Source organism: Salvia hispanica, chromosome 5, assembly GCF_029641045.1.
Source record: "Salvia hispanica isolate PSC_SH4W2 chromosome 5, Shi_PSC_v1, whole genome shotgun sequence".
NCBI lineage: Eukaryota > Viridiplantae > Streptophyta > Magnoliopsida > Lamiales > Lamiaceae > Salvia > Salvia hispanica.
In genome coordinates this window covers 37,470,568-37,542,656 of record NC_142696.1, presented here as the reverse complement: position 1 = coordinate 37,542,656, position 72,089 = coordinate 37,470,568, and the positions used below count along the sequence as shown (strand labels likewise).

The following is a 72,089-nucleotide window of genomic DNA, read 5'->3' as shown; positions in this document are numbered from 1 at the left end:
GGGAAAACTTGCTCGATTTCGCAGTGAGTAAAATTAGGGCTCATGTTCAACAATCACATCTCGCAAAATATTCATCTCAAGAGTTAATTTCCTCATCTTAATTGTTGATTTCATGAACTGCTATATCAATTTTCTCGCAAGAGCTGATTTATCCATCGTCAATTGTTAATTTCACGATCTGTTATATCAATTTTCATCGCAGAGCTAATTTCTCCAACGCTAATAGTCGATTTCATGATATGCTAATTCAGCATTCCATCGCAAGAGTTGATTTTTCTATCTCATGAATTTGTTTTTCAATATAAGCATGGATGACAGACACTTCACTCTAACCATAGAATACTTCACTCTAAGCAAGTTTTACTTCACTGAAATGGAAAAACAAAGTATTTTAAGCATGAATGAACACTTCACTCTAACCATGGAACACTTTACTCTAACCATGATATACTTCACTCTAAGCAAGTTTTACTTCACTGAAATGAAAAAACAAAGCACTTTAAGCATGAATGACAAACACTTCACTCTAACACTGGAATACTTCACTCTAACCATGTTTTACTTCACTGAAATGGAAAAAACAAAGCACTACAAGCATAGATCACAGACACTTCACTCTAACACTGGAATACTTCACTCTAACCATGTTTTACTTCACTGAAATAGAAAAACAAAGCACTACAAGCACAGATCACAAACACTTCACTCTAACACTGGAATACTTCACTCTAACCATGTTTTACTTCACTGAAATGGAAAAACAAAGCACTGCAAGCATAGATCACAGACACTTCACTCTAACACTGGAATACTTCACTCTAACCATGTTTTACTTCACTGAAATGGAAAAACAAAGCACTGCAAGCATAGATCACAGACACTTCACTCTAACACTGGAATACTTCACTCTAACCATGTTTTACTTCACTGAAATGGAAAAACAAAGCACTGCAAGCATAGATCACAGACACTTCACTCTAACACTGGAATACTTCACTCTAACCATGTTTTACTTCACTGAAATGGAAAAACAAAGCACTACAAGCATAGATCACATACACTTCACTCTAACACTGGAATACTTCACTCTAACCATGTTTTACTTCACTGAAATGGAAAAACAAAGCACTACAAGCATAGATCACAGACACTTCACTCTAACACTGTTTTACTACAAGCATAGATCACAGAGCACAATAAGCATAGATCACAAACACTTCACTCTAATAATGTAATAATTCACTAAATGAAAAACAGAGCATGTAGTTGTTACTCACGATCAGAGTCTATGGTTGTTGTTTTTCTTTTTTTCTGTCGATCAAAACCTACACAAAACATAGAAGTAGTTAACTGTAGTAATTAACTGTAAGCTAACATCTGTTCTGTTCAATTTGGATTCCATAATAAACTATTGCATATCTCATTTATTAAACACTCGGCGTTAGAATTTGCAGAATTCTCAAAACTAAATCTAAATAAGAATGAGAAATCTAAATCAGTAACTAGTAGAACAACTTACATTTTGAAAAATCTTTCTCATTTGGATTCATTGTTCGACTATGGATGAAGGCGACGGCGATTGCAGCGACGATGGATGGAAGCGATGGCGACGGTGGATGGAAGCGACGGCGACGATGGATGGAGGCGACGGGAAGAGCAGTGATGGTGGGAGATGAATTCTGCAATTTAGTGAAATGTCTATTATACCCCCACCTTGTATAGTGAAGTAAATCTGTGATAGAGTGAATTGATTTCTCCTTCAAATTCGAAAATCTCATGTGTTAAAACTAGCCCTTAATTTTCTTGATCTTGTGGCTGTGATTTGTTCTCTAGTTATATACTTAAGGGGCACTTTTCCCATATCACTACTCAATATATATATATATATATATATATATATATAGGGGTGCGTTAGGCTCCTTTGCAGCCTAAGTGTCCTATTTCCTTCTTAATCTCAGCCCTTGGATCCTTGAATTGGATGGTTGTGATCAATGCATTATTAGTCTATAATGTTGCATTACTAGCCGTTGTGCATTATTAGAATGCAAATGTGCATTATTAGTCTATAATGTTGCATTATTAGCCGCTGTGCATTATTAGAATGAAAATGTGCATTATTAAATGCCACGTGGCATTAATCTAACCGTTAGATGACAAAATCGTGGGGCTAGGATTAAGAAGGAAAAAGGACAAAAGATATGAAAAGGATTTGAATACATCCCTATATATATATATATATATATATATATATATATATTGTGTGCGCGCGCGTGTTAGGGTTTGGTAAAGAATTGGCAGAGCTATCTATATATATTGTTCTGAGATGAAAATGAATGCAAATCACAGTATGCAGGTAAACTGCAGTACGTATGTATAAAAATTGTCTCATATACGAGTTAGAAAAAGACAATAATATTAATTCTAAATTTCAACATCAAGATCCTCTCAAGATCTGAGGAAAATGATATTTCACCACCATTCTAGCTATAATTCAATGAACTGGTAGGGCTCCATGCCACCGGTAACTACAAAGAGATAATTAGAGGATGAGTAATAGAAATTAAAAATATTTATCGACTCTCGTTAATAGACCCAAACTCCCGACCTCATTAATCCCGACACTTTCACGCTAGTTTAAATTAAGTAATTTAAATTGTTAGGAACTCATGACTTCGCCACTGCACACAACCCTAGTCGATAAAATTAATTCAATGGTACTACTTTATCATACATATAGTAATGTAAATATTAATAGTTTTTTCATATCATAGCTGTACCATCTTAATAATTTATGTATCAGACATGCGTGCATAATAATTATAGCTAAATCAATAATTTTGCAAGTTACTAGGAAAAAAGGATTTTGATTTAATTATAAATAAATCATGATTATAGGGTTGATGGAAACATCTGATAAAGAAACGTGTTGGGTGGTCCTAAAATATCAGTTTGCAGACAATTATACTGATGTATCATTGAGCATCAAGCTTTTAAAGATAGTTCAATGGCATGTTGTTTTCTGTTCATATATATAAATTGACATGTGTTGCAAAAAATAAATATTATACATGAATTTATATTATATTACATTTTTGGAATATATTGATCCCTTATAACTAAATAGTTTGTTGGATATTAGTGAGTGGGCTCCTATTTTATTTCATCCACTTGTATACTCTTCTTCTTATTTACTATGGTATCAATTAATAACCCACCCCACCGGAATATCTACTTCCCATTTAATTTGCATATAAATATTAGTATATGATAATATAACTAATCTCAGCCATTCCGCGGTATCTGTATTATTCATAAATTTTGTTATATAATTATGGATTATTAATTATATATACGTAGTTTAGTATTAGTACAGTAGTATATATATTGTTGAGTTAATGCAATTCTGCATTTTTAGTTTAATAAATTCAGCAGTAATACAATCTACGGTATTTTGTATAACAATACAAATTACTCATTTTTATACACATACTAAAAATCGTCATGATGTCAACATAGTACTCCTATGAATTATCTTATCGAGAATATTATTATTATTATTATTGTTATTATTATTATTATTATTATTATATTTACTGAATCATTTCCTGAATTGAAACGAGCAATTAAAAATCATACCTCTAATTTTCAAATTAATGTAAATCAATTTTTAATCTAAAAATAGGATTCACTGATGAATGCATAATTAGGTTAAATTAATAAAAAAACATCACTGGTAAATTTGTACTTTGTCTTGACCAAATGATCGCCTTGAGATCATCAGTTAAGTATATTTATTCACAATAAATGCAAAAAATTCCGCGAATCAAGGAGGCATGTTCTAAATTTTGAACTATTTAACTTTTAAGTCATCAACTCTTACTTAACTTGAACAGTGTGTGTGTGTGTGTGTTATATACCTATATATATACTCCATAACCTGTAAGCTGCTAATTAATTAATTCATGTCTGAATTTTGCATTATATGAAATTCTAATGCAATAAAAGAAATGGGGCCTAATTTAGGTGGAGATTATAAATACTCTGGTTAGCAACATTAATTAAAAGGAAAGGACAGAACAATTGCATATGTTGGATGTTTGTCACGTCTGGTGTACTAACCGATGAGACTAACTATATACTATACTTACTATTTCATCCAAGCCATACAAACGGTGCACTCCTATCTATTCAATCTGGCTTACGTGGCTACAGTTTATGCGACTTGTTTCCTTCTCCGACCGACACCATAATATCAACTCTAAATGCATTAGAAATGCCATAACAAGGTTAACCGCCTATTCAAAATCAGAACCGTCCGCCATGTCATAAATCGTAACTATGATCCAGCACATGCACTCAGTGACGAAGCCAGAATTTTGTCGTTGGGAGTCCCAATTCACTTTTAAAAAAGTTACAAGTTTTGGAGTATTTTTTGGCATCAATATCATTGAAAATAGTAGTATATGGTATTATGAGTAGTAAAGAAATGCAGTGATAGAAAAGAGAAACAAGAGACAAATCATAAAAATAACTAACGAGTGATGGAAATTAGAAACACATATCATCGTTGTCGTTAAAATTGCACGTTTGAAAGTTTTTCTTCAAAGTATGAGTAAAACGTGTGTGAAACAAAAAACAGAAAGCTAGTAGTAAATAAGAAAATAAAATTGAGAATAAAATAGAAAACAAGAGAAAAGATCATATATGTAAAATTTAATTGGAAGTAAATAGAAAAATAAAAGAGAAGTTCGTGCATTTAAGTAAAATTGAAGTAGAATTTAAATAGAAAAAATAAGAGAAAAAATAATATCACATGGAAGTAAATTAGAAAAAAACTATAAGTAAATGAGAAAATAAGAAAAAAAAAATTCAGAAATGTATATGAAAAGCATGTAAAACGAAAAAAAAACGAGTATTAAAGATAATTGAGAGTAAATTAAAAAATAAGACCAAAAATCATGTAGTATATAATAAGTAAAATACTAATAGATGTAAATAGAAAAATAAAAGTGGAAATTGTTAAATTAAATAAAATTAAAGTATGAGTAAAATAGAAAATAAGAGAACTTCATGTGCAAGTGAATTTGAAACCAAAAATGTAGGTAAATAAGAAAAAAAGGGCATATAGATAAAATAATAGCACAAGAGAAACAATAGTAGTAGTGTGCAAGTAACATTTTAAAAGGAAAATCAGTAGGAATCAAATTCGGAACAGAATGATTTAGTACAGAATGATCTAGTACTCACTTCGTTTTCTGAAAATAAGAATTCTTTTTTTATAATCTGTTTACTACTCCCTCCGTTCTATAGTAATGGAAGTGTTTTTTTCGGCACGAAGATTAAGAAAAATTGTGTTAGGTGAATAAGGTAAAGAGAGAATAAAGTGGAAAATGAAAAAGGCAAGAGATGAAGAGAGAAAAAAGTAAGAGATGATAAAGTATGTGTGAAAATATGTGTTGATTTTTACTAAAAAAGACAAATGACTCTATTACTATGGAACGTACCAAAATGGCAAAATGACTCTATTACTCCGTTCTTTATTAATAGAGGTATTTCTTTTCGATACGAAGTTTAAGAATAGTGTGTTAAATGGATTGTGAAAAACGCAAGAGAGAATAAAGTAAAAATAAGAATTACTTTTTGACAAAAATAGAAATGATTAACTTGGAACTTCCCAAAATAGAAAAATGAATCTATTAACATGGAACGGAGGGAGTCTGCCTTATCTATATTTGTCAATAGCTAGGTCTTGGAGAGGGCAAAAGAGTCCTTAAACACACTGGTCCCCTTGTGAGGTGCAAAGAATGCAACTTTAGTGGTGAAAAGAAAGGGTTTTGCATGAATGAAGGTTGGCTAGCTATTGCATGACTAGAGAAAGGACCCCCCACCCCACCCCCACCCCCATGTAAGTTGAATCTGCAAATCCAAATGGGGACACTTGCATCACCCTTAAACCACACACGGTACATATATATATTGTAATTAAAATCCTATGATAACCCAAAGCAATTTAGGACAACGACTTGTCTTCAAACTGCATACCAAAAAAGCTTGAATTATTAGTATGTAAGTGTGGTGTACAAACCAAGAATAATTGCCAAAAATATAATGGGTCAAGCACGCATCAACGACTCCACAAATTCATGAGAGAGAGATAAAGAGAGAAAGCCCTTCTCTGAGCATAAACTTTTGCTCATCAAGTAGTTGCATATTGGAAGTAGTGAAAGTTAGAAAGCTGTAAAAAATTCCTTGTGAAGATGACATTCAGAAACTTTTAGATCAAATCTGTAATTTTCTACAGTTTTTTTTTCACATAAAAACAAGTACATCTAGAGGTAAAAACATTAGGTGAAATTCCCTAATATGTATACCATTTGATTTGAATTACAAATGACAACAAAAACTTCATATAACTATGCAATGATGAAAAGCCATAAAAACACCCTGACTGCACATGTCTTCTTCCTGTCAGAAACATTCAATTCTTCTCTAATTATTACTTACTTAAATTACACTAAACTGTAGAATTGATTATAATGAAATTAAATTTATACTATTTGATCTAAGCATATGATACTAGAATTCAATAGAAAATCTCAATTAATTAATCACTAGGCAGATTAGGGTATTATAAATGATTGTATTTCAACAAGAAACTTGGAAGAAGTTTTGATAGTTTAAATGGGAGGGTTTGACAGTAGAAAACATCATGGACCATTATATATATGAGAAGAAAAGACAAGAAAGCCAAACTGCAAGTGATAGTGTGTGTGTGTGTGTGTGAGAGAGAGAGAGAGGGGGTACTTGGTGAGAGGAGGTGCAGGAGGAGAGAGATAATGATGAACTCCCATTAGACATCTCTTTCATGGAAGTAATGTTTGCTAACATTTTTGGACCACTTTAAGGAAAGGTTCCAAGATATACTAGAAAAACACCCAACTTGATAATAAGAACTACCCAACAATGCCTTTCTACATGGTCCTGCACATGAGAGAGAGAGAAGAGAGAGATGGCCGGTGAATATCTTGTTTAAATTCAAGAAACAAACCCTACTAGTAATGCTTCGCTAATTAATACCAGTACATCTTTAATGGACTAAAAAAGCCAAAAAATAAAACTATTCCACATACTCCCATCTTTATAAATCAACGTGATTGATATTCAGACAAGAATCAATTTTTGGTGGTTGGATTTGGCCGTTTTTTTCAGGAAAAACAACAAATAAGGGCCCAATAATTAACCTACATTGATGACTTTTGCTAGTTCTTTGTGTCCTTGCTATTGTACATAAATAATAGGGCTCGTGTTTAAGTAATCAATTATCACTACTGTATTGCACTCACCTACTACAGAAACACAATCAAGAAACTATTTACAAGTGTAGAAAAACACCCCTCCCTCTAAGAAAATAACCTAAACAAGTACTTACTTCTCTAGACTCCATATAATGTGTGTATAGTATTGATAATAGTATCGTGTATTTTATACAGGCTAACGTGTATGAATGATACGAGAATAGAAGAATGTTTAAAGTAAAATTTATGCGGCCACTCCTTCTCCAGCCCCACCATATCCTCTTCTAACACCCCCATATACAACAACTCTACTCCTCTTTCACATTTTCTTTTCCCTTCCTCTTCCAAATTCTCTCCATTCCCACCCTTGCCTAAAAGGAAAACTCCCACTTCCTCCATATGGATAAAGCATCTGAGAGAGAGACTCGAGACTTCATGAGCGTCGAGTCCTTCTCTCAGCTGCCCTTCATCCGCTCTGCGCCCCGCGACAAGGGCGCCGGTGGAATAAGACTATTCGGCCAAGAATTGGGCACCAAGAAAACCCCAAAGGACGATCCCTCAGACTCCAATGACGACGAAAACAACCTCAACAGCACTCAAGACTCGGAGGCCAGCAACGGAGGAGGCAGCAGCCGGAAATTCGAGTGCCACTACTGCTGCCGAAACTTCCCCACCTCCCAAGCCCTCGGCGGCCACCAAAACGCCCACAAGAGGGAGAGGCAGCAAGCCAAGAGAGCTCATCTGCAGTCAGCAATGCTGCATGGTAGCTTGGCTGATTCTCACGTCTACGGCCTAATGAACTACAGCCGCCTCGGCTCAGCACCGCCGCTGCCAGTGGCTTACCACTCTTGGGGCGGTGGAGGCGGCGCTGCATCCAGCAGCGCCTACACCGCCACCAGCAGGATCTATGGCAGCTACGCAAACACCGCCGCTCAGCCGCAGCCGCAGCAGCAGCCGATCAGCTGCAGCCCCTTGGCCTTCTGGCGGGTCCCTGCTGCTGCTCCGGCTGCGTTTGCTGGCCGCAGCCAGCAAACACCGCAGACGCCACTGGAGATGAGGGCCTTACCATCGTCGATCAGTAGCATTCCAGCCTCTCAGCTGCGGTTTGGATACGAATCAAAGGCTCAAATGCAAGAACATGTGAGTTTGGATTTGCATCTTTAGCTGGATTTTCTTGGAAAAAAAAAAAGAGGGAAAATATAAATGAATTGCTTATTTCTCGAGGAATAACATCATCTCAGATTCTTGATTTTATTTACAAGAATTCATACTAGTGTGTAAATGAATTAACTTCCTCGGTTATTTACTTCGTTCATTTTTTTTTATTATTATTACTCTATTTTCAAGAATTCTTGTCTCAACTAAGTACTCCATCACACTAGTGATTCAAATACCTGTAAAGATTCAAAATAAATTCAAATGTGTTAATTCTAGCCGGCCCCCTCTATGGGCGTTTCTTACAAAATTAATACAATCGTTAATGTTGTTTAGATCACAATAAATTAGCATATATATATGTACATTTATGCCACGGCCTGTTTCGGAAATGACACGTGCCATGCGATTTAGGATTAATGTCATAAAAAGGTTTCATATTTGGAGCAAATAATATTAGTCTATGATTCGACTCTCACTTATTTTCACTTATCATTAGTACACTACAAGGGCCAAGTGTTGATTTATCTATCGACCTAAAACCTCTATTATTTTGGTGCATATACATCTGAATTATTAGAAAACGGATATATGTCGATATGCTTATTAATTATTGGGAAAAGAATGACTCACATAAACCTACCAAATCATAAACCATTTCTAGTCATGCTGTAACGTTTTTAGATATATTTCTATTCCGAATTACGTGTAGTAGTACTAACCTAGTTTAATCCAGTAAATGAATATTGACAAACGTTCCTAATAAATTGATTTTCTTCTCAAATCTAACTTGGGTCACTTTTTCGACACCTTGTTATCAAGCTAGCAGCCGAAATATCGCATTTTTATGACTGAAGTTAATTCAGATTATATTTGAAAAGAAAATCAAATTTAGGTAGATATTTTTGTCCCTATTCGTTCATTGGGTTAAATTTGAAAACAAATGCTTTTTTAGGTTAGATTAGAATATTTAGCCAAATACTTGAAGTGGAAGATAAAAAACCATCGCATCGAGGTGTATGAGAGGGCTTGTATAGTTGTATATGTAATTAGATTTTGAATTGGATGGACCTGACATAATTTCAATTATGGTACCTCTCTTTACCCCACTGCAGATACCCAAAAAAAAGAGACCAAAAAAAGAAGCAAGAACACAGTGCATAAGGGAATAATAATTCAAATAAGAGAGGGGTTTAATTTTACCAAATGAGAGAGGGAGAGATGAATCCAGGCCAATTATCTGAAGGCCCACGAATTAATAGTCTGGTGATGACAGAAAACCTACAGAAACACATGTAAGCGAAAAAGTTGACAAATAAAGAGGAGAACAAAGACATATGAAGAGTAGAATGCATTATGGAAGTTAGGACCACAACACCTCTAACACAGACCACTGGGATTCAAGCAACAATTGGTTGGACCACAACCTTATAAACGAGGTTGACACCTTTAACACTCTTAACCTCCCAATGGATAGGATGGGTGGGAACATATCCACTCATCTTCAACACAACACATAATGTTATTTCTCCGTCTACCATATCATATTCATAAAGCACTTACCCGAACAGCAGTAGAGTGCTCGTTTCATGGCAACGCTATATCACCAACACCAGCAGAATGCACATCATAAGCAGCGGAGACCTGAGATATTTTCTTTCAAAACATAATAAGAATCTTTACCACCAGCATAGATTATGTCAAAGATGAAACTTCTAGACTTCTCATCAGGTCAGAACGGACGCGGTAAAAAACTCTGCTCACTGCATCTGTAGGGGACGCGCTTCAGAAGTCTCGCCACGAATACCAACTGCATATACATTTATTAAGCGGGACACAAATGAGTTTTACAACTATTCCATAATTGCAATTAATTTCTCTTACCAGTCTATGCTACAGAGGACAGCAGAAGTACATTAGTAAATACTAATCATATAGTTCAAGTTACAAAGCACGAAATTGAATGTATAACTTAGATTATAACTGCAGCACGGCTTGGAATTCAACCATGTAACTAACACTGACCTAGAACATATAAACAATATCATTGATCACAGTAAATTTATAGCAATTCTACCTACCTCTTAATAGCCAAGCTTTGTGATATATCAAGATCAGTACCACCAATATTAGTGCAAGACCTAATAAATATTTCCATACTACCTACCTGACTGCACTTATTCTGCCAGAAAATAGCAAAATACACCAACATTGGTTGAAATAGATGGGGTCTAGTGTTACCACGTACCAACACACACAAGAAATTGAAATGCAAAACATGTCGATTGTATCACTGGAACAGCAGTAAAAGGCAATATATTACAGACAGAAAACTTAAAAGGAAAAAGGCCGGTTCTTGTGCTAGTACAAGTCATGTTACAAATTATGTATAATGCTCAAAATAACCAAAGAGCAATGCGAAGCAGTATTTAATTTGTTAACATTTCTTAAATCTGATATGGTCATCATATGGCCTCAAATGGCAGATCAAACAGCTGAGTGTGCAAGCCAGTTAAACAGACAGAAATTGTTATGTTTATTAATTTACATGATACACAAAATACAAAACAGAACCAAGTAGAGTAGCTAAGATTCTAAACCCCTCCAGCCAATCACGGAAGCTGCTTCTGTTGAACTCTAGAGATGTGATTGTCTTCAATATGTCTTGTAAGCAATGAAATGCCATAATGGGAAACACTTGAAGAAGCCAAATAAGATGTCACAATGAGTTGACTGAGCTTCGGTAGTGCATAGCCTGTGAATTAAGGCGAAAATGAATCATTCTGAAAAAATTATTGTTAAGGCTTTCAGAAAAAGACAACAGTTGCATGTGATGAGAATGAGGTAGTGTATGGTCCTAGTACCTAAAGGGAGCTAAATAGATTATGTCTTCTTTTCTGGGATGCTACTTTGGGATGTGGTACATAAACGATAGCTGTCGGGGTTGTGAGTATTAACTTTCCTTTGAGATTTTGTTGATACCTTTTACTTGTGAAGCATGGAAATGCCCCCCAGGTCCATGTACTTAATCCAGGGAAGTCCCAAGGACAAATGCAAAAAAAAAAAAAAAAAGTGCAAAATACATCCCCCTGGGGGTATATATAATATTTTACCATGTATTTTTTTTGTTTTAAATACGTTTTATTACGGTCAAATGTTTTTGGAAAACTGCTGCCACTGCCTTCCTTTCAGACATTCACAAATGAACCATCCTCTCAACGAAACCCTATGTTTTTAGAAAACTGCCGCCACTGCCTTCCTTTCAGACATTCACAAATGAACCATCCTGACATCCTCTCAATCCTAAACCCACTTCCCATCTAACTCCAACCACTAGGTAAGCCGTCCACCGCTGCATCTGTGTTTGAAGTCCTCTCATCTCTGCTTCCGCATAATCTCCTCTCACATCAGCCTCCTCTGAAATCTCCGCTGCCTCACGCCGCTGGAATCACCAGGCCCATCCACTTTCTTCTCTGGACGCTAACAGCAACTAAATCCTAAACACTATTTGCTTAATTTTATCATAGATTATGTGGTTACAGCATATTTTCTGAATCATGGATTCTTTACACCTTAAAAAGTATTTATGACATATCGTATCTTTATTTCTTAATATTTGACATATCGGCTACTACCCTGTATCATGCATGTAATTTGTCGTAGTCGCCATGCTTCCTAGCTCTAACTATATTTTAGTTATACATGAAGATCATATTCCTATGTACTACTGTACAAGTTTTAAATATGTTGAAAACCATTAGTAACTTTTATAGTAGGAGAATCTCTGATTTTCACTCGTTTTATTACATTTATATGTTCTATGTCAAGTAGACTATATTCAAAGAAAAAGATATATGCTGCAGATATTATTCAGTGGCTCAAATCTTGCAGGAAAGGAGAAGAATTAAGCTACAAAGCATATAAATATTGATATTACAGAAAGCACATGTAAAATAGTAGTAGTAATTATCTGATTATAAATGACACAAACCTCCAAACGCAGCACTAGCTGCAGAGTACATCAAAAGAGGTGGAACCTGCCAATTGGAAAGGCAGAAAGATTATAAATCTCATACAAAATTGTTTTTTTTTTGGGGAGGGGGGAGGAATTAGCTGCTCGTAGCAGAATAATGTATTTATTACATTGACACGAGTACTGAAAAAGCAAACATAGCATACCCCAATAACAAAGGGAAGCCACTTAGGCCCCTTCACACGGTTTTGGAAATAAGGAATTCCTAGAAAGACATCATCGAAGGTTAATGAGATAAGCTGATAGACAAAGAAACACTTGAATGAGTGAATAGATGGAATTGGTCTACCTGTGTTAAAACCATGAATTGCACTGAGCAAACCACCAATCCCATAGCCAGCCTATTCAGAACAGTGCATTTCATTGGATAATATCAGTTATGATTGTCAAGGAGAGTGAGGACGTGTATATTATATACATGTGGATGTTCATGTATGTGCACATACACAAATTCATAATGTCATTTTTAGGCATAGGAATCCACAGTTTGTAAATGTGAAGGTAAGAAACTACTATCAGAATCGGAACATGACAAGCTGCCCAGATCTATGATATGCATATGTTTCTTTAAAAGAAGAATTCAGGCAGATATACTCCTTTTAGCAAAGGAAAGCACATGAGTATCTTGTCTTACACCACCAATATTTAATACAATATCAAATTGCAAACTCTCCAGAATGAATTTGTACAAAAACAATGAGAACATCTAAATAAAATTAATCGACAGTGTCTCCATTTAAACTTTAAAAGGCAAACAGCAGCAGGAGTAGGCGCAGCCGTGCAGCTATCTCACTAAGAGCAATCGTAGATTCATATCTTCAAAGAAATAATAAGTAAGAGAAGCAAATCAGTTTACTTGTATGGACTCAACACCCAGATAAGAACTGATAAATTATTACCAAGTACAGATGTTGCCGTGCAAAACCTAGTGACTCAGAGCCCATCTAAATATATCAGAGTAATGCTGCACATGTGCATCTTTGTAGGATGGGATTACTGAAACTAGCAGAACTTGGAGTCATGGACAAGAAGTTGCTGATTGAAAAACCGAATGATCACACAAGGAGCATGAAGGAGTGTACAAAGAACAATAGATCAGGATTCATTAGCTACATAACTCCTATCATTCTCATTTATCCTATTATATTAATCAACATTTACTACCTAACTGCTGATACTTGTCATATACTACTAAACTAGCTACTTAACCAAACTCGGGAACTAAACTAACAATCACAACATAAGAAGAACATATAGAAATATGAAACGGAATCCATTACAGAAATCATTCGCCCCATTCTAAAATCAAACTAGTATAGAAAAAAGCAATTCAAGCATCAAAACAGCTATTACTAAAGACCGCGCACATACCACGTTAGTGGCGTCGTGCAGAACCGGTGCGATTTCCCATTCCGATTTCTCCTGCTCCAAAAAAATAGTTAAGGACACATTTCATCAAACAGCTGACCGGCATCGCCAAATACAAGTATACGTGGACACACACACAGAGAGAGTGAGAGATAGTACCTTAGCAGGATTTAAGAGAGAGAGGCAGCGCGGGCAACGGGCGGTGCCGAGGCCTGGTTTGATGGTGGGATCGTGTATGAGATTACCTCGTCGCAGCTTCTCTTCGTACACTTCCCGCGTCCCCATCAATTGATCGACAAACTCCTCTCCCCTTCCAATTGATCAACAAGTATCTCTCTCCTTGCAATTGATCTAAACAATCATCTCTCTTCGCACTCGAAAATTCGTGAATTCAACTTCAATGAGGAATTCATTTCCAGCTGAAGGTTTTCATCATCATTACTATGGGCTTTGGGCCTCAAAATATCTTAATACTCTACGATTAAGGCCCGCTTAAATGTGAAATAGAAAAACCTGTAGAGGTCACTACAAAATACTACATGTCGTTTTAGTTTTAAATTTTTTTATTTAGTTCAACTTATTTTTTATTAATTGACCTATAAAATATGCAGTTATTGATATAATTTGAAAGGTTAAAATAATTATGAGGCATTTATTATTGATTTAATTTATAATTTATGGTATTGACACACAAAAAGTCAATTCGGAAAAGAATGTTAAACATTACCACATCTTCTACAAATACAAATTCTATATATTAATCAAAACTATCATAAAAAATTATACTCCACTCTTTGTTTGATCGACTTTTTCGTTTATGTTTTAGGTGGAGTTCTATGTAGCTAAAGTAATTTTGCGACTGATTAGTTTATGATGAAATCATGATGATGGAAGTATCTTTTTTTCGTGCATCAATTTGATCGAATTGGACCTGCTCAAAGTTGGAGTGTTTGAGTTTATGAAAGAAAGTGTATTTTATTTTATGCTTTCGTTTTGACTGAACAAGTTCGCAGTTTACATGGCATTTTTACAACACAAGTATTACACACGTGCGATGCACGGATTAGTATTTTGAAAATATGGAACTTATGTTGAAACAACACAATATTAAATGCATTATCACCACTAATATCATTATCATCACAAAACAATAAGAAAGGCTCAACATAAGAAAAATGTAGAAGGGTATAAACATGAATACTTATTTTTCCACATCTACTCCCGAGACACCTTAATAGAATATGGACTTTATGTTGAAAAACATAATATTAAATGTATCATCACAACAAACATAATCATCATCGCAAAATATATAATTTTCGAGTTCTAAAATCAAATGCAAGATCACATAAGTTTAATAGAATAAATCTAATATTACAACGATACTGCAAGAATACATCATCGAATGTAGTACTTCGAGTATCGATCCAAAAATACTTTATTTTTAAAAGTAAAGATTATTTAACTCTAAAGCAAACAAAATCCATAACAATAAATACTTTATTTTTAAGATTTTGATCAAAGATCATGCAACAACAATTAAAAGAAATAAAATAAGCAAGACGAATTAAGAGATGAAATTGTTACTCCAATCATTCACAGATAAAACGGTGATTTATTCTAATATTCAATTATATCTTATGAATTACGGGATTACAAAATCAACTCTGATGCAAATGAACGTAGAAAAACTATGAGAATGATTAAACTGATGGATAAAAAGAACTCAACTAAATTGAGAACTTCGGAGTATAAAAACTCAATATCAAATTATTATTCAAAGTCTATCTTTTAAGATCAAACAATGAAGCCTTTATATAGGCAAGGAAAAATCATAAACTTATGGAAAGAAAATAACTAAAAAGATAATAAGCAAAAATAACTAATATTTTTTCGATCTCCTAATTCTATAACTAGGAAATAAATAAAACCAAAAATATACTTTTCTTAGCCTCCAAGACTTGTCTCTATAACTGCATCATACTCCCCTTCTTGAAAAAGACTCGTCCTCGAGTCTACTTTATCTCCATCACCACGTCTCACATACACCAACAATTATGGCATTTCCACAAATATACCAGTATCTTCTACAACCCCAACAGAGTAAAACTCCAAAAGAAGCTTCAAAAGAAGCTCCAACAGAGTAAAACTCCAAAAGAAGCTTCTTTGTGCCTGAGTATTTGTCTCCATCGAGATCCTCCACAGATTTCCCCAGCATGGAAACTTTTAAGAGACCTAGAATAAGACTAGGGGCAAATTCTTTATACCACTGATGGAGCAAAGAACAAATTTGTAAAGGATACTGTATATCAGCTGCTTTAAGCTTTGCATCACAAAAGAGCTACAGCTTCAATGAAGAATTTGTTTAAATTAACATTACGCAATTCATCCATTACCCCTTCTCGCTGCTCTTCAATCGACATTGTGTGCAATTTCCTCTTCAAATCAGCAAACTGCTCAGTGATCTTCGGATTCGAGGCTCGATATTTCTCAATCTCCTCCTTCAACCTCGCCTCCCTTCTATCCTTCCTCCGTGAATCCATCCTATGATCAATCGTCTCCCAAACAACATCAACTTCTTTATCCAAATCTTCATACTCGGCAGAAGCAAACAAACCGGCATCATTCCCTTCGAATTCATCGAATTTCTGATTCTCGTCATATCCCTTTTCCTCTGCTGCAGATTCAGAATTTTGAAGATCCACTCCCATTTCCTTAGTAACGACATCTTTCTCGATACCATCACCATTTTCATTAGCACTATCGACTGATTCAAGTCGTACCTCCTCTTCAATAACCTTCCTGTATCCATTCTCTGTTGTCCCTCCAACAACTACTCCTAAATCTACCACATTCACACCAAACTTAATGGTATCAACAACATCATAGAAAATATCTTCGTCGGGCTTTTCATATACCGGCATCGACAATATATCCTCGTCATACACGGGCTTATCATACACCGGCATCGACAATATATCCTTGTCGTATACGGGCTTAGACTTGCCGCCGTAGACGTCGCTGAATAACGAATCGTCCACTGAACGACGCTCCGACGCATGAGATCTCATCGGATTGGCTTCCCCACAACGCTTCTCCAATCGCTCAAATCGTCGTTGTAGGTCTCGAACCTGTTGGCGCAGATCACCGTTCTCGATGTCGCGCTGGAGGTCTCGAACCTGTTGTCTCAGATCATCGTTCTCGATGTCGCGCAGATCACGCTGTCGTGCAGCCTCTTTGGTTGGGAGATCTCCTTGGCCCCCACCACGACCACCGCCACGAGCATCGCCACGTCTGCCGCCATGTCTACGTTCAACCATTGATAATCAACCTGGATCGTGATACCAAATGATGCAAATGAACGTAGAAAAACTATGAGAATGATTAAACTGATGGATAAAAAGAACTCAACTAAATTGAGAACTTCGGAGTATAAAAACTCAATTTCAAATTATTATTCAAAGTCTATCTTTTAAGATCAAACAATGAAGCCTTTATACAGGCAAAGAAAAATCCTAAACTTATGGAAAGAAAATAACTAAGAAATCCTAAACTTATGTAAAGAAAATAACTAAAAAGATAATAAGCAAAAATAACTAATATTTTTTCCATCTCCTAATTCTATTAACTAGGAAATAAATAAAACAAAAAATATACTTTTCTGAGCCTCCAAGACTTGTCTTCTATAACTGCATCAAACTCTCAATGCTAGCACTGAACATGCTTGACATATAATGGCTGAACACATATTCTATAAACCAACTTTCGTTTATCTAAGAACCCTACGGATACGTGAAACTCAAAGATCAAACTTCTATAAGCACATGACGTCCATTATCGTATTATCCTCTAAAAAATTCTAATTAATAATTAAACCCCAAAGATCTATCTTATTCAAACTAAAAGAGACTGTTTAAATAAGAATAAAGATCTTTTCCATTGCTTTTTAGTATCTGCAAAGCCCAGAAAAAAAATTGGAGAAAAAATGGTGAGGTCTGGTAGAAGGTATGCAATTGCAGTTAGAGCATTAACTCTACATAATTATCTCTTCATATTTACAAATTTATGTATTGCTTTACAAAAATGAACTTGTATTGCAGTTGTTTTCTTCTTATTCTGAATTATCCCTATTTTTTCTTTGTTGTGCAGTGTGCAGAAGATCTTGGATGAAATCTGATTCTGTTTTCTGTTGATTTATGTTGTGTAAATGTAATAGTTAGAATCATAAATAAATACAATAATAAACACAAACAACTAACTAAAAAAATACAAAGTGAAGCGATGTAAAAAAGAAAAATGTTAGAGCTAACGAACCTTAATGATTAGCAAAATAAACACAAACTAAAAATCAATAAATAGTTAAGCTATGTAAAAACAATTGGTGGATAATGTTCACATACCTTAAATATCTATACCTTAAATATCTGCAAAATATAAATGATCAAGATAACCATTGAAATATCTATAAAAAAATACAAAGATGAAAAAAGATATGAAAGTAAATGTAGAGAGAGAAGAACCTGTAATTTTTGAATGTGTGTTGTTGCAACTGATATTTATAGAGCAACTTTCTAAATAACTTTTGAGTTTTAAATTTCAAATTTCAATTTTTTTTGCTCTAAAATGAACAAATTTCTCCTTTTTTTTTTAGCTTCAAGCAACCCCTCCATTTTGAAGGGTGGAAAACCCACATTATTTTTAGGAGGGAAAGTCCACGTTTTTTTTGGGTGGGAAAACCTACTTTTTATTTGGGTGGGAAAACCTTATTATGCAATGAGTTTCATATGCATACATTGTATTGTGCATATATATATAAATGATGTGATGTTTAGTTAACTTTACAACTAAAAATGATGCTATTAACTACTGGTTTAAATCCTTAAAGGTGGTGGGGTCATTTTAACTATTGGTCAAAGCATGGAAGTGTGAGTTGGCATATGACATTTGCAAAATTCCTCCCAGAACTGAAATTTGAAAATGAGGAGTCTCCCATAATTTCAGAATTAGAATTTTATCTGATAGGTTTTGAATTCCCACCAGTATTATATATCAGATTTAAGAGGATAACATTTAAAAAAAGATTTATTTTATTCATTGGGTAATAATATAATTATTGTTTCCAAGTCTTTATCGTGTAGCTTGAGAGCCTCAATGAATGAGATTTGACTACTCTGACTTCCCTTTATTCTATGTATGAAATCAATGGGCAGGAAAATGGATTTTGTTGTATGTTGCATTTATATATTTATGTCTTATTATTATATTATTATAAATTTTGTAAAAAATTATTAAAAATGACAAAATAAAATAAAAATAAATACACAAAAGTCATAATTAAATTGTAACAATTCAAATATGAATAATCTTAGGAACGTGTGAAAGTTTAAGAATTAGAGAACATGTCATTCTCATTATCTACAGTAAATAAATTTTAAAAAATGAGAAATTGTAAAATAGAAAGAAGATTACATGCAAAGAAAAATAGAGATTTTTTTTTAAATAGAACTATAGCAAATGTGATCTCTATTTGTAGAGACTAAAAAAAATGTGAATTTTGGTATAATTTATATATAAATTTAATTTATATAAAAGCTATTTGAATATTAAATAAAACATTTATTCACCAATGACATTGTAACAAATGACATAATCACACCACTTGGTCTTATTTTATGCATCAGTGAAGACTTGTAACTATTGGATTATATATAAATGTGATTTTATTGATTTGACAATTCTTTATGTTATATATTCATATCAATCATGTGTTAATATTGTATATTATAAGTTGATATAATTTTATAATATACTTATCAATATTTCTTGAAAATGGACGGGAAAATGGATTGATTGGTATTCTGCTTTTTATATACATATAGATATTGAGTTCATGGCTTAACAAAAGTTGCCTTTTTATTGGAATCGTCCATTCATGCGGCTATTATATTTCAGAATCGTCCATTCATTTTCTCAATGCGGCTATTATTATTTCAGAATCGTCCATTCATTTTCTCAATGCGTCTAATATTATTTACTTTACTTCTTATTGAGAATAACAATAAAAGGTTAATATGAGATAAGAAGAGTATGTTAGACTTTAGAATCAATTTATGTTACTTTGATTAATAATTGGTGTAATATTTGTACTAAGTGGGAATATTACATGCCAATCCTTTGTGGGTATTTTAAAGTGGGAAAGAGAAGAAAATAAAATAGCATTATGCATTTTTAGCAAAATACTCTGTTTTTTTTTTTTTCAATAAATTCTCTGTTTTTTTTTCATTAAACATTAAAATGTAATAGGATGTGTTTGTAGTTGATCATTTTGTAATAGAAAACAGTTTCTAATTGACGCGCGTGTTCTTTGTGTGCAATTTTTAATTCCAAAACTTATTTGATTATATAAGTTTTTATTGGTATAATAAATTGTTATTGTGTATCTTTATGAATTTTGAACTTAATATACAGATATTGTTTCTCATCCTAATAAATTATTATTATCTTTAGTTAAGATAATTAACACAATTAATAATTTTTCTTAGAATTATTTCACCAAACTACGCTTAATAAAAGTAGCAAATAATAACATGGGTTAATTTATTCATTTTGTACCATATCATTTGTCTGACCGTAGAGTTGGTGGAGTGACGAGCAAAATTTCAACCCTACCTACTATTTGATGCTGTCTGTACCACATGGTTAAACAAAATGGGTATATATTTTACTTTTTGTAAAATTAAATAAATATTTATGTCGTATCCAAAAAGAGGAATCTGTAGTGGTTTGATACTCTTGTAGTGGTTTGATACTCTAAGATCAGTGGTACTATGATTTCTTACAATAATTAATGATCTCCCTCCATACAAGATAATTTTTATTTTATTAATCAATTCATCCAAATTACTCTAGCTCATTTTTATTTATATAAATTTCTTAATTTTTTTCTCTCTTTGTTTCACCTATTTTAACAGATGCATATTAATATATGAAAGGAGTCAAGGAGTATTAATTTCTCTTTCTCTTTTTTTTTTTTTTATAAATTCAGAAAAATAGTAGCGTCATGGTTTCGCATAGCCTTTAAAAATAGGAGTAGTTACATAGCATAACGCAGTGGTGGAGTAAATATTTCTATTACTATATTTATATCCCCTATTGCTTTTCATAATCTCTGTGCTACATTTGTTACTAACACACTCCAAATTCATTTGAATAAATAACACGATAATAAAACTTCCATAATACTCACCAGTTGAATCAACATCAACCAAAATAAAACCACATCATCTTTGAGAAATTGACAGCTATTACAATCATGTAGATAGAGTAAGACTAGAACTGCAACCAAAATGCGAAAATGAAGATTAGTAGTAAAACACGCTTACTCCAATCAACCATGGTTATTTGAAAAAGAGCAAAGGTAAAACTAAAAGCGCTAATAATGCAACACATAAACATTATACTCAACAACAGCATCCCCAGTTTTGAAGTCAAAGAAATGAGTCCTCGCCTGAGCGTACCCCCTCGCAAACCGGAAAACGCCGCTTCCGCCGACGACCGGCATCTCCCTCACGGCGTTGAACACCGCGTTCCGCCCCAGCACGCTGAGCGTGCTGCCGTTGAACTTACCCGCCACAAAGGCGAAATTCAGCGCCATGAGAAGCCCCACCTCGGTCAAATCGGCGGAGCCGTACAGCCCCTGAGCTCTCCCCACAATCTCGGACCTCGTGTAGTTGGGGCCGGAGGTGAGGGGGTCGTCTATCATCGCCACGAAGCCGAAGCTTGTGGCGGAGGAGTTGGTGGTGGCGGCCTGGGCGATGCGGACGGCCGTGGGGTGGCGGCCGCTGACGATGTCGTGGAAGTAGAAGTGGAGGTGGCTTAGTTTCTCTCTCCCCATTGCTCGTTTGCTGAGGTTTGTGGAGAATTGATGGGAGTCTGTGGGGTTGAGAAGGGATGAGAGGGTGAGGATGGTGAATGCGAGGATGGTGGTGGCTCCGGCCATGGCGGATTTGAGAGAGGGGAGATGTGTCTTTGAGAGTTATGGGAATGAGGGAATGAATAAGAAGTAAGACGAGGGATTGGTATCTCTATCTCCTTTATTTTGTACAGAGTTTAGGTGGTTAAGAAAAAAATCTCTTCAAGAATGCATAATAATTTAGTAATGTGGTTGTAGGCCCACATGCAAGTAATAAATACTCCATTTGGGCAAGCCACATTCATAAGTTTGTAAGTATAAAGTATAGTATACTCGCGTCCTATTTTAGGTTGGAGCATTTTTTATTTTGCACGGGTAGTGTTGTTTTATGTGTTGTAGTATTAACAAATTTTAAATATAATTGTATGGATTTGTGTTAAAATGACAACACCTCTTAAAGTGACGTCGTGACACCACATATAAAGCAATATTATAAACGCTACACATCATATAGATTGTTGTACAATAGCGGTGTTGGATATTGCTGGCCGAGAAAAATTGTTGTATAGTGTACAATATATTGCTGGCCGTCTTTTTTAGATTTTTTTTTCTACGTGACAGCTTATTATTCGTTTACGTATACAAATGATTGATTATGAATGGTGGTATGGTGTTATTTTAATAGGTGGTGACACTCTAACACTCCCCTAATCATATTTATATCAACTTCGTATTATCTCCATAATTAAGTACGACAATTTCATGTCCTTACTAAGTCCACCTAACGAGTTAAATAAAATTAATTTGACACTAACATATCAATAGACACATATTGTAACAAATATAAATTGTACAACCAAATTAGCATATAATTTTCTCCGACTACAACAAACGAGGTGGAGTACCACTGACATACACACACATCCGGGATAAGATCCTCTGCAGTGTGGAGTAAACACAACACCGTGCTGTGCTAATAAAACGATGTCGCTTTACTTTTCATGCTGTTTTTTCTTTTGTTCCTTTTTACATTTCCTTTCTATATACAGTAATTTAATATACTAATAGTAACTAGAATTAATCAAATAGGCTGCATTCTTTTTTCTTCCTTTTTATATTTCTGTTTATTGATACTTCTCTTTATTATACTCCATATGTTTACAATATTTAAGTTTAATCAACCATTTTACAACATTTGTTTATAATAGAGAAATGCAAGCTTGCAAAATAACTTTTTTTTAATATATTGAAACACTAATCTGAAATTTAAATTTAATAAATTAATCATATAAAAGGAATTGGATCCCTTAATTCCATAATTGTTTTTTAGTTTTAAATTCAGATCAGTTTTTTGGTATATTAAAAAAAATAAAAATACTATTATCACTGACATGACGGAGCTATGGAGACCTTAAGATCACAGGTTCAAACCCACCACCCGCTAGGAGATTTTCGGCCTTAATCCGCAAATCCGATCGAATAGTATAAGTCGGATTCCGCTAAAGGCGGGTTCGATATACATGTGGTTAAACCTAAAAAAGCTACTCCATCCGTCCCATAATAGATGTCATACTTTCCTTTTTAATTTATTTTACAAAAGATGCCACATTTCCATTTTTGAAAAAAAGTTCTCTCACATGAATATGAAAATTATATTTTCTCTCTTTATTTAACATACAAAACAAAATCTTCTAAAATCTTGTATCGTCCCACAAGTTTGACATCTTTTGTCGGACGGAGGAGAGTACAATTTCGTAGGTATTGCTATTAAACTAACTTTTGTTTTTTTTGTTACAAGATATATTAAAACTAATTAAAACATATTAAAGAATCACTGATTAACTATTGGTAGTATAATATACTAATCTAACTTTTATTAATTCAAGTTACCGAAAATCGCTACAAATTAAAGTAAGTATTGTAGAGTGTATAAAAAGGAAATGTAAAAAGGAAAAAAAAATTGCACAGCAGGGTGCAGAGGATCCAATCCCCATCCTATATGCATGAGAATCAATAGTGGAAGACATACACATGATACTCCTCCACAACATATCCCCTTTTCACATCAAGCAAATGTGTCCTCGTCCTCGCATACCCCCTCGCAAACCGGAAAACACCGGTGCCGCCTATGACCGGCACCTCCCTCTCGGCCGACAGCACCGCGTCCCGGCCCACCACGGTCAGCGTGCTGCCGCTGAACCTCCCCTCGGCGAACACGAAATTGAACACCACCAAATCCCCCTTGTCGCCCATATCGGACAACGCGTACATCCCCTGAGCTCGGCCCACCACCCTCGAGCTCAGGTTCGGCCCCACCGTCAGGCGATCGTCGACGACCAGCACCTCGCCAAACCTGTTGGGGTCGGAGCCCGTGGTGGCGGCCCGCGCCACCACCACGGACGTCGGTTTGCTGCCGCCGATGACGTCGTGGAAGTAGAAGTGGAGGTGAGTTAGTTCCTCTCTCTTGATCATCCACGTCGCTCTCTTGGAGAGTTTTGTAGCGAATTCTTGGGAGTTTAATGATGGGAGGGAAATGGCTAAGGAGAGGAGGAGGATGGTGAGAGAGAACGTTAATGGTGCTTTGGCCATGGCTGCAAATTAAATGTGTTGAGAAATGAGTTTATATTTTTGGTTTTAGTTGAGGTGAGATTTGAATTCTATACACCAAGACATGGAATTGTATTTTCAAAGTTGTTTGAGGGTGCAACATTGTTTTATATTGTTTCCATATTTTTAATTTGTGTATGGTTTAACTTTCTATATAGAGGGAGACAGACTATAGTGGAGGAGTGACGTGACGAATCTGCATTGGGACCCATACAGCAGTTTACCACTAGAGTCGGTTTGCTAGTGGACAATATATATTACTCCCTCCGTCCTCCCAAAGTATGAGACCAACTTTCCTTTTTGGTATGTCCCAACATATTAGACTCATTTCCTATTTTTGCAAAAAACATCTATTTTATTTTATTCTCCACCTACTTTTTTCTCTCTTATCTCTCCTACTTTTTTCCTCTCTCATACTTTACTCTCTCCACTTTAACTATTTAAATATCAATTCCTTAAATCATGTGCCCAAAAGAAGTGAGTCTAATACTCCGGGACGGAGGGAGTACTATATAGCAAGATAATGTTGTTATTGTTTTCAATTCTATTTCTGTTCTTCAAAAATAGATTCTTTTTTTTATTTCTCTCTTAAAAATAGACATTTTTTTATTTTAAAAAAATTTCTTTCTAATCTCTTTTAAATTTACAAATATTATATGTTACATATGCATTTTTATGAGGCTAAATGGAGCTGGATGATGCTTATATATGGCTTCTAATTTTAATTATTCATTTGATATCGTATGAGTTTGTAATCTAATAAACTTTTCTTCAAGTTGAGACCACATTTTTAACTTGAGTCTTCCTGGATCCAACTCAAACATAACCCAATATGTAAAGGAATAAGGATATATCTACTCGATCCGAATATGAATTGGACATGAACAATTGTTTCAGTTTGAACACAACGAGAATATGAATATGATATGCTATACTTTTTGTGGACCAACGAATTAAGTCCCAAACTTACACAAAAGATAAGGCCACAAAAATCAAAAAATCATTGATGCATCAATTGTAATATTTACACATCAATTTCGATTTCAAATGGAGTATAAAGGAATCATCATCAATTTCTTGAAAAATACACTTCAATTTTCTTGTGAAGGTGGGTTAGATTCTCTCTCCCCATCTCTGTTTTGGATAATTTAATTTGTATAGAATTAGTTTGTCGGGAGGGAAATGACTAATGAGAGGAGGAGGCTTAGTGAGAGCGTTATTGGTGCTTAATTTGGCCATGGCTTGATGCGGAAAACGTTATATTTTTAAACTATATACTACTACTACTATCTTGTTTTACAAGGATTTGGTATACTCGAACAGACATGAATATTGTGTTACAATTTAAGTTGGCTGAGTGGTGTAAAAGAGGAATGAGATTGCAGTGTAAAAGTTGGATATCGTGGCCAGTCTTAATTTTTTTTTCTACATATAAGGATACACCCTTTAGAATAAAAATTTGGTTAATTAACACGAGAGGATCAGAATTATAAAAGTAAGTATAAATGACATGTTAAATGTATATCGACATCCAAAAAGAAATACACTATTAATACAGTTAAAATACAAAATTACATAATAAAAAACAAACCCTAATTTATTTACTCGAATTACGTTGGAATTCACCATATTAATCTTTATTCCGTGTCAATCCATTGCATGTTGCATAAGTTTGTGGCCACAACATAATTTGAGGCGTCAGTTGTAGTTGACGAGTCGATTGTAATTCCTCAAATTAACGTAAACCGTGCTAAAAGTGTAACGCCTGAAACAATCAAAATTAAGAATGTCGTGAATTAAAAAAATTAATGATTTATATTTAAAAAATCAGAAAATTATGAAAATTTATATAGTATGGGAGATATTGGTCTAAAGGAGTGCGTTATATTCTAATCTTTTAAATTAAATTTAAGTACGTGGTTTAATTTAACTAAAATATTTGATTGCCTTAAGATTATTAAATTATAAACTAATTATACCCCGTATTAATTAATTGGGTTATTGGGTGGAGTCCAAAAGTGGACCCTATTAAAAAAAACTTGATATATATCTCCTTATTATTTATTAAAAAAGGGGTTGCAAACTAAATCGGTTCATTTCTCGAAATACAATCTTGCAATTTGAATATCTCGTAATTTTATATTTTAAATTCACGGTTTTCATTTCTCGGCCTCTTCACCTCCTCTCTCACGCCACATTCCGCCACCCTCTCTTGAGTAATTTGGGATTTGAGAAAGGAGAGTACGAAGAATATATGAATTGAGAATATGAAAATGTTTTTGATGATATGGATGCTAATAAATATTTCATGGACAAGGTATGATTTTAAAAAAAGTAATGTAACGTTACAACAACATTAGCAATAATATATTTCTCCCACTACTCCATAAAGAGATTATACATTGTATATATTTGTATATAATACTATCACGTATGTACACTGACAATAATATATTTCTCCCACTACTCCATAAAGAGATTATTCATTATATATATTCATATATAATAATATCACATATGTACACTCACAATAATATACTTCTCCAACTACTCCATAAAGAGATTATTCATTGTATATATTCATATAAAATACTATCACATATGTTATAAAATGTAATTAAATTTGAACTCTAAATATTTTAGAAACTCTAAATTATAATCTGGACCATTAAAAAATATCAACTAATAATAAAATAACATCAATAGAAAATGACAACACAGTATCAACGGCACGATGCTGTGTTGACATCAAAATCTTAAAATTTTACAATGTGTTCACAAGGGCATTGACACTATTTCGATGAGTTTAGAGTTTGTACACATGAAGATTAATAGTGAAACACATAAACATGATACTCCTCCACAGCATATCCCCTTTTCAAATCAAGCAAATGTGTCCTCGTCCGAGTGTACCCTCTCGCAAACCGGAAAACGCCGCTTCCGCCGACGATCGGCATCTCCCTCACGGCTGAGAGCACCGCGTTCCGCCCCACCACGGTCAACGTGCTCCCGTTGAACCTCCCCTCGGTGAAGAAGAAATTGAACACCATCAAGAGCCCCGCGTCGCCCATATCGGTTGACGCGTACATCCCCTGAGCTCGGCCCACCACCCTCGAGCTCAGGTTCGGCCCCACCGTCAGCCGATCATCGATGATCAGCGTTTCACCAAACTTGAAGGGGTAGGAGGCCGTGGTTGCGGCTTGCGCCACCACCACGGCCGTCGGGTGGCGGCCATAGAGGACGTCGTGGAAGTAGAAGTGGAGGCGAGTTAGCTGTTCTCTCCTCATCTCTCTCTTGGACAATTTAGTACTATAGAATTCTTGGGAGTTTGTTGGGAAGGAAATGGCCAGCAAGGAGAGGAGGAGGATTATGAGAGAGAACGTTTTTGCTTTGGCCATGGCTGCAGATGTGTTGTGAGAAATAGATGAGTTTGTTTTTTGTTTTAGTTGTGGCGTATGGGATCGGACGATCGGTGATATTTGTACTACATATATATACTGGACGAATATGAATATTGTGTATTTATAAGTTGGCTAAAAACAGGGTGAAAAAGGATATATACTGTATCACTGATAGCAAAATATGAAATATGAAGTTTAAGTAAAAAGGAAAAGATTGTTAGAGTGTTTTAAAGTATATGAAATATGAACAAATTATGACAAAAATGCTTGTTGGATGTTTTAAAGCGTAAGAAACAAATAAAGTAACATAGATAATGACACCAATGGATTTTATGCCCACTTATTTCAGGAGTTTAAGTAAAAACGAAAAGGTTAGCTCAGCGTTTTAAAGTAGAAATATAAACAAATTATGAGAAAATAGATTGATAATAGATGTTTTAAAACAGGAGAAAGAAAGAGAGAAAAGATACTCCCCCTTCCTGAAATTTTGTCACATTTTTCTATTTTCGTCCGTCCCACAAAATTTGTCACATTTCACTTTTTTATCATTTTTGATAGTAAGCCCAACATTCCACTAACTTATTGCCAATCATATTTTATTATAAAACTAATACTTTAAAAGTAGGACTCGTATACCGCCATCTTTTTCAACTCACTTTTCATTACATTGTTAAAACCCGTGTCCGATTATGTGATAAAATTTGGGGAACGGAGGGAGTAGTTAACTATATACTTTTTTCGTCTCACACGAATATGCACTCTTTTCTTTTTAGTCCGTCTAACAAGAATATACACTTTCTAATTTTGGAAAGTCTTTTCTCTCCATTAAGGTATGACCCATTCTCCACTAATAATATTTAATTACTTTTTCTCTCTATATCTCTCTTATTTTATCAATTTTATATTAAAATCCGTGTCGAACTCAAAGTGCATATTCTCTGGAAACGGGGGAAGTATAAATTAATTATTTCCTAAAATAGAAAGGATATCATTTTTTGTTGGGATAAATGAAAAAGAAAGTGAGTTATCTTTAGTACGACTGAGGGGTATCATTTTGTGATACGTCAAATATTGTCAATTGTACTAGAACAAAAACGCTACGATCAAATATATTTTCTCCAAGGACCACAAACAAGGAGTAGGAGGTATTTTTATTGTATTCACATTGAAAGCGTGGAACAATAATGAAGACAAATACATGAGGATGATTAGTGGAGCGCATACTCATCCATATAAATCCCCGTTTCCACATCACCAAAATATGTCCTAATGAGAACATACCCCTCCGCAAACTGGAAATCGCCGGTGCCGCCGATGATCCGCAACTCCCTCATAGTCGACAGCGGCGCGAACTGATAACGCCCAAACACGAGTAGTGTGCTGCGCCTTGAACTCCCCCGCGATGAAGACTAAATTGAACATAGATAAGGAGGCCAGCAGGTTGATGCGTACATCCCCTGAACTCGCGCCACCACCCCCGAGCTCAGGTTCGGGCCCGCCATCAGCCGAGCGTCTAACACCACCACCTCACCCAACCTGGTTAGGTAGGTGTTTGTGGTGGGGGCCTGCGCTACCATCAAGGCTGACGGCGCGTCGCCACGGAAGTTTTCGTATGAGAATAAGTGAAGCTGAGTTAGCCGCTCTGATCTCCGCCGCATCACTCTCTTGGACAATTTTGTAGACTATTCTTGGGGGCTTGTTGGGAGGGAAATGGCTAAGAAAAGGAGGACGACACTACTAGAATAATTTGTTCGATATTTCAGTGTAATTGGATTAACTTGATTGATCAGTATTGTTATAATGATACATCATTTAAGTATGGAGGTGCGGAGTGCACGCTTATTTGAATTCATTATGATGTTAGGGGCGAAGCCCCTAAACAGATGAACGGGGGTTCGGGGGCAGCGCCCCCGTGTAGCGGGGTCCAAGGGGCAGAGCCCCTGGCAGCTTGGAAATTTTTTATTTCCAACGAAGTTGCTGTTTCAGAAATTCATCCGAAAATGTAATTTCTAAAAATCGAAGGACTAATTTGCAATTTCGGAAACCTTTTGAAAATCAGTTATTTTCAGCTAAATTCCCAACGGATGCACTGTTTCGTCAACAGCTGCATCGGTTCATCTTCTTCAAAATCCGATCAATTCTTCTGGTTCATCATCTTGAATACACATATGAATTTTCTGCATACTCTGAATTTTATCCGATCAAATAACTTTATTAGAACCACCGAAATTGATTTGATCTGAAAGTATTTATCACGACTTTCAAATATCCGTTTTTCTGTTCTATATATTAAATCTCCCTAACATAATTGTCTTTCACTACATTCAGTTTGCCACACTTCCGTGAAGATGCCAGCATAAATTCATTGTCTATACACTCATATGTTATGACACTGGTATCAAATACTAATGCTACATGTTCAAAAAATGCCATATCAAAGAAATGCCACGTTAATGCTACGTTAATTCTGTTATTTAAAAATCATAGCGTTGATTAATAAATGCATCAAAACTAATTATTAATGCTACGTTGATTAATAAATGCCATATCAAAGAAATGCCACGTTAATGCTACGTTAATTCTATTATTTAAAAATCATTATTCCCGTAAATGCATAAAATTTAATTTATTGTCAAAATGAAATGAGTAAAGGAATGTTTATATAAATGTTTCAATATAATACTCACAGTATTATTTTAATATACAATAGTATATTTGCAAATATCTGTAAAATAATAAAATAACTACTATAAATATATTTGAGTTTGTATAATCACAACGAAACATTTCTATCCATAAAATGTCAAATTTGATTAGTTTTTATATGATAATAAATATAATATATTTAAATTATCAACTGCATAGGTTATGGAGTATTTTATATAGAATGTTGTTACAATAAAAAAAAGCCTATTATACGTAACAGAAATAGATTTGTACATATTCTCAATAAAAAGTAATTAAATTTAATTAGTTAAAAATTAATCACAAACAACTACAGTACTCTATTTTATAAATAAATAAAAGTAATGATTAAATTTTTAACAGAATCACGGCACGTTCGTAAATTATGGAGTAGATATGAAATTAATTATTATACACGACATCAGTGTAAATCTAAATATGCACTTTACTCCTTTTAATGTAAGCCATTTCATTTTAATTGAATATTTGGCTTCACGGAAATTGTCAAAATTACATTAAAAACGCGAGTCAAAACAGAATCCCTAAATTAACAGAATCAGCTCTCTTCGTCAGTCGTCACCCCATCGTTCTTGTCTTGCTCTTCGTCACTCCATCGTTCTTGTCTTTCTCTCCCCTGCTGCTCTATCATTCTCCATATCCCCATTGAGTCGAAAGAATTCAATCTCGCTCTTCTTGTGCTCTATCTCGGCCGAAGGGTTGTCGTGCCGCCACGCCACTGTCGTGCTTTATCTTCTCTGTCTCAGGTGAACTCATCATCATCACCACCACCATCACCATCATCATCTCCCTTTCAATTTTATTTGAGCGCTTTTTATGTTTGATGTTTATAATTTAGGGCAAAATCAGAGCATGATATACTTTTGTGTATTGGATTTTGTTTTTGTTTTTGAATGCAATTCTTATAGTTAATGCACCATAATTTAACGGTTTGTTATCCTGTTTTTCTATGTGAAATTTATTTTGTATGAATTGTTTTGTTGGTTTTAGCTTAAGAAATATTGTGCTTTGTTTGTGTAAACGTCTAATTCAATATTGTTTTGATCATTGATATAATCATTTCCAAAATCAGCAGTGGCAAAATCATCATCTCCCCTTCTCAATTATTTTTGGTTTCGATAGCTTTTTTTATGAGAATTTCCATGATAATTAATTATTGTTTCTATCAATTTTTATTGCATAAGAGTTTCTCAATCCCAATCAACTTTGTATAATCAAATAAAGATAATGTGGTTGAATGGTTAATCAATGTACAATAAAGTTTGATTTTAATTCTGACATTTTTGTTTAGTTTGATTACTTGATATCGATTAGGAAGAATGAATATCTACCCTTATCTTTTAGAATTGATTTGTTAGTAGATTTATTTCATAAGTTTCAAAATTAAGTTGCACACCGTCAAATTTCTATTATGCTTAATGCTGATGATAATTTGGTTATTTTGGTGTTTTTGTTATAACATGCAGACAAGTGGAAGTGTTGTTGATTGAACACGGCTAATCTTAAAAATGTTTACATATTTTTGTTTGGTATTTTATTTTATAATCAATTATCTTATTTACTAAGTTGTCTATATTTAATTTATTAAACATATAGGCTTGGCAGAATTTATTGAAATAAAATGGATAGAAGTTGGAAGTCAAAATCAAGAGTAACAACGGAATACCAAAGTGGACTTCAATACTTTTTGGACTATGCTTTTCGCAACGCAAGCATGCATGATCAGATATTATGTCCATGCAAACGTTGCAGAATTCGTATAATGGTGAGTAGAGATGATGCATTTGAACATTTGACAGTAGATGGATTTATTCCTGGCTACAACCAATGGATAGCTCATGGAGAACTACCTAGTAGACTTTCATCTGGTGGTGAAAATCTACCTAATAGTTTGGGCGATGATGATATGCGGGGTTTAGTTCATGATGCATTTGGAGTTCCAAACGAAGATGGACATGCAGAAGAATATACATGAGGTGCTCAGATGGATGTAGATTATGCTAATGGGCAAGCAAAAGAATTTTATGAGTTGATTGACAGTTCACAACAACCATTGTATGAAGGATGTGATAAATTCTCAAAACTATCATTCATAATCCGTTTGCTGCACTTAAAGTGCATTGGGAGCTTGAATAATAAAGTATTTGATATGCTTTTAGACTTATTAAGAGAAGCTTTACCAGATGCCATGGATGGTCTACCAAAGTCCTACTATGAAGCCGAGAAACTGATGAAAGAACTAGGACTTGGCTATGAAAAAATTCATGCTTGTCCAAATGATTGCACTTTGTATTGTGGGGAAAATGAAAGACAAACTTCATGTGAAACATGTCATCAGCCAAGATGGCGTACTTCAGATAAGGATCCGACGGGTGAGAAAAGAAAGATTGCTCAAAAGGTATTATGGTATTTTCCGCTCAAGCCAAGGTTGCAGCGATTGTTCATGTCTACAAAGACGGCATCTGATGCACTTTTTATTTGCACTATAAATACCTGCAAGTATACAGAGTAGGTATAGTATAGCAAAAGGTTAGTACCGGGTATCGAACACGGGGAAGATGTACACAAAGTGTCTATCTTCTACTAGAACTCAATTACTATCTGGAGAAGCAAGAATTATTGGAAACTTTTTGAAAACAGTAAATATTAAAAACAGTAAACAACTAAAAACAAGCAAATCACGGAGAGAAAAGTATAGAGATAAGGGGAATTCCAGGGATGTGCTTTCGCTTTAATGGTTATACAAATTCCAAACTACAATACCCTAGCACAGTTAATACTTTGAAAGGACGAGTCACCTAGTTTATGCTCATGCGATACAAACGTTGATTACTAACATTAGGGTTGTCAATCCTAACACGTAACTCCAAAAAGCTCCTAAGACCCTTGAAAAGTCCTCACTCTCAATTAACAGTGCCGTATTAAAGGAAGCTAACTGTAGTGTCTACTAAGTGGATCTAACTCGCTAGAACTCTGTCACAGTTATGAAGCAAGTTGTATTGAATCATACATAATTGTGTCACACAATTATGAAGCATCATGATTAACTTAGGGAAGAAACAAAGTAAAAACAAAAAGGATATTAAATAGAAAACGGAATTGTATAACCAAAGTTGCTACTAACACATCCCTAGAATCCTATGAGTTTAGTTACACATGACTGAATAAACTAAAAACATAGATTGAAGGGAAAGCAATTTGAACATAAAACTAAAGCAAATAAAACCCGTAGGTTGAATCCTTGTCGTTCTTGATGTTCTTGAAATCCTTCTTCAACTCCTTGCACAATTGAAGTACTCTAGCTTTTGATCTCTATGAATGTGTTCTTGTTGTGTGTCGGAAAAAAAACTCTCTTCTTGATGAAGCTTGAGGTCCTATTTATAGGGGAAGATTATTCCTCATCATAGAAGGAAAAGATCTTCAAAATTTGGTAAATCTTGGAGCAAATCTAGGGCTGGTCGGATTCGCCGCCTTTCTCTGGCGGGCCGCCGCACCTTGGCCGGCGGTCGCCGCGTTGGAGTCCAGAGACTCTGACCCTTCGGTGGCGGAGCGCCACATGTCCTCCGGCGGTCGCCGGGCGAGACTCTTCTCCTAGCGTAAATTTCCGAGGCGGGCCGCCACGTAGCTTTGACCGCCGGGCGCCGGCGGTCGCCGTACAACTTCGCGGCGGTCGCTGGTCGCCATCTGACTCCAGATTTCCAGACTATGCGCTTTTACTCCCCTTTTCGGCTCAAATATGCACATTTCTCACAAAACACGTCAAAATACCAAAATGTATAGAATATGCAAATAATGGACATGTAGAGTGATTTTGATGACAAAAACGGACCAAATAATGGCCTTAAAACAGTGCAAAATCCGGGCGTATCAACTCCCCCAAACTTACATTTTTGTTTGTCCTCGAACAAAACACTAAAGACACAAGAATAGACGCACGGAATGCACAAAGACTAGACGTCATAATTGCCTCAAAAGATGAAAGAATAGATTAAGCAAGGATTAACACAATCAAATCAAGCAAGGCTTAATAGTGCACTTTCATTACTAACTCGTGGAACACCTTGAATTCAAGCACTCACATGTGGCAAACTTCCAAAGATGGGAAGTGTTCTTTCTCTCACTCTCAAAGTGTATAAAGGTAAAGTGTAAATCACTCAAATCATGCATCATGCAAAGTTTACCATAGGCTTGCTCAAAGTCTAATCCCTCCTCTACTCAATGTGATTAAGCATCAAAAGTCCGAAAGGTCTTTCTTTTCGGTTGTAACGTAGGCTCTTTGGTAGGTGAGGAATATTTGAATAAAAAGTGACTCAAATATAAAAATATCCCAGGTAGAGTTAGGATGACTCCACTTTTCTAAAACTTAAGGCACTTCTAACACTTTATTTTTCTCCTTCAACTTACTTTCAATCCTTTGATTTTATTTTCTTTTCACAACCTTTCACACATTTTTTTTTCTTCTTTTTTTTTTTTTTTTTTCTTTGTCTTTGTCTTTCTTTTTTCTTTCTTACACATCCTTTCTCTTTTTTTCTAAGATCAAGCACATATTTGGAATTTTTCTCAATTTCGCAACTTGTACTTTCTTAATATTAAGCACACTACTTTTTATACTTTCCTCCTTATCTCTCCAATTCCTTTACAAAATAAGATAACAAAAACTATACTAACCCAAGGAATTGTCCCCCCATTTATTTTGGCTTCCAAAGAAAAGGCTTAAAGGCTCAAAATTGGCTCCAAAGGAAAAAATTGAGAGGGTCGAAAATTTTGGATATAAAAGTAGCTAAGAAAAGACGGCCTAACATCCTCCTAAATCAGCTTAAACACTATGTAAACTTAGGCAGACTAAGAGTAAGTTCTAGAAACATATACATGCATACAAATAAATCACACAAGAAAGAATTTAAGGCTCAAATCTCACAAGGTAGAAGCACGATTCAAGGCGAACAAGCAATTCACTAATTATGCACCTTTTCACCCAACCATCATATCAAAACGTTAAGCCACACTTAAACATAGATGGAATATAATATCATTGGCAACTCGGTCTAATGTGTCCCTAAGTATGCGTGTTTCTAAGTTCTTCATGTTATGTTCATGACATGGATTCAAGAAAACATTTTTAGAACACAAAAATCTCCTACGGGTTTTTGGAAAATTAAAGCAAAAACAAATAAAAAACAAAAAGAAAACCCTAAACTCACGGTCCACCACTTCATCCCCCCAAACTTATTTACAACAAAGTGTAAAATAAGTTTGTAGAGTCGGTAGGGACGTGAGTAAACTACTGAAAACAAAAACGTACCCTGAAAAAAATTTCGCGTAGAGGTTGAGCGGGGCGAAATTTCGAAGAATTTCGAAAAATCGCGCTGGAAAAATGTGCCCAGGTGGCGGTCCGCCGCAGCTGTTCGGCGGTCGCCGCACGTCAAAGAAGCTTTCCAGCGTTCAGGTGGCGGACCGCCGCAGAGCTTGCGGCGGTCGCCACGGAGAGGTCAGAACCTGCGAAAATTTTTGCAAAGCACAAAATTAAACCAAAACCAAAAATACTTAAAAATAAAGCAAAAATTGTTAAATCAAGGAAATAAAACGTCTCAAAAACATCCAAAAACATGGTACAAATGCTCATTTAAAGTCATCGAGCTTGACTTCTTCAATCTTGAGGAGGTGGAGGGAAACGGGCGCTAAGATCCTCGAAAGCTCCAACGAGGTACGTGATATCACTCCTCATTGTCTCTCGTTCCTCTCTAGCTTCGGCGGTCATCATTCGGAGCTCTTCATATTGTTGACGCCGATGAGCGTCTTCCAAACGTTGTTGCTCCCAAAATTCTTGTTCCGCCGTGCGCCAATCGCCTTGAGCCGTCCACCCTTGGCGGTTGTAGGCATTCTCCGCTTGTTGCTCCGCCCATCGATTGTCCCAAACGTTGGACATGTTTTGCATGTAGGAGAAAATTTCTCCTAATTGGGCGGAGGTGTTGACTTGAAACTCCTCTTCCGGATTTGGCCTCCCGCGGCGGCGGTTCGCTCTTGTCCGGCGGCGATGTCCTTCCACTTCCTCTTCTTCTTCTTCCTCTTCTCGTCGTGGTTGGGATTGCGGTGGTGGCGGTGCTTCATTCCCTTGAGCTTGTGAATGCTCCGCGCCCTCTTCATAGTTATCAATGGCATCAAACGCGGAATCCTCATCGGGCTCAAATTGAGGAATGCGAGAGGGAATGTTCCTCTTTCTAAATTCCCCATTGACGGGGTTAGCCTCGATAGCTCTCCGGTGGGCGGGTGTGTCGAGCTTCCAATTTGCTTGGTTTGCCCAAACATCGACTTTGGTCAATTGCGGGAGTGGAACGGGAAAGTGATCCCCCGCTACTTGCATAAAATACCCTTGACCCCACTGATCGGTCTTCAAAAGCCCCACCGAAAATAGCACCTCATAAGTGATAAACTTTTCTCCACCATCCTCCGTCATACCGGCAAAAGAGACCCCCAAATGTTCGCCAATTGCCGTAATCAATCCCCCACAACAAATGACGCCCCCGTCTTTCTTCGTGATCCTATCCACATAGTAAGTAAAGAGGGTCCCATAATCGATTCCCTTCTTGCTGAGTAGGCACCACATCACGTTGAGCTCCGTTTTGGAGACACTTCCCCCATCGATACGAGCAAACATAAGCTGAGTCATAGCACGATGGAGGTACCTCAAGACGGGGTTGCGAATTGATGAAGACTTGGCATAGCCCGCTGCATGCTCTTGCTCATTTGTCATCGCCCCCCAAACCTCTGAAAATTCATATTCATTGTCCTCTTCGGGGTTGGGGTCGAAGCAATGGAAGATCCCACTAAGCTCTTCCATGGTGAGCGAGTGCCAACGGTTCCCTAGGCGGAAATCGATGCTAAGTGGAAAATTTTGGCGGCGATCCTTAGTAACCTTTAGCGAGCTTAGGAACTCGAGAGTATACTTTCGAAACGATGGCCACTTCCTTTGGAACATGTAGACGAGGCCATTCCCATCACCCACGTCGCACAACTTCCAAAAATCCTCCATGATCCCCAAAGTTTGGAGAGGGAAATCGTGGGGATATCTAGAAGGTGCCGTCTCTCGGGCCGACACTTTCTTCCACATAGCCTTTTGCTCTTCCGTGGCAAGGCTAATGCCATAGTTCTTCGCATTCTCTGGTTTCCCTTTTGATCCCATTATCCTACAAAAGAAATTACACTCTTAGAAGAGTACCAACAAGTAGGAGATCAAAAGTTCCCCCAAACTTGCATTCAACCAAGTAGAAATCAAGAGATAAGAACTTATATGCACGCTTGGGTAAAATAGCATCCTAATTTCTAGCATAATAACATGTTAAGCAAAATCAACAAAATTAGGACACAAAAAATCATCCCCCAACGTGAATTCATCCCCCATGCAGAGACGTATCAACCAAATATCCATAAGAACCAACAATCTCTACAAAATCACAAATATTGCAATTCATGGACGTAATAATAGCCTCACAATGCTATGAACATGATTGCAACTTTTAAACATTATAAACCAAGAGAGAATCATCATTCACAACTTAATAATCACCAAACAAGCAAAATTTAAACCATAGAATTCAAAAATTCATACACATAATCATCCCCCATCATGAATTAAGAGATTCTACCGAACAATTCACCCAAAATAAAGCACAATCCATGGAAGAAGTAAAGCAAAACTCAGAAATTGAGTTAGGATTCATACCTTTTTGTGGAGAGAATTTGTAGAAGAAGAGCTCTAGACTTTGAGAGAATCGAGAGAATGATAGTGTGGGTGTGTGAATTTGGTGATTTATATAGGTGGGGGTTGTGTGCAAGGAAGGAATTTGAGAAGGAATGTGAAAAGGAATGGAAAACATACCTTTTATGGCTCACTCCCGTCTCTGGACTGCGTGTGGCGACCGCCGCGTCTCTCGTGGCGGGCCGCCACACGGGCCTTCGTAAACAGCAATCCTGGCGGGCCGCCGCGGCCCGTGCAGCGGTTACTTTGGCCCGCCCTAAGCCCGATCCTTCCTGCACATGTTAACACACGTGTGGCGACCGCCGTGCTTTAAGTGCGGCGACCGCCACCCGTAATTTTTTTTTTCTTTTGTAAACATAACATAAAAAAAAAGAGAATATAAAAAAAAAGTTGGGTGAAAATTGGGTTGCCTCCCAATAAGCGCTTTTGTTAAAGTCGTTAGCTCGACTTGAAGTGGCCCACTAGTTGGGCGGATCAATAACTCGAGTGTTGAAAATTGGCATAGGGAGCAACTTGGTCCCTAGCTTCTTCCACCACTTGTACTTCCCCTCTTTGGTTTTGATGACGTATATCTCGGGGTCCTCTTTGGGTGTTTTATTTCTCTTCTGTTTCTTCTTCTGTGGAGCAGATGTAGAAGAATTAGCATCACCCTTTTTAGAAGAGTGTCTTACCTCTTTGACAATGTAGATAGTGGAGGTAGAAGGATCCTCCGCTTCAAAGGGATCTTTGGGCTTGGTCAAGTCGGTAGCCATGACTGCTCTGCACTGTTGTTCCATTTTTGCCCGCTTTGCCTCCTCAAATTTTAGCATCTCACGCTCGATCTTATAGGTGGATTGACTATGATTATCTCTGATTGTAATCTCGCCACGACCTACATCAATCAAAGCTTTGCAAGTGGCAAGAAAATCTCGCCCTAAGATTAGAGGGACGTTCTTATCTACTTTCATGTCAAGCACAATAAAGTCGGCGGGAAAAATAAAATCATCAACCTTAACTAGGACATCCTCAATCATACCTACAGTCTTGATAAACGAGTTATCTGCCAACCTGAGTGTTACATCTGAAGATTTGAGTGGCCCGATGTTGAGCCTTTCGTAATACTTCAGTGGCATGAGATTGATGGACGATCCTAAATCGCACAGTGCTTTGTCAACTTTCCCTTCTCCAATTCGGCACCTAATGATGAACTGGCCCGGATCTCTTTGCTTCACTGCCCGTTCCTTTTGGATGATCTCGCTGCAATGATGCGGTAACTTAAGGTCGGCTTTAGTCGGCTTTTTCTTCCTCATTACCGCCTCCCTTAGTAGCTTTGCATACTTTGGTATCTCCTGCAACGATTCAACAAGAGGAATGTTAGTATGGACCTTGCAAAACATGTTAAGGAAATGCTTGAACTGCTCTTCAAGCTTGAACTTCCTCTTTGGCTGAAAAGGGAGTACAATCCCGTTGTGCCGCACAAGCTCCTGCTTAGTGGACGATTCTGCCTTGTCAGTGGCGGGCCGCTGCGTGGTCTGCGGCGGTCCGCCGGCGACTGGGCAGTCCTGCTTAGTTGGTGTCTCTGCCGTCTCAGTGGCGGGCCGCTGCGTGGTCTGCGGCGGTCCGCCGGCGACTGGGCAGTCCCCAGATTTCTGCTTTGCCACCCACTTCTTGTTAATATCATCCACTCTTGTTGCTGCCTTTGCTCTATCCTCATCTAACTTCTTCTGAATTTGCTCCATTTGAGTGGTAATATTGGTTACAGCTGCCGAGATTGTGTTCATTCCTTGCTCGAGGTTGTTTATCCTTGCTTCGACCACTCCGATCTTGGTGTCATTAATCTTCCTATCTTGCGTAATTACTTCCAAGATCTTCGTGATTCCTTGTTCATACTTATCTTCCTTCTTCATCGGCTCAACCACTCCTCCTTTGCTAACATTAAATCCTGCAGGGGGTTGCAAGTAATTATTGTTAGAATAAGAAAGATTTGGGTGCGGACGGTTCCCATTATAATTATTGAAATTGCCGCCCCCCTGATTAGGGCGATAATTGTTATTGTAGTTTCTGGGACCGCCTCCTTGCACGTAGTTTATTTCTTCCACAGTTGATATGGCAGTTTCGGGTGCATTGACTGCCACTATGGAAGTTGCCGGAATTGGATCTTCCTTCCTCGAGATGTCCATTTGATCAATCCTGACTCTAAGTTCTGCTAACTCCTTAGCAAAAGAACTTTCTTCGGCCTCTTCTATGGCTGCTACTCTTCTCGTGGCATGCCTTTCTTTCGACCACCCCCGACTATTGGTGGCGAACTCCTCGATCACCGCCATGGCATCCTCTCCTGTCTTTCTTAGAAATCCTCCATTTGCCCCTGAATCAAGCATAGCACATATTTTCTCGTTAAATCCATTATAGAGGATTCCTACCTGATGGTCTATGGAAAAACCATGGTTTGGGCACTTTCGAAGAAGAGCTTTGAAACGAGCAAATGCCTCATAGAGGGGCTCGTCATGGCCTTGTGTGAACTGAAAGATCTCACTTTTGAGCTTCAAAATAGTGCCTGGCGGGTAGTATTTGTCGAGGAAGGTAGCTACGATGTCCTTCCATGTGGAGACCTTTTCTGGTAGCATACACTCAAACCACTCTTTAGCAGAATCAATCAATGAGAATGGAAAAAGTCTTACCCGTATGGCATCGTCGTCGACGCCATTTAATTTCAGAGTGTTTGCGATTTCCACGAATTTGGAGAGATGGCGGTTAGCATCTTCAGTCGCCCTACCTGCAAAAGGAGTTTGCTCGACCCTTTGGATAAGGGGCATGCGTAACTTAAAATTGTTAGCATCAATACGAGGGCCGTTAGGAAAAGTGATCATATTCCCATGATTGAACATGTTCATCACAGGTAATGTTTCTCTGTTCTTCTTTTCCATGGCTTCTCGGGCTGCTCTCTCCGCATCTCTCTCATCCATCAGCAACTTCACCATCTCCTGCAGCTTCTCAATATCTGTTCGGTCACCCATTGTTCCTGATCCTTTTTCACTTCTTATTATTCTACGAGTTCTTTCAAGTTCTAAATCAAGCGGCTCTAAGATGTACTTCCCAGAACGCGTTCACATACAAAACCTGCAAGACTCGAAAACAAAAACAAATTAAACTAAAAAAATTAAAACAGAAAGCAATAAAAATAAAATGAAAGCGATTAAAATCCAAAGTAGTAAAATTATCCGTTTGAAGATATCACTCCAAAGTGAATTGTCTTCCCCGGCAACGGCGCCAAAAACTTGATGCACTTTTTATTTGCACTATAAATACCTGCAAGTATACAGAGTAAGTATAGTATAGCAAAAGGTTAGTACCGGGTATCGAACACGGGGAAGATGTACACAAAGTGTCTATCTTCTACTAGAACTCAATTACTATCTGGAGAAGCAAGAATTATTGGAAACTTTTTGAAAACAGTAAATATTAAAAACAGTAAACAACTAAAAACAAGCAAATCACGGAGAGAAAAGTATAGAGATAAGGGGAATTCCAGGGATGTGCTTTCGCTTTAATGGTTATACAAATTACAAACTACAATACCCTAACACAGTTAATACTTTGAAAGGACGAGTCACCTAGTTTATGCTCATGCGATACAAACGTTGATTACTAACATTAGGGTTGTCAATCCTAACACGTAACTCCAAAAAGCTCCTAAGACCCTTGAAAAGTCCTCACTCTCAATTAACAGTGCCGTATTAAAGGAAGCTAACTGTAGTGTCTACTAAGTGGATCTAACTCGCTAGAACTCTGTCACAGTTATGAAGCAAGTTGTATTGAATCATACATAATTGTGTCACTCAATTATGAAGCATCATGATTAACTTAGGGAAGAAACAAAGTAAAAACAAAACGGATATTAAATAGAAAACGGAATTGTATAACCAAAGATGCTACTAACACATCCCTAGAATCCTATGAGTTTAGTTACACATGACTGAATAAACTAAAAACATAGATTGAATGGAAAGCAATTTGAACATAAAACTAAAGCAAATAAAACCCGTAGGTTGAATCCTTGTCGTTCTTGATGTTCTTGAAATCCTTCTTCAACTCCTTGCACAATTGAAGTACTCTAGCTTTTGATCTCTATGAATGTGTTCTTGTTGTGTGTCGGAAAAAAAACTCTCTTCTTGATAAAGCTTGAGGTCCTATTTATAGGGGAAGATTATTCCTCATCATAGAAGGAAAAGATCTTCAAAATTTGGTAAATCTTGGAGCAAATCTAGGGCTGGTCGGATTCGCCGCCTTTCTCCGGCGGGCCGCCGCACCTTGGCCGGCGGTCGCCGCGTTGGAGTCCAGAGACTCTGACCCTTCGGTGGCGGAGCGCCACATGTCCTCCGGCGGTCGCCGGGCGAGACTCTTCTCCTAGCGTAAATTTCCGAGGCGGGCCGCCACATAGCTTTGACCGCCGGGCGCCGGCGGTCGCCGTACAACTTCGCGGCGGTCGCTGGTCGCCGTCTGACTCCAGATTTCCAGACTATGCGTTTTTACTCCCCTTTTTGGCTCAAATATGCACATTTCTCACAAAACACGTCAAAATACCAAAATGTATAGAATATGCAAATAATGGACATGTAGAGTGATTTTGATGACAAAAACGGACCAAATAATGGCCTTAAAACAGTGCAAAATCCGGGCGTATCAGCATCCCACATGAGATGGCATGCTGAAAATCGTACGAAGGATGGGTATATGAGACACCCTGCCGATTCCCCCAGCATGGAACACATTTGATACCTTACATCCTAATTTTGCTAGCGAATCTCGCAATGTTCGATTGGGATTGGCGGCAGATGGAATTAATCCCTTCAAAAATATGAGTGTGTCGCACAACACATGGCCTGTCATCTTATTTCCCTATAACCTTCTGAAGGGCCTGCAGGTTTGATTTCGGTTGTAATTTGGAATGTATCTAACTGACCAGGAAGGGATTCCCGACCCAGCTGAGTCGTTGGTACGACAACCGGGACCTGGCTTCAAACAAGTTTCCTCAACCCACTTCTACTGATTAGTATAGTGGACACGTTCGGATAACTGCGGTGACTTTTCTGGGTGTTTTTGGTTAGCTACCACGCTTGGGTTGAGATTTTACCTAGGCAAGAAATAAAGGTGGTACTCTACTGACTAGTAGGCGTGAAAATAACAGGCATGTGGTGGTGTTCGTGAAAATAGGGGACAAGGTGTCTCAGAGGCATATGAAAAGTAGATAGTTACTAAAAGAGGAAATTTAGACAAGAAGGTATATCTGGTGGCTGGGTGGCTCTCTGACAGGTCTGGACAGTACAACTGAAAAGTAGGGAACAAAAGCAAAAGTAACTTAAAAGTAAAGTGGTCCAAACTAAAGTTGATTTTGACGTTTTCTTCTTCACCAAGTATTAACAAAAATCATATGAACACAAACACCATAACTAAACTCAGATTCATAACTTCAAACTCAAGATCCATTGATTAAAATGCTCAAACTTAAAATGAACGATGAAACTGCAGCTTTACTTCTATTGACTAACATGCAAGGTGGTGATCACAGCGCAGAACAGAAAACTCATGCACGAAAATTAGAGTGAAAACATGACTACAACTTCAGATCCACAACTCCAGATAAGAAAAACACTTAGAAATTAAAAGCAACGACTAGATCTAACTTTCCTAGGCAGAATGAAGCAAACTCGAACCAAAGCGACATACGAAATAGAAACTTCATAGCTTAAACGTTTGGATCTTCACAAGGTACTTCAAAAGGCAACAAAGATAAATGTTTGCGACAAATCCAACGATGAAAACAGGTAAAGATTAAACTAGAAAGCAAAATAACGATTGTTTTGCCACTCCGGGCGATGATACTACTATACTACTACAGCAAACTGGCTGGAATGGTGGATTGATGACTTCTCCGGCGGACTCTTGGACGTCAAGTGACCATAGCTGTGGCGATGAACGAGAGATTAGACAATGCTGAAGGACTGATCTTCTAGAGAAAATTCTACTAAGTGTGTTTGAGAACCGAGAACTTAGAACTCCTAACCGAACTCTAAGGAACCAACTCTTTTCTCTCTCTCCAAGTGGCTTCTTTTATAGGGAGGCTTGCCCTTGCTTTTAGGGTAGACTTCCTTCACGTTTTAACTTTTCTGCCCTTGTTAATGATCATCCCAGCTATCCTTCTTCTCCATCTCGAGCCTTTTTTTCTGGCATGCACCCTGGTCAGTATTGCACCCTTCTGGCACCCTTTTCACTTGCATCATCTGAATCGTCTCCTACTGACTTGGATCCTTTAATCCTGCAAACTTGAGCAACTGTTTTGCAGATAATACATGCATTTCACGACATACTGACCAGTAACCAAGGCTTAGAATACGACTTATCACCTTCCTCCGTGGATGTGCATGAAAGAGCCTTATTTGATGTTATCTCTATTGATTCCTGGTCCGTTAGCCCCGGGAAATAATATTGATATTTATTTGCAACCACTAATTGCCGATCTAAAGGATTTGTGGGAAGTAGGAATTGAAACGTATGATGCGTCAACAAAGCAAAATTTTCAGTTACGTGCTTCATTACTATGGACAATCAGTGACTTTCCAGGATATGCGTATTTATCTGGATGGAGTACCCAAGGTGAATTTGCATGCCCGGTTTGTAATAAAGAAACACACTCTCTTAGATTGAAACACGGCGGGAAGTATTGCTACATGGGGCATCAGATTTCTGCCCAAAGAACATGAGTTTCGGAAGAATAAATGACACTTTGATGGCACAGTTGAGTATAGAGAAGCACCGTAACAACAATCTGGTAACATGGTGATGGATGAGCTGAAGGACTTCACAATTAAATTTGGTAAGCAAGTTAAAGGTAACCAAAAGCTTTTCGGTTGGAAAAAAAAGAGTATATTTTTTGAGATACCATACTGGAAAGATAATGTTGTCCGCCACAATCTTGATGTCATGCACACAGAGAAAAATGTTTGTGAGAGTATATGTGGCACATTGTTAGATTTAGACGGTAAGTCTAAAGATAATTTTAAATCACGGCAAGACATGGAACAAATGGGAATTAGGCCTGAACTTCATCCGATTCCAAAGGGTTCTGGAAAATTTTATTTACCTACAGCAGCTTTTACAATGAGCAGAACGGAGAAAACTACGTTTTGTCAAGTTTTGAAAAATTTAAAAGTTCCCGATGGTTATGCATCAAACATCTCAAGGTGTATTCATCTAAAACCACCAAAATTGCTAGGCTTTAAAAGTCATGACTATCATGTAATGATGCAACAATTGCTACCTATAGCCTTGCGAAACACACTCTCCAAGACAGTATGCGCACATTTAATTAAGCTTAGTCAGTACTTTAGAGAACTTTATTCTAAAGTAATTTGTCCCATTGACGTCATTCGTTTGGAGAAAGATATTGTTGTGGTACTTTGTCAATTGGAGAAGATATTTCCACCATCATTCTTCGATGTAATGGTGCACTTGACTATTCATTTGGCTACATAAGTGAGGTTATGTGGGCCCGTTCACTATCGTTGGATGTATCAAATAGAGAGGTATTTTTATGAAACTTTATATAGTTAATGAGATTTTTTCATGATAAACTATTTTAATTATTTGAAAATTCTAATACATATTGTTTTTTTTTCATAAATAGATATTTAGGCACATTGAAATCCTATGTGCGGAATAGGAGCAAACCTGAAGGTTCGATCGCTAAGGGATATCTAGCAGAAGAATGTTTGACATTTTGCTCATTGTATTTAGCTGACTATGTTGAATCGAAGTTTAACCGATCATTGAGGAACGAAACTGTGAATGATAATGCAAGAAATGGAGTAGATGTATTTACCATTACAGGTCGTTCTCTTGGAAAAGGAGATGCTATGAGATTAGATGTCACAACATTGACGAAAGCACATCAATATGTATTGTTTAATTCCGAGGCTGTTAGATCATATATTGAGTATGTTATCTGATCTGGTTTTATTTATTGTAATATTTGTACTTTTTTGTTTTGAAAAGGTTTAATGTACAATTTCAGGAAACATCGGGCAATAGTTGAACAATCTAATCCTCATGTTGGACTCCATCAACTGGAACGCATCCACAGTGAGACCTTTGCTGATTGGTTTGCTCAGCATGTAAGTCATATAGATGCCCAAAACAATAGTAATGGTGAATATAGTGTTTCTTGTTATTAATTTTACTTCTTCAATAGGTTGAAAGGTTAACAATCCATGGGGAAAATCCAACACTAGAAGACTTGAAATTACTTTCTCGTCGGCCCAATTTCATTGGATTGAAATATAAAAAGTATATTGTAAATGGTTTTAGGTTTGCCTTGCAAAGAGTTCAATTTGCCTTGCACAAAATTTTATTGGCTTCACGAGTATTTCTACCTATTTTTCATATTCTTTCATTTTAGTTTTTTCTCAATTGACAAAATAAATTGAATTTACATGATTTTTAAATAATAATTAGTTGAAAGGAAAAGGCTCATTTTGAACTAATATAACTATACTTATATAAATACTCCTTCTATAGCAATAAATATGAAACGTTTAATTTTCAGCACAAGATCTTATGTAGTGTTGTTTTGTGAGGTGGATGTAGAGAGAATAAAGTAAGAAGGAGAAAAAGTAGATATGGTGCTTTTCTATTTTTGGAAACGTTTCACTTTTAGTGAGACAACATAAAAAGAAAAAAGGTTTTATTTCTAATGGAACATATGAGTAAAGTTTTTTGGGGGAAATATGAAATGGGGGAGAAACGATAAATATGAAATGAGTTTTTCTAATAGTTGCTAAGAGCTTTTATTCTAAATCCTAAATAATACTCCATCCGTTCCACAAGAATATGCATTCTTTTTTTTTTACTCCGTCCCACGAGAATATGCCTTATGAAATGGAACTCATTCCCTACTAACAATACTTTAATTACTTTTCTCTCTACCTCTCTCTTACTTTACCAATTTTGAATTAAAACCCGTGCCGTTCCAAAAGTGCATATTCTTTGGGTGCCGTCCCCAAAGTGCATATTCTTTGGGGGCGGAGGGAGTAATTAATCTTATCAAATATAAATATAAATATAGGGTAGTGATAAAATGGAAACTCATATATTGTACAAGCTCCAAACTTTTCAACACAATATATATCAATACAATGTCAACACAGTGTAAAATTTTAAGATTTTGATGTCAGCACAATGTCAATACAACATCAACACAATTTCAACAGAGCATTAACCGTTAACATTGTGTTGACATTTTTTATTGCTATTATTTAATCATCTGTTGATATTTTCTAACCGTTCAAATCATAGTTTAGAGTTTATACAATATTTAGAGTTTGCATTTGATCACGTTCCTATAAATACAAATATATTTGCAAATCGACTTGTAACTTATTGGTAGTATTAAATATTCTAATTTTATATTTTTGATTATTGATACTCTCTATTTTAAAAAATATTGCACTTCCAGTAATAACTAATCTTAATATTGATATAATGGTGAATTGGATTAAAAATAAATCTTATTTATAATTAATTACTTATAGGAGTATATAATTATAATTTGATACGCATACTTATGTTTCTTAGAATTAGTAACAATTTTATTGAATACTTATATTATTATTTTATTTGACAACATGTATATAATATGATAGGCACAGTTTAAGAAGAGTTTAAGAATTAAGCGGCAACTTTAAAGCGCCAAATTTAGAATTATTAAAAGCTAAAACCGTCCACCACTTCCACAACTAAGCCTAAGTTCATAATTATCTCCCTCAATTAACCTTGTAATCTACAGGTATTTCCAAAAGAGAAGAAAAAGAGCTATTGTCGTTCCATATTATTTGAGATCTATAAACTCCAACTCTGTTATAAGGTGAGTAATCTGTATGGAATTCGGAATTTTTTTTACATGCTTGTTGAATTTGCGTATTTGATTGTAAGATTTGTTGCATCCCCATTCCCCACCAAGTATTTGATTAAAAGACAATAGTTTTACATAAACCTCTAATTAAGCACTTGTGTAGTTTTAGAATTCTCGAAACTAGGAGCTATTGAATTATGCTAATTTCCTTCTTATACTTGTATACTTATATTATCTAAACCTTAATTCACTTTATCCAAGTTTCATAACTTATTTATGCACAATGGACAAAGTATAGCTCGTTTTACTAACTAGTAATCAGGCTGTTTTAGCTAAAATTTTCCTTTAATGTATGCAGTTATGGCTTCTAAAGGACGAAGGTTGACTAGTGAAGGTAAAAAATATTTTCATAGGTTATAACTTGATGAGATTCAGAAATATAGTTCGTCTTTTATGATTTTGTGTATCCACAATAACAATCTTCTCTCAGAATTTTAGCATATTATGGTGATATGGAATTCAAAGTAAACAATAGTTGGTTTTCAGCATTCACAATAAAACATAGTTGGTGTTTTATAATGATGTGCAAGCTTCACAAGTAGGACTGCAGTGGGAAGAAGAACATATAACATAAATATGCATCAACAAGCTTCTAACACGGTCAGGCATGATCACACTACAAAAAACACGCTAATTACCAACGGAAATATCCGTGGGTAAAATCAATTTATCCGTTGGAAAAGAGCATTACCAAGGGATTACCAAGGGATAGTAGCCATAAGTAAAAGCGACGACGCTAATTTTTTTACCAAGGGATATTATCCCTTGGTAAAATTTCCAACGGCAAATCCCTCGGTAAATCTAGCTCAGGGTTTAGGGAATTTCCAACGGCAGTTGTCCGTTGGTAATTGCTGATTATGGTTTAGAGAATTACCTACGGCAAGTGACCGTTGGTAATCTGCAGAAATTTTTTCAGCACCATTTCACATTTCATCATGCCTGTGCAATATCGTTTTTCTAGCAATATAATTAAATCAATAACCAATAAATAATGACCACCAAAATGAGAATTAGGATAGATAAACCTCAGAATTCTTCGTCAAAACATAACCAATATTGTACGAATCAAAAAGAAGCATAGAGTATAAAGTTTAGAAGTTAGTTTGTGAGACACCAATTCTAAGTAGTAGCAGTAGCATCATCATCATCATCAACAACAACAGGAGTTTGACTTGATTGTTGGAGTTCCTTTAGTTAGTTTGTGAGACATCAATTTAACTAGTAGCATCATCATCATCATCATCTGCAGCAGGAGTGTGACTTGATTGTTGGGGTTCCTTAGACATGAACCGCTTCATCATCTCTTTCAGCTCAAGCCCTTGCTTAGGAAATTCTTGCTGCATTTTGGCCATCACTTCTTGTTGCATTTGATCTCGCATCTGGTCTAGAATGGAAGGATCCAAGCCAACTGAGGGGTTTTTGTCAAGTTGTTACATATGAGGCGTTTTGCAAAGTTCCCTGCCCCTATTATCCTCTTTTTCTTGTCTAGCTTGCCTCCAAGAACATCATCTATGAAAATCTTGCTCAAATTTGGATTGTCACCCTTTGTTGCAGCAATAGCTTTCACTTTAGCCTAAATAATAACAAATTTATACATGTAAAATTAGCATTCGAGGAATATCAAACTTACACTTGATATTAGTTTAAGAACAAAACTATACGTGTAAATCTCATGACTTGAACATCAGCCCTTCGCTACTAATCAGATGTTTAAACTAACACAACGTCAACCATAAGAGGAGTATTCACTTAACCTCACCAAAATAATTCATCTGTTTACAATCTGCCAATTCTACACTTAACTTTTCATTTGATTTCAAATCTTGACGTGCAAATTTAGTTTTTAATATCTTTGCATGTTCATATGTCCTTGCTCATGAAGAAGCCCCTTTCTGTCTAATTATTATGATTGTGAGTAAAAAATTGGGCTTAATTGTGGATTTTGTAAATTAAAATGTTGCATTCATCTCTGTTATTGGACAGCTGATACCACCAGATTTTTGCATTAGTCCATCACTAATCCCATCACTAATTGCAACTTTATATTATCCTTTCCTTTTATATTTGCAGATAAGAAAATCGCAAAACAAAAGAGGCAAAAATAGCAGAGTGCCGTGAAGCTCAATTTCAGCAATTCAATGAAAAAAAAGGCTAAACTTTTGTCAAGAAAATTGCTAAATATAGGAAAAGATAAATCAGATGGCAGCAAAAAGAAAAATCTATTGATAGTAAATTGAATCTACCACATATCTCAGTTACAACAGAATATAGCAAGTTCTGGTTGTAGAACTTACATCAATATCAACAGCCCTTTTATATGTGTAACTCCCATCCTCGTAAGTGTGTAGTGAGTGGAACGATTCATACATACAATCCCTCACTGAGACACCTCTCTCGGCTGCCTATTAAAGAAGAATTAAATAAAACATGAGTTAATTTAACATCATGAGTTAATCATGAGTTACTGATTACTGCCTATTAAATAGCACAAAATCAACATATTCACAACATGTTCCATGATAACTATAATAAAAATAAAAGAGATTTACATTTAGATCTTATATCTTCACTTCAGCTTTAATCTGTAAATCTCCTAAATTTGCTCCTCAAATAAAATCTCAAGCACTGATCTCCTGCAAAGTTAATACACGCAATAAACTTTCAAACGACAATATACTTTGATATCCACAAATCTCCACAGTTAATCCTACAATAAACGGTTGATACAGGTATTTTCTCTACAACAATATCTCAAGCAATAGGAACGCTAGGAAGATTAGAAAAGAGAAGAACCAAAGAAGAGTCAGTCTTATTCATTTTCTATACACACTCAATTCCAATTCCAGTTCCAAGTCATTGTTACACAAAAAGGTAAACACCACACCATTCTTATAATTCCTTTGTATCAAACTAGAAAATTATAAATAAGACAGTTTTGCAAACAACAGCAGTCTAAGGATTAAAGTCTTGAACGTACCTAGCATATGTTGTAATTCTTGAACAAAAATGAACAAATAATCCTGGCTTCTTTTTTATTCTTTCAACTCAAATTAGAAAAGGTAAGAAAGAAGAATGAGCACTTAGCATTTGACAAATTTGACCAATAAAACCAATAATCAGGTACATTTGAAAAGCATCACCAAAATCTCAAGTTATGACAAATAGGTAATAGACAAAGTGTTATAACACAATTAGCATTACAAGTTACATAGAATATTATATTTTACCTATTCTAGCATTTTTCCAGAAAACCCCTTGAAATCTGCCATAACAAAAACAAAATCAGAATGGAAAGAGACTCATGTTTATGGAGATCATGAAATAAGAGTGATCACATACAGGGGTCTGAAAGATTGAGAACCAAATCAAAAATAATAAGAAAAATTTACCTAGAGTCTAATCTAAAACACCAAAACCAAAAGAAGTCATAGAATGGACCATCTCTATTTGATCAAGCAGCTGGCTTTTTCTCCTTCTTCATTCTTCACTGCATCAAAGAGTTCAAATAATAAAAGCAAGAATATCTGCCAACATAATTAAAGTTAATGATTAGCAGCAACAAATAATCAGTAGTACAGAAACTAGAAAAGACCAACTCTGCTATCAAGTTTATTTAGTTTACAGGGGAATGGTGGTCTGTTAAACTCATATTTCTGTGTGATATCTTTGTGAATACTACGAAATTGTCTTATAAAGCCAAATATAGAAAATTCTTTTTCTAAACCAATTCATTTCCTTATAAAGCTAGGGACAACATGGTTTAGAGTTCTAGAATAACAGTCAAAGATTTGTGTTAATAATAGTCAAAGAAGAGAGCTAAAAAGGATATAAATGGGGTGAGAGTCAGACAGATGAACAGGCATTGGGTGTTTATAAGCATTTAGAGCAGTGGATGAGTATATATTTTGCCGTTGAACAAAGTGATGAGAAAGAAGCAAACATCTGAAACAACTACTATTACCTTTGCATCTTGTTAGTTTTTATTTGACCTGTGCAATAACTAAATCAGAAGAGGCGACACAGAAGAGGCGACACAGTTTTATCTGTGCAATAGCTAAATCAGAAAGGGAGAAGTAAATCTATTCAACCATGGTTTTAGCCAAAAAAAAGAGTCTAGATTTTACTTTACCTAGAAAAATAATTGTCCCATCATCTTAGTTTAGGAACAGAGTTACATAGGTGAACCTGTAACAAATTACTCAGAGATTCAACTAGATTCAATGCTGTAACAAATTACTCAGATTCAACTAGATTCAATGCACCTAACTTTTACACACACGTACAAATGTTGGTGTGTGTGTGATTGATACTCCAAATTTCCATCTCCACAAATGAATCCAACAAAGTCCAATTATAAGTCATGAATAATCCTCAAATACATTTATTCAAAAAAGAAAAACATGTGACCAAATGATCAATAGACACCAGTCCTAATCATACAAGACAGGGAAAACAAAACTACAACAATGCCAATCAGTTTGCATCCAACATTCATCTTAATCTTTAATCTACGAGCAAAAGCAATGCAAACAAGGGCATTCTGCCGAACATGCATTCTACTGCCAACTGAGAAATGTTTGTGAACAACACAAGCTTCTAATGCAATGTATACTTGATAGTTCATAACTTGGTTCTCATGTATCATGTAGTTTGGATTAAATTTTGCACTTTTTGGCAGATTTTAAACCCCAATCGAACTAAGAGAAAGCCTTCAGAATTACACTAAAAAGTTAATAGTGCTAAGATCAGCCATGATTACAGTGAGCTCAGTATAAATAGTGAAGGCATAAGACATAAGAAGGTTGAGCTAAATTGCCACATTCACTTTCCTCAATATGTAACCGATACATCAAATTAAATGCCCTAGTTTCTACACTAAACTGTAAAACAAGATTTAATTAGGATATTTTGTTTCCTACTTTCATTAACATCATCATAATCATCATAGCCATATAAAAATTGCAACAATTAAATCACATCAAACTAAATATTAGTGCAAGCACACTCAATCAGAGTTGGAGCTACACTCAATCCTTCCATTCTAAATCAAAAAAGAAACATGTAGTTCATAGTTTGACCCAAAATCAACACTAATTCTCAACTAAAAATCAAATGCATCAAACTATATGGTAATTGCATAGTTGAATATAGAGAATGGGAAAATGCACGCCAACACTCATGGACGAAAATTGAACCAACACTCATGGACGAAAATTGAAACAAATAAAGTGTGGGGAAATTAACAGACTGATGTGGACGAAAATTGAACTCCATACGAAAATGTGGAAAATTCCTAAAACAAACCACACAAAAGAAGAGAGAAATCACCGCTACAGAATCAGTGTGGGGGAAAAACGACAGCTCCCTCTCCTTTCTCCTTCCTCGCAGTTGTGGCTTGTGGCTTCAGAATCACCTCTACAGAATCACCTCGCAACTTTCACGGACTGAGGAGATTACCAGCTGAACGGTCGAATCGAGCTAGGGTTTGGAGAATTTCAAATAGCTGAACGGTGAATCGATCAATTTGTGAGATTAGAGGAAGGGTTTATTTTTTGGTGATGAAGTGGAATCACTTATGGAATAAAAATTGTTTAAAAATCCAAGAATATAATTGTGTAAAAAGCGGATAAATTTCCCCACGGATGTTGGCCCTTGGAAATTAATTATAATCGCAGCTTTAAGTTTCCAACGGATATTGGCCCTCGGTAAATGATTTATAAAATAATTATTTTTAAAAAATAATAGCTTTACCCACGGAAAATTCCGTTGGTAAAATAAACTGACATAGTCCGTGACGAAAACGTTGGAAATAACGTCGGGAAAATAACCAACGGTAAATCCCTTGGTAATCCATTGGTAAATTCCGATGGAAATTATGTGGTTGGTAATTAGCGTTTTTTTTGTAGTGTCATAGTCATGAGAGAGTTCTACCATTGCCAATTGGGGATATGAGTGTAGGCATAGAACAAGAACAAGAGAAAGGTAATGATTACTTACACACTATAATAAGTTGCATAAACTCTTTAATCTGTGGACTAATCATATTATGGTTTTTGTGCTGTGATACATCTGGAGCTAAAACTAGAGGCCCTACTTATATGACTGATATTTGGGGTCGCCCACAAAATCTACCACCCATTTCTATTGAATATAATGAATTTGGTCAACCTATAGGTGGTGACCAGAGTAAGCTTACACATTTTTTAGGTTCAATAGCAAGAAGTGGTCTGCATTGTCCACTAACTGTTAAAAATTGGCATGATATGCCAAAGGAAAAAAAAGATGAGATGCTCGAAGTCGTAAAGGTAATACATTTAAGGTTATTTAGTTTATCATGGTTTTTCCTATGCTTTGGGATTGATTATACCTTTTTCAATGACAACATGTTTGTCAATTATATCTAGATATTTTTAATACTGGTCGGCTTTGTGTATTGTAGTTACGATTTGATGTTCCCATCAGTACTGAGAATTGGGTATTGACCTCCATTGGGACTAAATGGAGGAACTGGAAGCATTATTTGAAAACGAGGTATTGGGCTGATGTACCTATCGAGTATATAATACATGACATGGATGATAGAGTTCAAGAAGATCAATGGATTCAACTTCTTTCTTATTGGAAAACTGAAGATTCAAAGGTTTATTCAAAATCTTCCCTATATATTGATAACTCAATTTATGCTATGCATTCACTTTTTTTACTTGCTATTAGAAAACAAGCAAGAGAAACAAAAACGCTCGAGAACAGAAGTTAATGAATCAAAGAACCGGAAAGACGTCATTTGCTCGAGTGAAAGCGAAATTGGTAATATTTTCTTTCTTATCTATTTCATTTCATAATTGATTTTACAACATGTTAATAAACTGATAATTTACATTTTCCTAGACAAAGGAACATGGAAAGTGCCCATCGCGTGTCCAGCTATTTAATTCATGTTATGTGTCTCAGAATGGAACCTCAAGTACTGATGTCTCAAGCAAACTTGTATGTAATGATACATTTGTTCATTTTATGAAATATATATGAAATTTTAATGTGTGCATTAATTTTAAAATTTTTGTAAACAGACAGCGATGGTAGAATGTAGTGATCAGCTCCCTGAAGGTTCTGAAGATGCTATTTCTCCAAATGATGTATTTGCACAAGTCATGGGGAAAGATAAGCCAGGACACGTAATGATGATGGGGCAAGGAGTATGCCCCTCGGATATATGGAATGGAACTTCTAAGTGTACATCAAACCGTTTACTAATGGAATACAAAGAGAAGAATGCTCGACTAGAGGCTATGCTTGAGACACAACAAAGAATTTGTGCTTCGCAAGCACACAAAGGGCCAGATCTAAGAGTTTCTGAGTCGAGCTCACTGAATCCTACTTCAACTGATGTTGATCAGGTATCTTTGCTTTTAATTTTTATACAATTTTGAAATATATTACATATTAAAAATGGTTATTAATCTATTTTGGTTTTTTGGAGGTTGGGGTGTATGTTTCTCTCCGGAGTATTTTCACAAACAAAGTTGTTGCTAAAGGATGTATTTATAGCATCGATCCAAATACAAAAGTTGGAGGCCAAGCATTAGGATTGAATTGGTGTGAAATAAATGTTAAATTTGTAGTTGAACCTCAGGAGCAATTGATCAGGCCCTACGAGAACTTTCAAGAGTTGTCTCAAACAGTTGGTCATATGATTGCTTGGCCACGTTCTTTGGTATATTTTATCAATGGTTTATCAACAAATGATTAACTATTGCATTTTAGTTTTATTCTTATTGGATATCATCACTGTATATGTAGGTGACGCCTATTGAGTACTGATGATTTCTCGATTTACATTTGGATTCCAGGTACTCTAAACTAAATTAACTAATTATATTATTTATATGATCAATCTTGGTTTGTGCTTTTCATTATGTTATAGTATAGATTGATTTTGAGGTCTTCCCATATTTTTTGTTTGTGGCATTTTACATGGTTGCTAAGTAGTACTAACTAGCCTAAGTATGATACCCAAAGGTGACTTCTTTCTGTTATGTTGAGTTCTTGTTTTTGGAAGTCTGCAATAAAACATGGATAACCTCTAAACGGTAATGATATGAATTTTTAAATTTAGACTTATAACATAGACAAGTATAGCTTTAATTTGCCACTGGTTTCACTAATTTATGACATTGTATGAGTTCGGAATGAATTTTACAAACATGGCTGATCTGTTGAGTTCCAGTTTTTGGCAGTCTGCAATTAAACATGAATAACCTCTAAACGGTGAAGATTTGGATTTTGAAATTTTGTCCTTACATCACGTACACGTATAGCTTTAATTTGCCACTGGTTTCACTAATTTCCGACATTGTATGAGTCCGGAATGAGTTTTACAACATGACTGTTCTGCTGAGTTCTAGTTTTTGACAGTCTACACTAAACCATGGATAACCTCTCCAAGGTGATGATTTGGATTTTGAAATTTAAACATTGTAACATAGGCAAGTATAGCTTTAATTTACCACTGGTTTTACTAATTTCGGACATTGTATGAGTTCAGAATGATTTTTCAAATTGGTGTCAAAATTCTGGAAATTTCTGAATGCTGAAAAAATTGTTACTTGTATACTTAAGTGAGAAATTGTTGTTGAGTTTATACTTGTGACCATTCATTCTAATTTGTAGTGTTTCTAGTCTTGTATTCTCTATACTTTTCTTTGTTCATGATGGAAAATGCTATATTGGAGTTATAAATAGGTTGTTTATGCATTCAATACTTTTGTCGTTGTAATGTGTTTTTGATATTTCATATATGTGGCTAGAATTTGAGATTTGAATAAGTTAAGAAAGTTGTTTTCTTTTTATTTTTTTTCTCTAGTGATTTCTTAAAATTATGAAATTTTATTGTTCCAGGCTATGCAGATTGTTCACATGATAGAAGAAGCACAAGACAATCTATGTACCTACACATATGCCATGGTCTTTTGGATGGATTAGAATTTTATAATTTTAGTATTAATGATGTTTTATGTAGTTGATGTGGAACCAATGTACCTAGAAATATGTTATGTTCTTTTGACAGATTAAAACTTTGATATATATTCAGTTTGACGTTTTATTCCGAAAGAGCTTTTAAAATTTTGTTGGATGCTTATAAATTTTGCATATTGAAAAGGAACATGTAAATTTAAAGTATTTTAATGATAAAACTGTAATTTATAAATATTTGAAGGATCAAAATATAATTATAGAAATATGTTGGTGGAAAACGTAAATTCCATAAAATACAGGGGGGAAATATAATTTTGAATATTAATTATTTATTTAAATGGTGAAACTGTAATTTATAAATATTTGAAGGATCAAAATATAAATTATAGAAATTTGGTGGTAGAAAATATAGATTCCATAAATGTAGGATGAAATTGTAATTTTAAATACTTATAAGTGGCATTTTGTAAATTTTTTATTCTAGACGTAGGTGCAGTTGTAAAACTCATATTGTGGCACTTTCTAATGCCACTACACAAGGATTTTCCTCTCACTTTTACGTGAATTAATGGAAGGTATATCCTGGCACCAAATTTCTTAATACACATTACATTAATTCACTTTTATCAAGTGCCATAACAACTAAAATGTCAAAAAAGTTTATTTATACTTGCACTTTTGAGTGCCATTAAAGACCTTTTTTTTATTAGAATTGGAACTTTGGCCAAGCCTGCAAAGTGTGGATGTGCATCAGATTTGTATTACATATACTCTATTCGTTTCATATTAATTGAGTCATTTTACTAGTTTGGAAAATTTCAAGTAAATTGAGTCATTTCTATTTTTTAGCAAAAAGTAATAATCTTTCTTACTTTATTCTCCATTCATCTTTCTTATTTTATTCTCTTTTACTTTATTTACTATCCACTTAGCACACTATGCTTAAAATCTGTGCCGAAAAAAAATGTCTCTATTAACAAGGAACGGATGGAATATATATTACGCGAATAAACACGAATATTGTGTTTTCAAATAATTGCTGATACCAAACTACTACATTCAAAGTTTATTCATCTCCCGTTATGATTTGTAAGTCTATAATTTTAGATAAATTGTTTGTATATAACACCGTAAATTTTGGAAATTATAGAAAAACAAATTTTTAGTATAAATTCGTCACTAACACGATTTTTACTAAATGACGAGTTTTTTGTAATGAAATAAACTCAGGATTTTGCACAATATTTTATACTAGTTCAATTTACTTCCAGATCAAAATTGACTCAGCAATTGAAATAACATCGTGGGATGTAGCTATATATGTTATTTTTTTCTATGTTATTTTTTTTTAACATAGCTTCTTCACCACGATGTATATCAGCTATCAATTGCAATTAGTATAACAAAATGGTTGGCATATAAATTTTATTTATTTTGGGGTTTTAAATTATGACAATAAATCATAGTAAAACGATAGGTTTTATTACTACTTAGGTGCCATGTGCTTTTCTTAGTTGATCTAATTACTTGTACAATGTCACTTTTCTTAGTTGATCTAATTACTTATACAATGTCACGTTTATTGAGAGGGCCCCTTGAAATTTACTCCCTCCGTCTCATTGAAGATGACCCACTTTCCTTTTTAGTTTGTCCCAACTAAGATGACTCATTACTTAAAATAGAAACACCTCTCTCTCTACTTTATTCCCTCTCTCTTACTTTACTCTCTCCTCTCAACACACAAAATAAATTTGCATAAAATCCCATGCCGCCCGAAATGGGTCATCTTCCTTGAGACGGAGGGAGTACTTTTTAAGAAAACGAATCTCAATTCTTAATACTCCCTCCGTCCACGAAAAATAGGAAACATTGTGAATGACACGAATTTTAATGTGGAATTGATAAAGTAAGAGAGAAGAGAAAAAAAAAAGAAGAGAGAAGTAATCTTAGTAGAATGTGAGGTCCATATTATTAGTAGAGAGAAGAGAAATAAGTAAGAGAGAAGAATTGAAAACTTGTCTGTTTTAAATGTGCTCTATTTTTCATGGACAATAAAAAATGACAAATGTGCTCTATTTTTCATGGACGGAGGGAGTATATTACTCTCGCGGTTCGCTATATTATTAACTACAATTAAATGATAAGCATAAGATCTTGAAATCAAAAGCTAAAATCATTCAACTTGAGTATCAATACTATGAACAGAAAATGTCAATTAAGATATTTATATCAATTAACAATAAAGTAATTATAACTAACTTTTAAAAAATATCTCAAAAACTTTAAAAGCATATAACTATCTCAATTTAAGTTATTTTTTCACACAACATATATCAAATTAAAAATAATTTTAAAAGGATTACAATGAGATCCCACATGCATATGTTTCGAAGTCAAAATTTGAAAAAAATACTTTAATTTTCATATATGTGAAGAAGCAGTTTTATTTCAACATGACTTACATAGTGTTTGTACAATGTCAATATGAAATTGTGTTGATATTGCCATATCTTCGTGTTGATATATTTAACATTGAGTTCCTAAACCCTAAATTTGATAGTTGGTATTATCTTTTAAATATTAAAAAATAAAAAATGAAATTACACATAGCAAATTATAGATCAGATCTCTAAAATTATACATGATTTAAAATTAACTATAGTTATCAATTAAGGGATGAGTTAGCAAGTAATCGACTCTGGGGTCCTAAAAAAGATTACTCTTCCTGGATTTATTTTGACAAGTTTAAATAGAAAGACAAAAAAAGCTGTTTGTTGTTTTAAATTTGGAAAATAAAGGAGAATAGATTGTTGAATGTTTTAACTACATATATATTGGCTGATACCAAATCATTAACACTGATGACGAAGCAATTGAAATGTCATCTATTAAATGCTAACATAGATACCACACCACGAAGTATATCAGCTATCAATTGCAATTATAACAAAATGGTTGGGCAAATAAATTTTGTTTAATTTGGGATTTTAAATTATTAGTACTACAATATATCATAATAATACGATATGTTTTATTAATTATTTAATTTTTTGAATATTTATTCAACAAATTATGTAGATATTTATTTTTTTAAATAAGAAATTTTTTCAATTTTCTCTTGTAATATAATTAATGAATGAAAATGATTCTTATAATGTTTAAATGTCCATCAATGTATATTCAATTTTCCGTTATCAGAATAAGACTCGAGAGTTTCTCCTCTAATTAATTGGCATTACGGTCAAAAAACGAAGAAAGGAAAAAAGAAATACGAATGAGAAATATTGGATTTTCACACTAATGGACATTATACCAAAAAATAAAATTAAAAATTAGGAGTTATTATATGCTAAGTAGTGGAGTAACTAGTAAGCAATGCAGCAGATTAAAGTAAAAAACAAGGAGGTAAAGAGAGTTGTTGAGAAAAATCAAAGTTTAGATAGTTACTTCCTCCGCCTCATAAAGATTATCCCTTTTTTCCATTTCCGTCCGTCCCACAAAATTTGTCACATTTCACTTTTTACTATTTTTAGTAGTGGATCTTATATTCCACTAACTCATTCCTACTCACATTTTATTATAAAATTACTACATTACACTAACTTTTTCAACTCACTTTTCATTATATTTCTTAAAACCCGTGCCTGGTCAAAATGGAAAGGATGAGGTAAATTAAAGAGAGAGTGGAGAGTGGTGTCGAAGAAAACAAGTAGATATATAGTGGAAGTGTGAAAAAAAAATCAACACAAACACATGAGGATCGATCAAGAATGGATGACATAGACATGATACTCATCCACAGAAATCCCCGTTTCCATATCATCCGAATATGTCCTCATCCGAGCATACCCCCGCGCAGACCGGAAAACGCCGTTGCCTCCGACGATCGGAAACTCCCTCTCACCCGACTGCGCGTCGTATCTCCCCATCATGCTCAGCGTGCTGCCTTTGAACTCCCCCTCGGTGAAGACTAAATTAAACACCGATAAGAACGCCGAGTTGCTCACATCGACCGCAGCGTACATCCCCTGAGATCGCCCCACCGCCCTCGAGCTCAGGTTCGGCCCCTCCGCCAAGCGATTATCGATGACCACCACCTCGCCGAGCCTGTATCGGTAGGTGTTGGTGGTGGCGGCCTGCGCAACCACCACGGCCGTCGCGTCTCCACGGGCGGCTTCGTATGAGTACAAGTGAAGGTGAGTTAGCCGCTCTGAACTCCGCCGCATCTCTCTCTTGGAGTTTGTTGGGAGGGAAATGGCTAAGGAGAGGAGGATTATGAGAGAGAACAATGGAGCTCTGGCCATGTTTGGAGAATGATCATGAATTTTTTAGATAAAAAAATGCATTAGTAACCATGAGATTTGAACTATACATACACCATTAATTAAATTCGTGAACTGAATGAATATTTTAGGCTTTTGTGCGAATTTTTCAACAATTCGATTTATGGCCAGATTTGAACTGACTAAACAATTGAAATGAAATCGTCTTAAGTATTACTACGAAGAATAACATCTATCAATTGCAATTTTATTAATAATTACGTGTCAGGGATTAATCAATTGCTAACTAATTACCAATCCCAAATTGAGACCAATTTTCAACCATTAGATTAGAAGATCTTGTGGTTAATATAATGCCAAGTGTAATATATTTTAAATTTAAATAATTATTAATTAAATTAAAAGGGTATTAATGTCAAATCCTAGTAATTATAACTAACTACTTTCTCTATCCTCAAAATCATCTCAAATCTTTAAATTTACGTAACTCTCTCAATTTAAATTATTTTTTCGCAAAAAATATATCAAATTAAAGATAATTTAATAAGGATTCCAACGAGATCTCAATTGCATATGTTCCGACGATGTTCGGGTGATAAAATTTGATAAATTATATTTTAATTTTCGTACATGTTGATAAGCAGCTATTTTCAACAAATGCAACAAAAAATCTCAATATATTGTAGGCAAAATCTCAATATTATACATGTCCAATCTCAATAAAAATGTGTTGATATTCTAATGTCATATTGTTGATATTTGTAATACACAATGTTGATATAAAAAAACACTCACGAAAATTATCATATGATAACATAATGACGATATTACCCTTTTGTTGATATTTTGTTTACTATTTATTGAGATTTTGTGAGCTATAATCTCATCCACTCATTTTAAAATCCAAGGATAGAAATTTAGCCTTAATTTTATATTAGAGTGCTATAAGTATTAGAATAGGACCCTTAGGTGTCATATGCCTTTCTGTAGGCAATATGGCAGATTATAGTAAATTAAATAGAGGTGAACAAAGTTGTACTTAAAAGCAAATTTTAAATAGTTATAAATTATGGTGTGGAGGAATGTCGAATTCACCACATTTGGGAACTTTTAGAGAAAAAAATTAAAATGTAATACAGAGATTTGGTTAAATATAATATATACACATAATTTTTTGTAATTAAATATTCTATCCATCTAGTTTTGGATAATAAATAATAGAAATGTCAATATAGGAATTTAGATCATAATTTATAACAAAAAAACTTTTGCTCTCATTTATATTTATGATATACAAGAGGAGAGTTTTGGAGAGAATAACAAAAAATGTCATTAATGTCATTATACAGATTCATAATTTATACATAGTACAGTATGATTTTTATAGATAAATAATTACATTCGAAAGAACATGCAGAATATGACATACTCTTTTTGGCCTCCGTCCAAAAAAAGCTATCTCATTTGTGGACGACATAGTTTAATAGAAAGGTGAATAAAGTATGAAGGGTGAATAAAATATAAAAGAAAATGAACAAAAAAATAAAGTAAAATATGAGAGAAAAATAGAAAATATAGATAAATAATAGATATAAGTAACAAATAATCCTCGACATTAGACCAGAGTACATCAACCACCATCTAGATTTTGAGTAAGCAAAACCTAATTATAAGTTTACAACTAACTTATAGAAGTGCTTTTCATTTATTTAATTATTTTATTCTAATTTTGCTTTTCAGTCTTAAAGGCAAATTAGACCAATTATATTTATTTTAATCTCTCTTTTCATTATTTCTCAATTTTTAAAACTTATTTCTCTCTCTTAATAAATACTACTCCCTCCGTCCTGATATTTTGTTATATTTTTCTATTATCGTCCGTCCAACAAAATTTGTCACATTTCACATTTTACCATTTTTGGGAGTGGACCCCACATTCCACTAACTTATTCTAACTCATATTTTATTACAAAACTAATACTTTAAAAGTAGGACCCACATCCTACCAATTTTTTCAACTACATTTCTTAAAATCTGTGCCGATCAAACTATGATAAAATTTGGGGGACTGAGGGAATAGTACTCCATCATTTTATACTAAAATTCAACTGATGCCTAATTTGATGTTTAAAATAATAAATTTATTTCTTCATTTTATTAACATTTAATTTTGGGAGCAAAAAAAATTAATCCTTTCATTGATTTATTTTTATAATTTTTGTTAATTTACATATATATTATCATTGTTTCTGATAGTATGAAATTAAAGTGCATATCAAAAGCTGGTGCAATGAGAAAGAAGACATGTACTTTATGGTCAGTGATTTAAGAATTAATGAATTTTAGGTCAAAATTTGTTGACAATTACTAGTTTTGCAACGGTGCCGTAAAAATTTGGGAACATTTTTGTTTAGTTGAGAAATGTTCATAATCAAAACTCTGTAAGATGAATCTATTGCAATTTCTACTAGAACAAAAACAATACGATCAAATATAGTAATATTTCATAAGTACAACAAACAAGTACTTCAACATTATCCATTGTACTCCATCCGTCCATTGTACTCCATCCGTCCTACTCAAATGGCCATATTCTTGAGTGGCACGAAATTTTAGAAAGTGTTATTAGGTGGAATAAAGTAGAGAGGAAAAATATAGTTGAATATTTTAATGAGGAGAGAGGAGGTTATTTCCAAAATTGAAAAGTGACCATTTTGATTGAAACAAACAAAAAAGAAAAAATGACTATCTTGAATAGGACGGGGGGAGTATATTTCAGTCGTACAACAAACAAGTACAAGATTATTCATTAGTATATAAATATATATATGAGTTTGATAAATAATCAAACACAAACGCAGACACAAACATAGACACATACTGAGGATCAATATATTTATATACTCCTAGTATATAAATATATATTGACATCATGCTCATCCACAATAACCCCCCTTTCCACATCATCCGAAATTTCTACAATCCGAACAAACCCCCTCGCACCCCGGAGACGGCCGGTGCCGCCGAGCACCGACATCTCCCTTACAGCCAACAGCGGCGTATCCCGCCCCATCACGTTTAGCGTGCTGCCGTTGTACCTCCCCTCGGTGAAGTAGTAATTGTACACCATTAATTGGGCCACATCGTCCACATCGGCGTACACGTACATCCCCTGAGCTCGGCCCACTGCCCTCGAGCTGAGGTTCGGCCCCTCCGTCAGGGGATCGTCGAAGACCACCAACCTGCCGAAGTTGTATCGGTAGGTTGGGGTGGTGGGGGCCTGCGCCACCACCAAGGCCGACGGCGCGTCGCCACGGATGGATTCGCGTAGGTAGAAGCGGAGGTTAATTAGCCGCTCTGGCCTCTTGAAGACTTTTGTAGAGAATTGTTGGGAGTTTGTTGGGTGGGAAATGGCTAAGAAAAGGATGATGATGATGAGAGATAATGTTGGAACTTTGGCCATGCCTGCAAATGTTTGGAGGTGTATGATTAACGATCAGATTTCAACTCTATATATACTCGAATAAACATCAACCTCGTGTTTTCAAATAGAGTTGGTCGGTACCAAACTATTACTACTACTACATTAAATGTTTTATGTAAGTACTCCTATAATTTTGGATAAATTGCTTGTAACACTGTAAACTTTTTGGAATTTAAAAAAAAAAGAAAAAAAGAAGCAAATTTAAAAAGTATAACTTCGTCTATTAGAAATGGGTCACTCACCCCTTAAAAGGCCTTTTAAGGGGGATGGTTATCCACTTATATAGATTAGATTGGATCATCACCAAGTTGATGTGGGACAAAATTGAGAGAATTTAACACGCCCTCTCACGTGTGGGTCGGAAAGGACATCGGTCTTCCATCACGTGGGTAGGCAATGCAAGAGATATGAGAGAACCATCATCAATGTGGGCCAGAAAGGACATCGGTCTTCCACTCGTGAGGTAGATAAGAAATAAAGAGAAATCCATCATCGACTTGGGCACTGCTCTGATACCATATTAGAAATGGGGCCAATTTCTAATATGGTATCACAGCAGTGCCCAAGTCGATGATGGTTTATCTCTTTATCTCTTCTCTTGCCTACCCACTTGATGGAAGTCCGATGTGTCATTCCGGCCCACACATGAGGGAGCGTGTTAAATTCTCCATATCCTTGTCCCACATCGGCTTGGTGATGATCCTAGCTTCTCTATATATATGTTGATAACCTTCCCCCTTAAGAGGCCTTTTAAGGGGTGAGTGGCCCACGTATGAAACACGATTTTTATTATATATCCAACTTCTAAACATTGAGCACCAAGCATTTTGACAATTGAAAGCATCTCATTAGACGATAATCATATTATGACGAGTTTTTGTGCAAATTTTTCACCAATTCGATCGATTGCCAAATTGCAAATTTTGTGTTACTCATTTTTTTAGATAACATAGCTGCTACCTCACCACGAAGAATATCAGCTATCAATTGAAATAATAACGAATTAGTTGGGCAGATAAATTTTACTATTTAATTTGAGGTTTTAAAGTATGACAATAAAATCATAACAAAACACTAGGTTTTATTAATTAGGTATCATGTGCCATTCTTAATTGATCTAATTACTTATAAAATGTTAGAGGTCCCCTTGAAATTTACACTTTTTACGAAAACGAACCTCAATGCTTGTGGGATGAAGAGGTTTATTATTCAGGTTAATCTTTTTTCAACCAATTATGTGGATATTTATTTTTAAAAATAATTAAAGTTTCCAATTTTCCATTAGTAATATAATGAAATAAAATAATTCTTATGATGCCTAAATGTCCATCAATATATATTTTTATCACACAAATATTCCCTCCACCCCAATTAAGTTGAGTCATAACTTTATGACATAGAGGTTAAAAAATTGTGTTAAAAAGTGGGAGAAAGGAATACAATAGTAAAGATAAAGAGAGAGAAAAGTAGGCGATGAGATAAAATTAGAATGATTTGTAGTGGCGGAACTAATTTTCGCCACATTTATGGGTAATTAAAATTTGCCACTGATCCATGGGAATTTCGCCATTAGATTTTTCAGCGGAATACTATTCTGCCAATATTAGTGGCGGACTTTCCACCACTAATATTCACAGCTAACATAGACAATTTTTGTAGTGTTCGTATCTTTTTTTTTATAAAAAATAACAAAGCTCCCTTACTATGAAAAATAACAGGTATCAATTGCAATTATTACGAAATGGGTGGACAAATGAATTTTATTTGAAGTTTTAAATTATGACAATAAATGATAATAAAACGTTTATTAATCAGGTGTCATATGCCTTTCTTGAGGCAATATAGCAGATTACATGAAGAAAAGGAGTTAAACAAAGTTGAAGCAAATTTTAAATAATCATAAACTATGTAGTGTGGAGAAGTGTCGAACTCGACACTTTATAAAAGAGAACTTGTAACACCCAAAAAAACGGGTTAGCAGAATTCGTCATTTTCTAGAAAATTTGTGAATTCAAAATTTTACACGAACAATTTGGTAAGAAAATGATGATGATTAATAATTTGTATTGTAGTAAGATAAATATACGAAATACTTAGTAGGGATATATTGGTAAATTCACATAAATAAATTATATACTCTTAATTATATAGTAAGGCAATTTTCGATGATTATCTAACCCAAATTATGTCTTTGGAATAAATAGGAAAGTATAGAGAGTTTAAGTAAGAAATGGATTAGTATTATAATGCCATTTGTCTTAAAATATAGTCATACATTTTTGGGTACATGTGTCTTAAGTAAGGCAATTTTCGATGATTATCTAACCCAAATTATGTCTTGGAATAAATAGGAAAATATAGAGAGTTTAAGTAAGAAATGGATTAGTATTATAATGCCATTTGTCCTAAAATATAGTCATACATTTCTGGGTACATGTGTCTTCAATATGATAGAAAACAAAAATGAAACCTTCTAGAAGAGTTGAGAAAGGGACGAAAATTGTTAAAGAATACAATGATGTATTCTTGTCTTCATAGAATAATTTAGAAAATTAAATAAAGATTAATAACAGTTCATAAAACATGGAATTTTCTAGAATGGGAGGAGTTGGCTATAAATAGCCCAAAGCCCTCATTTTTTTGGGGCTTTGGCACCCCATTCCTTTCTTAGCATGGTTGGCTTGGCCACTTTAGCTCTAAGTAGGGAGTGTTATTTGAGTTAATTTAAATAATTTAATCAATAAATTATGATTAAGAGATTAATGTTGTGTTAGAATTTTAATGTGATATTTAAAGAGGTTTTACGAATCGATCCCTAAATTAGCATAGGAGGCCCGGTTCCATTCGTCTAATTAGGAGTGTTATTATATAGTTTAATTCATGTTTAATATATCATGTTTGAATAAGTAGTGATAATTATGTTACGGAGTTTTATTGTGATAATTACGAGGGACTTCGGTTCCCATCCCTTTTCTTAGCATGGGCGGCTCGGCCCCCTGTTAAGGGATTATGTTTTAATTATATTGATATGTTAAATTATTTAATGTGATTTAATTAGTAAAATTTTGGATATATAACTAATATGCTTAAGTTTTGACGGTTTGATCATGAAATTAGGATTTTAAATGAAATAAGAATACATGGGATTACATAATTAATCTTGGAATTTATTATGGACATGCCCAGGATTATAGTTGGGTCTGATCGGTCCCCACGCGGGGGGAAAATGATGATATATTCGAGCGGGCCACACGCGGTGGCAATTTGATAAGTATGTTGGTGCACCAAAAATATTTTGATCGGTCCGCACGGCGCGGAAATGTATGATATACGATCGGTCCACACGCGGTGGAGAATATGATATGTCGATTGGTCCCCACGTGGGGGAATAACGTGATAATTGCCCTTTGTGGCCTCCGATTTGCTCTTTGGAACCTCTGACATGGTTTTGCTCTTTGGAGCCTCTAATATAGTTTGCTCTTCGGAGCCTCAGACATGGTTTTTGCTCTTCAGAGATTAGTACTACCTATATCAGGAATCTGGTTATCGTTGGAGATTCGGTTTCCAAGATCGAGTATAATTAGCGGTGCATACGATGCTAAACGGTGTCCTATGATGGTAAGTGGAATTGGCTAACATTTTATGAAGTTGTCTAAGGTTACATAATATTACCTGATGATATATGATGTGATTACATGATATTTGATAGTGATTGACATAATATGATATTATAGTGTGTGAAAATTATGTGCTTATGCAAAATATATTCTATGAATGAATTATATCAGAACTAAGAATGCAAAATATATTCTATGAATAAATTATATCAGAACTAAGATAGGAAAAAGAATAGTTATTGGAAATCATCTTAATCACTTAGGATGAGAGTGGCTCTAGTAATAGATATTTTAATTTATCATATTTAATGGTATCAAATTGTGGCATCTCCTATTCGGTCAGTCGTCGGACAGATAGAGGGTGTTACAGAACTTTTGGAGAAAAAAAATTAAAATCTAATTATAGAGATTTAGATCATTATTTTTATATAGTTTTTATAATTAAATAATCTATCCATACAATATCACGGACGCCTTTTGGAGAATACCATAAATTTTAAAAATATTATTACTGAAATTAGATAATACTAGTAATTTATACGAAAAACTTTTTTACTTTCCTATATTTATGATTAAATAAGGAGAGTTTATAAAAAAAATAATAGAAATATCATTATTTAGATTTAGATCATAGTTTATAGTAAATACAATTTTGTATAGATAACTAATTGAATTTAAATATTAATTAATAGAATATAAAATAAATGTAATAAAATTGGAGTGGAAATAATTCTTTTAATTCTTGTAGTAAGTTTTAATATTCTCCCTATGCCACTTTAAACGAGACTCTTTCTACTTTTAAATTAATGACATTAACTTTTTAAAATAAAAATATCACTGTCTCTACTTATTCTCTCCTATTTTATTTTCTTTCTCTAACTCATAAAATAACATTATATGATTTTAATTTAATGACAAGAACTCGATATGATTTTAATAATTATAATATGTACTCGTATTGCGGCATAGTAGTATCAAATATATTTCTCACATTGTATATTTGTGTCGTACAACAAACAAGTAAGAGAGTATTCATTATATTTAATTTAACGTATATAGTCATAGAAGTGAGGATCAAGGGTGAAAGGCATTGGCATAGACATGATGCTCATCCACAATAACCCCCTTTTCCCAATCAACAGAATATGTCTTCAGCCGAACAAACCCGCTCGCTAACCGGAAATAGCCGCTGCCGCCTACCACCGGCATCTCCCTATCAGCCGACAGCGGTGCAAATCCCCCGAGCACGCTTAGCGTGCTGCCTTTGAACCTCCTCTCGGTGAAGAAGTAATTGTACACTATAAAGAACCTCGCGCTGCTCACAGCGGCATCCGCGTACATCCCCTGAGCTCGCCCCACCACCCTCGAGCTCAGGTTCGGTCCCTCCGTCAGGGGAACGTCGAAGGCCGCCACCTCACCCAACTTGTATTCGTAGGTGTAGGTGGTGGCGGCCTGCGCCACCACCACGGCCGTCGTGTCACCACGGAGGATGTAGTGTAAGTAGAAGTGGAGGTGAGTTAGCTGATCTCCCTTTGTTGGGAGGGAAATGGCTAAGAAAAGAAGGATGATGAGAGAGAACGTTGGAGCTTTGGTCATGGCTGCAAATGTGTGGAGTTGCATCAGATTTCAACTGCATATATACATACACGAATAAACATGAATATGGACTGGTGTTTTCAAATTAAAGATGGTTGATTACGAACTACTCCCTCTAGTCCCTAATTCCTATCACCAGTCTATCTGACCGACATGCTTTTTAAGAAATTGTTTGAGATTATATTAAACCAGAAAGACATATTGAGTTTCATTTTGAGTGTTGTGTTGTTCAATTATTTGACTTTATTTATTTTACAAGTTTTCATAAAAATGATAAGTAAGATACTCGGCAGAATTCATTGCCATTAATAGTAAATTATAAATTACTTTTAATAAAGATCAGTCGAAAATGATAAAATGAGACTTTTAATGAGTATCAAAGGGAATGGTACATTAAATTGTCCGTAAAGCATTCACAATGGGATGACTCCCGCCACATCATCATTCCCTTATTTTCTGTATCAAACAATTACTCTTACAAATATATAGACGGTCTCTCCCCTCCCCTTTCACATTCGTTACGTTATTAATTCAAAATTCATACTGTAATAAATGCATAATGATCACAATTTTGAAGTATACAGTTTTAATAATAAAAATAAATACATACAATTTTAGATTACTTTTTAAGTTCGTGACAAGTATGATAAAATGCTACGTAGAAAATCACGTTGATTTAGTTGTGCCAAATCAGATGAAAAATAATGCACCGAAGTTGGTTGCATGTGGTGATGCCATAGGAAATAACAAACAAAATGTAAAATTTGTGATATTTTAGACCAATCTTAAAGTTCGTGGAAAATACCAAAATTTGAACAAAGTTCATGGCTTTAGAGACCAATATTTCTTTATTAATTTAGTCTTCCTTTGCTCATTTATTTGGTTATACAACGTTGTACTCTCTCCGTCTCTGAAAAGTATGGATATTTGATTCGGCATGACTTTTAATATATACTCCCTCTGTCTCTCATTTTGTGTATCAGTTTTCTGTTTTAGTCCATACCATATTAATTGTCCCATTTCATTTTTACTACTTTTAGTAGCGGAATCTACATTCAACTAATAATATCTACTTACATTTTATTTTAAAAATAGGACACACATTTTACTAACTTTTTCAATCCATTTTTTTACTACATTTCTTAAAATCCGTATTGGGTCAAAGTGAGACATATATTGGGGTAAAGACAACTGCAAGTAGAATTAATATGTGTGATCCACATCATTAATAGTATAGTGTAATGATATAAGTTATAAATAAAATGATATGTATGAGTAATGTGTTGTTTAACTATTCTAAAATTTGAAAGTTCATACTTTTCAGAGTCGAGAGGCGTATTAGAAAATGGAAATTTGTGTCACTAAATTTCTATCTAGTCACCGGCGAGCTAGTGGACGTATTACCAAATTATGCAATCATGACTCGGTATCTTCAAATTTTACCATTAGTGACTTACTTTTGCAACAAACTGAGAATTCTAACATAATGAATCGTTTCCAGTTCGTGTTAATTACATAAGAACGGAAATTTGTTCATTAGCGAAGATTAGCCCAATATATTATTTTCTTTTGATGTTCCTTCTTTTATTGTCAATTGCGTGCAATTTGAGAGCCTACGACACTTCGATTGATAAAAGGCTCGCGATGCAAAAATATTTTTGTAAAAAACACACTCCTAAACCACCATACTGTTAAGGATAATATATCCCTGACGAACCGGCGGAACGGAAATTACAACGTAAAGATATGTTAGGAAAATGAAATGTATTAGCTTGGAGGACAAGAAATATATTAATTTGGTGTCCAAGAATATTTGGAGCACAAGCTTTGTAATGCTCTATAAAAGGGTGTCGTATTATAAGAGAAAATTATAAAAGCATTATCAATCATACAACTCCTTTCACTCCTCCGTCTCTTCTATCTCTCTAAGTTACGCCAGATACACCATTCAAGATGGTAT

General features: G+C 35.1%; 3 protein-coding genes, 1 long non-coding RNA gene, 1 other non-coding gene and 7 pseudogenes across 22 annotated transcripts; 4 read left to right on the top strand and 8 right to left on the bottom strand.

The window, feature by feature from the left end:
* The first annotated feature begins 7,424 nt into the window (after positions 1 to 7,424).
* On the top strand, positions 7,425 to 8,644 carry ZFP8 (zinc finger protein 8). Its single transcript, XM_048098006.2, has one exon. The coding sequence runs from the start codon at positions 7,695 to 7,697 to the stop codon at positions 8,457 to 8,459; it is 765 nt and encodes a 254-aa protein (XP_047953963.1). The 5' UTR covers positions 7,425 to 7,694; the 3' UTR covers positions 8,460 to 8,644.
* A 2,220-nt stretch (positions 8,645 to 10,864) lies between these two features.
* Positions 10,865 to 14,281, bottom strand: LOC125190234 (uncharacterized). Its single transcript, XM_048087480.2, has 6 exons — positions 14,011 to 14,281; positions 13,855 to 13,905; positions 12,773 to 12,824; positions 12,630 to 12,688; positions 12,442 to 12,487; positions 10,865 to 11,205 (listed from the first exon to the last, which is right to left on the bottom strand). The coding sequence occupies exons 1-6, from the start codon at positions 14,134 to 14,136 to the stop codon at positions 11,063 to 11,065; spliced, it is 477 nt and encodes a 158-aa protein (XP_047943437.1). The 5' UTR covers positions 14,137 to 14,281; the 3' UTR covers positions 10,865 to 11,062.
* A 6,801-nt stretch (positions 14,282 to 21,082) lies between these two features.
* Positions 21,083 to 21,947, bottom strand: LOC125190233 (dirigent protein 22 pseudogene; annotated as a pseudogene).
* Positions 21,948 to 23,617: 1,670 nt separating this feature from the next.
* LOC125190726 (dirigent protein 21 pseudogene) lies at positions 23,618 to 24,475 on the bottom strand (annotated as a pseudogene).
* Positions 24,472 to 48,484, top strand: LOC148926774 (uncharacterized; annotated as a pseudogene).
* LOC125191178 (dirigent protein 21 pseudogene) lies at positions 27,039 to 27,839 on the bottom strand (annotated as a pseudogene).
* On the top strand, positions 40,646 to 40,752 carry LOC148926775 (small nucleolar RNA R71). Its single transcript, XR_016131896.1, has one exon. It is a non-coding gene; the product is annotated as a small nucleolar RNA R71 (small nucleolar RNA).
* A 133-nt stretch (positions 48,485 to 48,617) lies between the features above and the next one.
* Positions 48,618 to 55,994, top strand: LOC148926773 (uncharacterized). Its single transcript, XM_089059247.1, has 10 exons — positions 48,618 to 48,637; positions 48,704 to 48,787; positions 54,082 to 54,185; positions 54,249 to 54,478; positions 54,613 to 54,813; positions 54,888 to 54,980; positions 55,062 to 55,160; positions 55,244 to 55,570; positions 55,654 to 55,887; positions 55,974 to 55,994. The coding sequence occupies exons 1-10, from the start codon at positions 48,618 to 48,620 to the stop codon at positions 55,992 to 55,994; spliced, it is 1,413 nt and encodes a 470-aa protein (XP_088915373.1).
* On the bottom strand, positions 49,166 to 53,808 carry LOC125187584 (uncharacterized). 18 transcript variants are annotated; one of them, XR_016130684.1, is made up of 8 exons: positions 53,502 to 53,807; positions 52,303 to 52,358; positions 52,135 to 52,216; positions 51,563 to 51,697; positions 51,401 to 51,435; positions 50,723 to 50,806; positions 50,468 to 50,575; positions 49,166 to 49,746 (listed from the first exon to the last, which is right to left on the bottom strand). It is a non-coding gene; the product is annotated as an uncharacterized LOC125187584 (long non-coding RNA). The 18 variants fall into 18 exon arrangements; XR_016130687.1 differs by having other exon boundaries at positions 51,563 to 51,660; positions 53,502 to 53,806; XR_016130693.1 differs by having other exon boundaries at positions 51,563 to 51,655; positions 53,502 to 53,806.
* Positions 55,995 to 60,845: 4,851 nt separating the features above from the next.
* Positions 60,846 to 61,591, bottom strand: LOC125189410 (dirigent protein 1 pseudogene; annotated as a pseudogene).
* A 2,309-nt stretch (positions 61,592 to 63,900) lies between these two features.
* Positions 63,901 to 64,963, bottom strand: LOC125189411 (dirigent protein 1 pseudogene; annotated as a pseudogene).
* A 4,585-nt stretch (positions 64,964 to 69,548) lies between these two features.
* Positions 69,549 to 70,168, bottom strand: LOC125189412 (dirigent protein 1 pseudogene; annotated as a pseudogene).
* Positions 70,169 to 72,089: the final 1,921 nt, after the last annotated feature.

Bases quoted from the DNA above. Each gene is read 5' to 3' on its own strand.
- ZFP8 (XM_048098006.2), top strand. From the start codon at position 7,695: ATGGATAAAGCATCTGAGAGAGAGACTCGAGACTTCATGAGCGTCGAG.
- LOC125190234 (XM_048087480.2), bottom strand. From the start codon at position 14,136: ATGGGGACGCGGGAAGTGTACGAAGAGAAGCTGCGACGAGGTAATCTC. The intron at 12,689-12,772 runs GTAGACCAATTC...ATGTCTTTCTAG, and splicing joins AATTCATGGTTTTAACACAG to GAATTCCTTATTTCCAAAAC. The intron at 11,206-12,441 runs GTTTGTGTCATT...CTTAATTCACAG, and splicing joins AGCTAGTGCTGCGTTTGGAG to GCTATGCACTACCGAAGCTC.
- LOC148926773 (XM_089059247.1), top strand. From the start codon at position 48,618: ATGGTGATATGGAATTCAAA. The intron at 54,186-54,248 runs GCATAAACTCTT...ATACATCTGGAG, and splicing joins CTTACACACTATAATAAGTT to CTAAAACTAGAGGCCCTACT. The intron at 55,888-55,973 runs GTATATTTTATC...CTGTATATGTAG, and splicing joins TTGCTTGGCCACGTTCTTTG to GTGACGCCTATTGAGTACTG.